Source organism: Stegastes partitus, unplaced genomic scaffold (genome assembly GCF_000690725.1).
Source record: "Stegastes partitus isolate 25-593 unplaced genomic scaffold, Stegastes_partitus-1.0.2 Scaffold0, whole genome shotgun sequence".
In the NCBI taxonomy this organism is placed as follows: domain Eukaryota; kingdom Metazoa; phylum Chordata; class Actinopteri; family Pomacentridae; genus Stegastes; species Stegastes partitus.
Genome location: NW_007577731.1, coordinates 678,688 through 735,653, shown reverse-complemented (window position 1 = coordinate 735,653; position 56,966 = coordinate 678,688). Strand labels below are relative to the sequence as shown.

The following is a 56,966-nucleotide window of genomic DNA, read 5'->3' as shown; positions in this document are numbered from 1 at the left end:
CTTTTTTTCTTTACTTGTTTGTGTTTTTCATACAACAACCACAGGAGGTTTCTGTAGCTTTAGGGTCGCCGTCTTGTTTTCTGGTGCTCATGTGTCGAACACGTATCCAGAACCCAAAGAAAACATTTTTCCACTGTGGCGAGATGGGCTGTTACAACGTTTATACCATTACTGCATATGTTTTTTGGCATTTTATTAAAATAAAAAAACCAACACCTCGTTGGCTAGCGTTAGCTGGACAGATCAACAGAAGGACGGACGGATGGACGGATACAGGAACGGCAGGGCCTTTACTTTACTGCGACATCTCGTGGGATTCATTTGTTTCATTGGCTTGTTTGGCTGTAATGGGCTTTATATGATGACTCCTCACCCCTGTCAGATTCCACCGTGATCCAAACAAAAACACACATTCATCACCGCCTAACACACACACACACGGACACGCACACAGACACACACACACCCACACACACACACACACACGCACACACACACGGACACGCACGGCTTCGATCAATGGTCATAAATTTGATCCCTGACAAGCCTGACACTCGCACCCACGAGGCCTTTGAGTTTCTCTTGACCACTCCAGCTGGAACACACACTCACACACACTCTCTCCCCTCCGTCCACTCCTTCCTTCCCCTGACACACTTGTCAAGGACCTCGTTGACCCCTGACCCCGCCCCACTTGGCACCGTTATTGATTTTTCTTCCGACCCTCTCAATCTGGGATGAAGAAGGGTGAGAACGGGGGAATTAGCCGCCATAGTCAGGTATAACGGAGGGGATGGCGAGGATGAAGGCGGCCGATCAATGCGCACTGATGGCTGAGCTTGCAGCAGCAGAAACAACAGCCAGCCATGGAGAAAATCAGAAGGGCTTCGGGCAAGATGGGCGAGCAGCACTGATGGGACGCAGAGGAGACGGGGGAGGAAAGGTGGGTTTGTGTTGTCATGTTTGAGCTGCTTCAGGAATTTATTGATGTTTTACTAAACACTTGACTCAGAGGGAATAGAAAAAAAGCTGAAAAAAAGACGGTAGACGGAAAGATAGTTATGCAATAATTACAAAAGTACAATTTTCCATTTAGGCGATTGTTCATCACATTTTTTTCCCAAAAAGAACTACAGTATAAGTTTGGTAATTTCGCTTCTTGTTCCCAGTCATTTTCAGGCTGATTAAACTCATATCATTTACATTGTGGGCCAAATCATTGAAGAAACACACTTTAAATGCTCCAGGAGCACTGGGAGCAGTGTAGCGCTGCACAAGAGGACTTCTTCAATCAAGTATCATTTTTGTTTTCTATTACGTCAGATATTGTGTTTCAGTCCATGTTCTAATACAGCCATGACTCGATAATCTGACTCTTAACAATCCTAAACCTTGCTATCCGACAGGTTTTTAGGAAAAACCAACAGAACCCATAAAAACAGCCTTAACATAGCGACAGCCTTGGATTCTGACTCCGACATGACATTTGATGTCACCAATCAGGATAACGGCGTATTATCTGACTGAACAATCCCACAGATTGGCTACGTTCACACTGCAAGACTTGATGCTCAATGAGGATTTCTTTGTGAGTTCCTTCACATTTCCAGTTTAATGCGACTTGTATGTGATCTGCTGTGTGAACTTCATACGACCCAAAAGTGTCCCGCATGCGCAGAAGAGGACACGACGATGTCACACGCAGCGAGCGTGCTCAGTGTTTACAGAAGTAAACATGGATGGTAACGGTGGAGCGTATCTGCCACTCCCCCGCCGCCACCGATGGAGGAAACAGAAGTGTGAGCGCTAACTAAACTAGCATCAGCAGCCAAGTACTGCCTGTGTGTTCTGGACACTTCCACCCCGTCAGAGCGCTGCCCCGGGGTGGAAGTGTCCCCCGACCACACCAGATATTCTGATATTCGTCATTAATTCGGCCTGAATGTCCAGACAGCAGAAAGTGCTATTGGGACCAGCCCTACTAGTTATTATAAAAACTATGAACAATAATTAACGACTAATGAGCCTTCCAGCATCAAGCCCTCCTCTTATCTGGACCTCCGTCTGGACAATCCGACAACCTTGCTATCCGACATAGAAGAAGGTTTTACATTTAGTGTTGGATTATCCAGTCACGACTGTAAAACAAAAACCGTCACTTGACAGTGTTCAAGTTTCCCCATGTGTTGTATAAATGTGCTCAGAATGCAGCTCTGCAGCCCAGAGTGCTTCACCACAAAACTCATCTGCCATAATGTCAATTAGTGTTTAGCCCAGAGATCTCCTGCTGCTGCTCCGTTTGGCTTCTCACTCCCCACTGTTTAAATTCCACATCAGTAATCGTTCACTGTAATCTTCCCAGCAACACATAATCACAGGCTTTTAACGCCCAGGAATTAGCGGCCGCTGCTCCCAGGGGACTGTGTGTTTATGTGTGACTCCACAGCAGCCATTTAATGGCCGACATCACCATACAGGTAATTATTCCTGCCGCACTTCATATAAAATGGAAAACGAGGACGACGGATGCAGAGTTTTGCCGCACAAACAAATTGAGGCGGGCGAGGGTGTTACGGCGAGCTCCGGAGGTGTCCACGGACACACACCTCTACTGTACATCCACGCCGCACACGTGTGCAGAGGAAATGGGAAGCGAAGACGAAGCCTCGAAGAAATCCATTTGCAATTTAAATGGAAATGTAACGAGCCCATGGTGGCAGTGAATTAGCCTGCTGATCAATTGATCATGTCAAGGACAAATAGGTAAACAAACATATCCATTAGCCTCCTGCTCCACCTCCTGCTGTGGAGGAGTGCTGGAGGATCACTGAGAGGTGACACGATGCTGTCTGTCTGTGCATGAGATGAGTAGAATGTAGGGGTGGCAGCAAATACGGAGCATTCCCCTAAAAAAAAGAGAAAAAAGCAAAATTCAAGGTGCTCAGAGCAAACACACATGTAAACACAGCGACGGTAACAATGGCGAACCCCACTGTGACCGTCCTGCCCAGCTCGTTACACAGACAGTTGGGCCCAGCAAGGTTCCTTTCAGAGGCAATGGAGAGAGCAGAGGAGGAGGAGGAGGAGGAGGAGGCAATGGGCCTCCGAGGCTCCAACAAGAAGCAGGACGGAGGAAACAGACGACGAGAGGAGAGGCTGCCAGAGAAACAGCAGGCTGGAACCGGACCTGCTGCCTCGCCTCGCCCCGATCCGTCCACGTGAACACAAACACAGATCGTCAACAGTGGTCCTAACTACTGCTCACTGGAGATGCTAATTTGGTCAAAATTCTGTGCACGTGCAACAACAAAGCTGTCAGACGTCCATTTCTTTGTAAACACTTTGAGTTTGGAGCAAAACATCGATGCTCCATAAATCGTTGTGTCGGTCACAGTCGCTCGTTTCTCTAATCTGTGGAAAGTCCGTGAAAACTCAATCAACGCAACTAATTCGTCTTAATAAGAACCGATGAGGAGCTTCTCTGTTCTGAAGAACTTGATTACCGCCTGCTAGTCAGAGTAGAAAGATCTGCCTCATGGATGACGTGTTTGGTCTGATTCCACATTTCATTCCCATGCTGCGCCGTTATGCTGCTGACACTCACTACATTTAGATTAGTGCTAACATGCTAGCATGCTAACATGCAGCCCTTTATTAAACATTTATAACCATAAACAACTATTAATAACAGATTCAATAATGCTCTATAGATCATTAATTGTTTGTGTTTATTCTACTCACTGACAAGTTCTTGTTGAAGTTAATGGTTGTTAAGCCTTTTATTCACTTTTAAAGTTTTAGATTTGAATTAAAAGATGTTTATTAATGCACTATGAATATTCAAAATATCATTCTTACCAGATTTAACTCGTCCTTCATAACAAAGCAACTCCAAAGCTGCTCTTATAAACAGTTTATATTCATATGTAGAGTTTTAGTGATTGATTTGTGAAGAAAAGATTCAGATTCAGATTTGCTTTATTGTCATTGCAAAGAGAACAACGAAAAGTAAGGTGCAAAAAAATATTAAAACTTTGTAAACAACTATATACAACATAATATAAAAGAAATATATATAATAAACTCTATATAAAGATGCAATTAATAAGCACACTGGATTTTGTCGTTTTTTCTAACAAAAAGCCAGAAGTGCTGCTCTACACGGCCTTCGACGGGACTTCTACACAGTTATCAATCATTAATTCGGATGATTTCTTGAGTTTCTCGGCTCGAACACATGCGATCTACTCGGGCTCGGTGAAGATAGCGGCGGAGACGGAGAGGATGACAGCTCCAGCGTTTCCATCAGGAGTTATTTCATGCAGGCTGCCTGTTCAACGAACAGAAAAAAATGCCGCCATCTCCACTTCCAAAGCAGGATAGGATATTACCCTTAGCTTTTGAGGGCAAGGACACACGGAAAGGCATTTGGAAAATTATAATATCCTAGCGTGTGCTGTATCTTGCAGCATGGATGTGTCTATTTTGGTGACACGCTATTACTACGAGCTAATAAGAAAAGAAATGCAGTCTGCATAAGACCTCTAGAAAGAGTGGATTCCCTTTCCTTCCTAATTACGCAGCCCTTTTACACGCTGCGTGCTTCAAAGAGGGGAATTCTACTAATATGCATTGTTATAATACTCGACCCGAAATCTGACATGCAAGGGAACAAAAAAAATTAAAAACTGCTGATGAGGAAACAGCAGGTTAATACAGGATGAAGCCAAAGAGAGAGAGAGAAAAGAGCCATGCAAAAAGAAAGAGCTTTTTAAAGAGGACCATTTGTAAAACAAGGAGTTTAAAGCCAGATTATAGGCCAACAATGACACAATCCCTTATGTTCATTCCTGTAATACGCTGTGAAGAAGAGGATTTATACTTTATTGTGGTGGAATGCATCAGGACTGCCTGGTGCCTCCTGCCTGCCTCTTTGGGAAACATTTTCCTCCTCCTGAGGCCAGGTGTAATCCCCGCATGGAGGAAGCACACACGCCTCCAGCCAAGTGCTGATCAGCCTTATAATGGTTCAAGTATTACCAGTGATACCACCAGAGGGAAAATTCCTTCAATCCAGTCTAAAGCATTTTCTCCACAGCGGCTGAGTGTGCGGAGGACGACGCCTGGTTTGGGTGGCTGCTCGCTGGATCCCTCTCCGACGTCTCTCCTGGTCTGAGTTGGATTGCATTGGATTGTCTTAATTGTCTCTAATGACTAAATTGTCCCAACTATTTGCTTCATTAGCGCCGCGTTAGCTCTATTAGGAAGGAATGGAGCTGGAGAGGGCGAGGTAATTGAGGGTGTTAATGAAGGCAACGTGATGAGTGAAAGTAGAAGAAAGACAACTTTGACAGATTGCTTTTATTCTGAAAGGGTCTTGGGTAAATTAAGAAAAGAGAATCCAAAGCGTGAACAAGAAGTTATGATTTCAGTGACGATATTTACGGCTAATGCTGCAGGTATCCGGCTCGTCTCACCGTCTATCCCTCAGAGCTCCGACTTTAAACTCCGCAAGCTCCCGGTCCGCTAAATCCAGCTCCAGATTAGGGTCCGATTGTCCGTAGTGGAGCCGATACGGCGGGATTTTCCGTAGTAAAGACAGATGTTTGAGAGGAAGTGAAGGGATTCGGGCTAAACAGAGGAGCTTTGGCTTAGCTGTAAAGATTTGGCCTCGTGCTGCCATTTCTTTAATTGGAGGAGGAACCTGAGAGCAGCAGGCCGGCGTCGGGAGGCCACAGCGTGGAGCCACAGGTGGAGAGGTGGGGCGGTTTGTGGACGACGGCTCACATGTGGCTCCTCATAGATGCACCGCTCACTACTCTACAGAACTTAAACACCACAGACGTTGTTCCTTTACGCAGAGATGATGGTACAAAAATAAACCAGGGACGCTGTGATGACAGCACGTCTGCCTCAACAGCACCATGATGAGCAGATCAGCTTCAACAACAACACGAGTCCTGTGGAGCTGCTAGCACGTCCAGCATCAGCTTTGTCTTCCTGATGGGTTCAAACTGTAACTCCAAGCACACTCAGAGTAATAAATGTGCATTTAGTTCAAAGTATGGGAAGAAAAATGCATTAAGCATTATGCATTTCAGTTCAGAGTGGAATTTATTTAGCTGTATATTCTATATGCTTCATTTTCTTTCCAAAATGAGGAAAATAAAGTCGTATTTGGCCTTAGAGTGTAAAAAAGAAGGCTAGAAGCTCAGCACACTTCATAAAGCTGAGGAAGCTGTTGATGTTTTAGGATCATTTTGTCAGTTTCTCACCAGTTTTTGTGCAAACAGTTTAATTTTTCGTGTGCATTTGCCTTAAATTCCTCGCTAATACGTCTTCTGTGCACTCAGTGGATAACATCAACATGCTTATATGTCTTAATCCATTCAGTCCTTTCTTGATGATCACAACATGCCTTGCTAATCTTAATATCGCTTTCATTTCCTCATTCTCACAAAGATGAGCAGATTAGCTTTAACATCGACCAATAACACGAGTCCTGTGGAGCTGCTAGCACGTCTAGCAACAGCTTTGTCTTCCTGACGTGTTCAAACTCCAAGCAAGCTCAGAGTAATACATGTGCATTTAGTTCACAGTATGGGAAGAGAAACGCATTTCTTTCCAAAATGAGGAAAAATAAAGTCGTATTTGGCCTTAAAGTGTAAAAAAGAAGGTCAGAAGCTGAGCATACTTCATAAATCTGAGGAAGTTGTTGATGTTTTGGGATCATTTCTTTAGTTTCGTCTGTGTTTTCAGGCAGATGTCATCATTTCTCACCAGTTTTTGTGCAAACAGTTTAATTTCATGTGTGCATTCCTCCCTCATACATCTACTGTGCACTCAGCGGATAACATCAACATATGTCTTAATCCACTCGGTCCGTTCTTGATGACCTTGCTGATCTTCATATCACTCTAATTTCCTCATTGTGCGGCAGCTAGCACATGAAGCTTCCTGCAGGTGAGAGCTTGTCGGTTTTACTTTCCTCTTCCTGGAAACTTGCAGCCTCCCCGTATGATCTCTACAGTTCAATCCCAGAGTGTGTGTGAGATTTCTTCTTTCTTTTACCTCCAACATTTTCTTGTTTTCTCTCTCCCATTCTCTGCCACTCTCTCCAGTTTTTCCTCCTTTTTTTTTTTCCAACACATAGGTGGATTAAGGCAGAGGGGCTTTTGTTTAGATAAAGCGAAGGATTAGGGAGAGATTTGCCCCCATAAAGTTGTGGGCTTGATGGGCCTTTTATCCCTGCATGTCCCTAAAGCTGTGTTGCCTCTGGATTAGGACTATACAATGGGGCCCCTTGTGCAGAGGGATCCGGGCCAGAGAGGGAGCGAGAGAGAGAGACAGAGGAGAGAAGGCAAGGAAAAGAAATGAGACAGAGGGATTGAGACAAGGGAGAAAAGAGGGCAAGAAGAAAGAGAGAAGGGGATGGACGGAGGGGAAGAAAAGAGGGGGAATTATCCAGCTTTCAGAGGAAACTGACAGGTTGAAAACTTTTGGAGGAGGGATTTGCAAAGGAGATCCTGAGATCTTGTCACCAATAAAAGGGATTTCAGGAGGATTCGGAGGCGTGGTGCTGACAATAAACTGCAAAAAAAAAAAAATGCTGCTGTGTCTTTAAATTCATTTATCTAAAATATATAAAAAGAGAAGAACATAAGCAGGAGAGCAGGTCTTAGCGTGGACGTGCTGCTAATAGCGTCTCTAAGAGGTGGCTGCTGGCAAATTGCTTTGTTATTCTTGTCAAAAAGGTCTCCTGCAAGAAGTCGATTTTAAACTACACATCAAAATGATTAATTGCTGTGGGATGAACAGATGCTGAAATACCCTTGAATGGTGCAGGGGAGGCCGAGGCCGGCTGGAGCACACACCTAATGTATTCATGAAGTTGCAGAAACATCATTAAGAGTATTAATTAGCTATTAGAAGGCAGAACTCAGATCATTTCGCTCCTCGTCAGATAAAAGGCTGAAACAAGAGCAACACAGATAGAGAAAACATGTTTTCTGCTGGAGGAGGACGAGCAAAGGGTTAAACCTGACGAGAAATCACTACAGACGCAGAAAGCAGAGTTTTAAGGTAGAGGAGGAACATGAGGCGGCTGGAATAAGCAAAGTTCTTCCACCAAATGAGCATTTTATTTTTTATTTTAAACTCTGGAGGTCATTGTTTGTCCACCTTGCATTCAGCAGTGCATGGCTGGCTGCGGGCTGAGGGGAGCTGGTTTTTGGCGTTTAAGCCCTTCAGATGCGCTGGACAGCTCTAGTCGCTCTAAGGAGCTTTAGGTGGAGAGGCGCTGAGAAGAAACTCTTTCTCGCTTTAATTGCTTTAGAGACGGTCCTCACAAAGAGACAGTGGCCAGATTTACCTCCCGTTTAAGTTCTTATTTCCATTGGTTCACAAGTTAATCCTCTTTCTTTCTCAGACCTCGGAGAAAACCCGAGTGATAGGAGCCTACCAAGGCGACAGAACCAGAGAGGCACACGAGGTTTTCTCTCTTTTCTTTTTTTTTTTTTTCCTTCCAGGCGACAGAGAAACACTTTGAAGACACACATGGAGGAAAGTTTTAGTAGGTGGCTGAGGAGAAAGATTTAGAGGGAGAGACGCTACCCCGAGAACACCAGATAATAATAATAATAATAATAATAATAATAATAATAATAATAATAATAATAATAATAATAATAATAATAATAATAAATGTATTCGGATTTGTTCCTTTTTTGGGGGGGATCTATCTAATATATATTCTTTCTCAGTTTACCAGAAGTCATTATTTTTATTAGAACAAGGAGGGACTCAGGTTATTAGTTATATATATTAGACTGCTTCCATTTTATTTATTTATGTATTTTTTAGTCTATTTGAATTTTACAGGCTATAAAAAAAATATCCAAACCAACCCATAGATTATTGTATATCTGATTGGGCTATTATTTAAAATGCTCTTTTTGTTTGCAATAAAAATATCACTTCATTTTTAAAGGAAATAAAACCATTTGGTTCATGCACTGTCCTCTTTTTTTTTCTTTCTTTTTTTTTTTTTAATTTTCCTGTCACACACATTTCTAACTTCCAGGTGACCCGTGGAAACTTTCTGATAAATGTTGGCGCACAACCCGCTGATTTGTCCTCAGACTGCGCACCTCTGGCTGCGGCTCCGCTCTAATCTGCGCCAGAACGCGTTAACATTAATATTCTTTATTCCAGGAAATCTTTTGTCTACTGTTCAGATTTGTTAGAGTGAGAAACACGGTCAGAGATAAAAACCAAAAAAAAAAAAAAAAGCTGCGTTCTAGGGCCAAGCACTTTCCCAAAGAATCTCCCAACAAAATATGCAAGCTTTACATTAAAAGGCTACTTTGCGCTGCCCTTAATTCCCTACCTAAACGGTTTTGCTCCGGGAGAAGAAATCTTCTCTAAAAACCCTTCAAGAAGAGAAGGGCATTATTGCCCTAATCCTCTTACCCGCAGTCATTTTAAGACAGGGGTTTTTGGAGGCTGAGATGGCGTCTTGTCTTCCCTATCCCATCCCAAATCCTTCCAGGCCGGGACAGAGTCTAAAGGCAGCGCCCTGGCATCTATTAGCCATCTCTGCAAAGTCCTCTGTCTCCGTCCTCCACGGAGGGAAAGCCGAAAGGCAAACACGCTGCAGGTTCTCCTCAGCGACACCCGGACAGACAGACAGACAGACAGACAGACAGACAGACAAGTGCAGGCAGGAACAGTGTGGAGACACCAACAGAACATTTCCCTGCAGTTCATTGTTCTGGATTCTGTTTTGTTTTAGTTTTTAAAATCTATCACTCCGACTTTCCGTCATAAGGCTGTGTTAGTAATTTAATTAGAGATTAATGAACATAAACAATAATAATGTATGGGCCGAATTAAAGCTCAGATTTGCAGAGAAGTTTAAATGATCCTACTTCACCGTCACCCTACATCAGCCCTCACACGGAGCCGTTAACAGCTGAACTCTTTGTTTATCAGTTCTAGAAAACAATAAATAAATAAATAAATAAATAAACACGGTCTGTCTGTGGACATGTGTGCGTAAATTGATCATATTTGAAAATAACTCCAGACGTCAGTGCGGCGACGAGCCTGATTGACAGCTCGGAGAGCCAATAGGAAGCGCGTCTGGGCCCCGCGAGCCTCGCCTTTAAAAATCCCTCCACCGGGAGCTCGCGCTCCAGCAGATGGCGGCTTCTTGCGCGAGACGCGGAGAAACTCGAAGCAGCGGGAGGAGCGCGAGCGAGCGGACTTGAAGTGAAGCAGCGAACCGGAGGAGTTTACCGGAACCGACCTGTTAAGTTCAGCCGCGCGGGGAGAGCGGCACCGCAGCAGAACCACAGCAGAACCGCAGCAGAACCGCAGGAGAACCGCAGAGGCCCGGAACAAGTTGAAGAGTCTGAGGAGAAGAGACGGAGGAGACACCGGAACACCGGAGGTACGAAGTTTAACCAAAGTTCTAGAAAAACGGATTTATTTATTACTCTATTACTGTGTGTGTTATTTAAAAAGTCTAAATATGGTCTGTATGGGGACTCATGTTTAATCTGCGTCTCTAATTAAAGCGAAATAACAACAATAATATTAATAACAATAACAATATTACTAATAATTATAATATTAATAATAATATTGAAAGACTTTAAATCAACTCACGTGTTTGAAAAGTTAATAATCCGTCCCTACATGTTTTGCGAACAGCGAACCTTTTTTTTTCTTATATTTTTAAAATTATTCTCAACTTATTGGAGACTAAAAGCAGTTCCTCTAATAAATATTTCATTTTTAAATTCTAGCGTGTTTATCAAACTGCATTTTGCTGCAAGCGCTAAAAGATCACAAGAGCCAGCAGACAAAAATAAAACTCAACAAAATAAATTAATAAAATGCTATTTTCCTCACGCAGCATCACTGTTCGGTGTGTGTGCCCCAAACGGACACAGCAGAAATAAAAGGCTCCTGTTCACGGCTCCACTCATGACCGGCCTCCCGGCCTCTATTAAACAGATTTATTCACTCAGACAGGTTTTACTGCAGCTCTGTCACACGTGGCAGTGGCATTTTCACTCCTACATTTATTTTAATGGGTCTGATAAGATAATAATAATTATTATTATAAAAACAGTGGAGTACATTTAATGTGGACGTGCCCTGTGACTGTAACACCAGCTGAGGGAGGACGCTCCTTCCCCTCTGACAGCTCGCTCCGGTGACACAGCACCGAGCAGCGGGTCCACTCGAGGCCCTGAGGGCTGCTACCAAATAACATTTTTCCTCATTTAGCCGGATCAAAGAGTCGCACTGTACATGCCAATTTACATAATGACGGTTTGATAATCGAAGCATTGAGCAGGGCGGCCAGGAGGGCCCAGAGCCTGGAGCACACAGGGCTTATGAATGACAATAACCCGCTGACAGGCTCCGGTGATGAGCTATTGTGCAGGATTGGATACGGGATGGAAGGATGGGAGGCAGGTTTAAAGCAGAGGAGGTCACCTGCACGCTGAGCATGCAGGTGAGACGTTATTCACATGATTTAGCTCCATAAACTTTCATCACTGCAGGTGTAAACAGATGACTGCAGCTGTGGAAGTTTTATATGTAATTTTAGGATTAATTTTACTTCAACAGCATCTTTATTTTATTTTATTTTTTGTGAGAAAACGCGCAGAAAAAGAAGAAACGCAGGTTGAGGAAAAATCGCCGGGCCGCTACGGGGACGCGCACGCACGTATGCGCACACGCAGAGCACCCACTCCCACTGTACGTCCGTCCGTGTCAGCGGTGATGATAAATGGAGGGCCTCGCAGTCGAAACCTATTTGCACTTCCATTAGACGGGGAGCCAAATGGGGATCAACATGCATATTTTTACCCGCGGAGAAGCCATACATCTCAGCCAAAACGTTGCCCCGGGGCGATAGGATAAGAGGCCGCCAGAGAGGGGCAGGGGAGGCTGGGGGGGCCGGGGGGGAGGAGGGGCAGGAGGGGGGGACCCATTCAACTCAAATACTTGGGGGAGTAAAGTAAATGTTTAGCGAAGCACCTTCTGTCCCGGCGAATTAAACTATTCCCCACCGCCCTCTGATCACATTCATCAGCCGCCGCAGCCACTTAATAGGCTGGGAATGGGCACTGCGGGCAGCACGCGCACGCGCACGCGCACGCGCACACAGTCTACACACTGCACTAAAAAAAAAACAAGAAAAAAAAATCTCCTTTTGCAGAACGACCACCCAGTCATTTGTTTTATAAAACGACTGTTGGCCTGGGCCTATAGGAACCTACTACTATTATTATTATTATTATTATTATTATTATTATCAACATGAATAATAATAAAAATGATCATCATCATAACAAAATTACGCTACATCTAAATAACAATAATAATAATGATGATGATGATGATGATGATGATAATAATAATAATAATAAAGCTCCAGAAATGTAGTGATTTTAACTAACTAATGTACTTGGGGGAGTATGTATGTATGTATGTATGTATGTATGTATGTATGTATGTATGTATACGTGTGTGTGTGTGATTTGGATTCTTTTTTTTCTTTTGTTGACATTTACAACCAATATGACATAAAACTACATTTTAAAAAAATGATTTATTTTTTGCAATTTTAACAAAACGATCGTTAAAAATAAAAAAATAAACTCCTTAAATCGCAGCCTTAAAGTTATTCTCAGAGTTTTGTATTTAAGTGGAAGAACTCACCCGGTTCCCAGGACACAAACCTGCCACACAGCAGAAAGATTTATATCCGGTCCCCGTGGTCCCCGTGAAGCCGAACAGTTATAATAAGTGTTTGGGCCTCGGAGATACCCCTCCTGTCAGCCTGCCCGGTGCTAATACATATCTAATCGTGTCCTCCAGCGTTTCATCAGGAAAATCTCGGTCGTGAAGGACAACTACAAAATAGTTGGGGAAACTGTAAAAGCCTGGATGTTCTCACACCGTTCGTACCTTTAAAAAGCTGCAAGTGTAGATTTTAGATTTATTGTAAAAAATAAAAATAAAAATCTGGAACAAATTACTGTCGAATGTCGCAAGAAAATGAATTTCCAGCCGCGACAGAAGCTCAAACTGAGCAGCATCTCAGTCATCACTGCCTATTAAAAAATAATCCCGCTATCCGGTTGCAGGTTTTTACCACCGAGACCCGGAACAAATCAGCTTATATCATTTTCCAACACATTTCATCGACGCCTTGATCTGTCAGAGCGCCGTTTTCAAAGGGGATTTGGGTTCTCCGGGAGCGCACAGACGACGCGAATAAATTCATGAATAAGGCATCCGTCACGGCTCATTATGGGAACGAGTGATAATTACCCCAATTAAAAGTCTTTTGTATAATTAATGGTTTGAACAGGGCGATAATTGGATGTTAATGGATAACACTTTAGTCTGAGTGCGCACATTAAAATCTATTGGCCCTTGAGCGCGCGGGCCTGCTGTCATTTACTAATAATAATAAAAAAGGCTCGTGTGTGTCACGTCAGAAGCTTTTCAGATCACGTGTCCGTCGGCGTGCCTCGGCCTGACCTCTCCTCTCTCCTGCAGGTAGCTCCCCTCAGCATGCAGCACTACGGGGTGAACGGATACTCCCTGCACGCCATGAACTCCCTCAGCGCCATGTACAACCTGCACCAGCAGGCCGCGCAGCAGGCCCAGCACGCGCCCGACTACCGGCCGTCCGTGCACGCGCTCACGCTGGCCGAGAGACTCGCTGGTAATTGAGTGCACGCTCACACACACACACACACACGCACGCACACACACGCTGACACTGAGTTAGCAGCAGCTCGTAGGAGGCTGCAGGAGAAACACGCACAGTTCATGTTGGTAACTTCTGAGCTCGCAGCCATTTTTTTCCCCTGCAAATTTATACAACTTTGTACACCCGCACTACAACAGGATGACAGTTAAGTGAGTTGGCTCCAAAACACACGTTTCTAAATGTTCCTTATTAAGTTCGGAATACCCATTTGTGTGCGCATTTACGCACGTGGAGCCGCAGCGCAGGTCACCTTTTCTGCAAGTGAACCAAAGACCCCGCGGCCCCGGTAAAATAAAACTTGCCGTGTGTTTTCTCTTCCAACGGCTGCGCATTTCAAGACATCATCCTGGAGGCTCGCTACGGCTCTCAGCACCGCAAGCAGCGCCGCAGCCGCACGGCCTTCACCGCGCAGCAGCTGGAGGCGCTGGAGAAGACCTTCCAGAAGACCCACTACCCAGACGTAGTGATGAGGGAGCGGCTGGCCATGTGCACCAACCTGCCCGAGGCCCGAGTGCAGGTGAGGAGGAACCCTCTGGTGTGAGGCTGTGTGTCTGTGGAGCTCACGTTATGAACTTCTAATTATGAGGGCGTTTTATAGAGATGGTTGCATTATTTTAAATAAATGTATAGGCTCACTTGTATAGTTATTAAATATGGAGTTTCAAATGAAAAAAGTTGTTTTGGGGCAACACTCCATGTAATCCATGAACCAAAAATAACAAATATGGACAGAAAAAGAGAAATATTTCTTTTAACTGTCTGTTTCCTTTTATTTAAAAAAAAAAAACTGAATTAGTTCAAGTTAAAAAAAACAAACAAACAAAAACACTGAATTGCAACTAAACAAAAGTTATTTTTAGGAGTGTTGCTGAAACACAACCACAGCTTTACATTATTGTTTTTTGCCTGAACAGAAGAAAATGTTTTCATCTGAATCTTTTATATACAAAAAAAAAAAAAAAAAAAAAAAAGTGGGTCGACTACAATCCTGCTTTGGTTTAGTTTAATGCATTTATTCTAGTTTGTTTTTAACCTTTAAAGTCTCATGCACATGTTGTTTTTGCTTTTCTTAATGAATCTGGATGAACTGAAGTGAACTCATTCATGACTGTCTCTTTGTGTGTTTGCTGCTCGTTCTGTCTTTTAATCTCCTGTTCTCCCCGTCCACCGTCAGGTCTGGTTCAAAAACCGCAGAGCAAAGTTCCGCAAGAAGCAGCGCAGCCTCCAGAAGGAGCAGCTTCAGAAGCAGAAGGAGGTTTCAGGGGAAGGAGGCAGCGAGAAGGAGGACTCGCCTCCCGCCACCACCATCCTCCCAGATGCCCAGCTCCCTCCTTCGTCGTCCTCCTCCTCTTCCTCCTCCCTGGAGACGGAGGGTCCCGTGGTTCGTCCTGTCCCGCTGGACATGGAGCTGAACGTCACGTCAGCAGAACAATCCGGCAGCGAGTCAGCGACAGAGGATAATGCCACAGATAAGGAGGACGAGAGTAAATCTCAGAGAGAGGAGATGAAGAGCGAGAGGGCGGTGACACCCGGAGACGTCTCCCAGGCCTGCAAAAGACTCAGCCCCAAACCAGGTAAGAACACAGGACGGGGAATATTCCTCTCTCATCCCTCATCAGCTGACTAATAATAACTTCATGTACTGACCAGAGCTTTCTTATTCCCCCCTCGTGTCCAGATTCTCCCCTGGTCTCTCCGTCAGTGACGCCCTCCTCCTCCAGCAGCAGCAGCCTGGCCAGCAGCGGTCCTCTCTCTCAGAGCCACTCCTACTCCTCCTCCCCTCTCAGCCTGTTCCGTCTGCAGGAGCAGTTCCGCCAGCACATGGCTGCCACCAACAACCTGGTGCACTACCCTGCTTTTGACCTCGCCGCCCCGTCTTCACTTCCCTACCTGGGGATGAATGTCAACATGCCACCTGCGCCGCTGGGCTCGCTGCCCTGCCAGTCCTACTACCAGTCCCTGTCCCACCACGCCCAGCAGGTGTGGAACAGCCCGCTGCTGCAGGCGTCGGCTGCAGGCGGCCTCACCAGCCACAACAGCAAGACCACCAGCATCGAGAACCTGCGTCTGAGGGCCAAGCAGCACGCCGCCTCCTTGGGACTGGACACAATGTCTAACTGAGAACCAGACTGTCTGGAGGACTGGAAGCTTCAGCCCACGCATCACCCCATCCTGTGACCGTGATAGCTCTTTAGGAACCACATACGGACCTCTTGTCGAGTAGATGGGCACGGGACACACAAAGATGTCCAAAAATAGAACAGGCACTGGACCTACAGATCTCCATTCTCTTTAAGGCACACCACACTTCCATGAGTTGTTTGACTCCTCATAGCTTCTGTTGCAGCTCAAGGTCCAGAAGTACCACCCAGAAGATACCGAACACTGCTGCTGTCAGATGCAACCGTTAAAGAGAACGTCTCGGCTCCAAGAACAGTGAATGTGTTCCTCGCTCACGATATGATTCCAGCAGACACGGACCTTCTGAACATACTAAATAATAGAAAAAGAAAAAAAGAATCTGAAGTGACAACGATGTGAACAGCTGACGACGGATGCACTCGGTTAGAAAGACAATGCAAATGATGTTTACAAGAATAATGTGAATAAATGAGGCACTTTGGAAGGAATTAGACTCGTTGGCCAGGAGGGAGAAAAAAAAAGAAGATATCACTGGTGCAGTAAAGAGACATTTCAACGTGGTTATATGTACATAGCATGTACGACACAACGGCACATACATGGAAACACAGCCCAGCCATGTTGTCCTCAGCAGCATAATTAAAAGTGACTAATTTACCAGTTAAATGGCCAGTGATATGCCACTTTGTACAGAGGCTGGCTTGGTAATGAGAAAATGATTTCAGTGAGTAAATTCTCAGAGCTTTTAATTACATTTTGCCCTGGGCTGGGGGAGCTGGGGCAAACGCAATTATGAACATGCATACCATTTAAAGCAGCCTTTATGAAAACGGTTGATGAAGGTGTGACACACATCACTCTGATCGGTTCCGTGTGAAGTGATGGTGAACACATCTGGACTTTTGGTTGAAGTTATTTTAGTTTGTTCTCGCCTTAACATTCTCTTGAGGAAACATGCAGCTTCCCGTTGAACGCCACGCCGACTGTTAGCACTTGACGAGGAGAATCACACGCGTCTCTGGTGGTTTGTTTTTGTTCATGTGTTCTGGAAGACTACGTCTTCAGATGGAAAAAAAAAAAAAAAAAAAGCACATTATTTTAATATGTAAAATACAAAAAAAAGAAGTCTATCTATTAATGTTTACTGGTAAGGTAATTGTAAAGTTCCTATTATGTTGTATAACTGATAACGGACTCAGATGAAACTCCTTTAGCTGTCAGATTGTAGGATTGTATTTGCAGAGGTCACCGACAGCCCCGTCTCCTCCCTCGGCCGTCTGAGTTGAACTAATATTTAAACCGCGTACAGTTTTCTTTTCTGGGATTTATTTTAGAGGAAACAACTGGACGAGTTTGGATTTCTAGGAAACCGCCACCTTCTGTACTTTGCAATCAATCCAGACAGGAAGTGAAAAGACTTGAGTGAGTAACTGACCCGAGTCCTCTGTGTACTGCTGTCTTGACTCTCTCTGAGTTCTGTTGTTGTTTCTAATGCTGTTGCCCTGACTGTTTCTGTCCAACTACTTGGTCCAGTGGTAGATAGATCTATAACGGTGGAGGAGGAGGAGGAGGAGGAGGAGGAGAGTGGACCATCGGCAGTGTTGTTTCCTTTGCTCCTCCCGATAATGTAGACTTGAACTAGTGTTGTTGTAAAATAATTGCAAATAAAAACATTGCTTGAAGTTCTTTATACTGAACACTCCTCTATCTGTGCTGAGTATTTAACGCTTGGTCACGGCTGAAGAGAAGTCATTACACAAGCAGATAATGAGCTTATGTGTCTCCCTCTGAGTGGAGCAAACTATGAAGCCACACTGATTTCAGCAGAACTTTAAAGCTTCAGTAAAAAGTTTATCTGTGGAAAATGCAAACAGCTTTTTTATCCAGGTGACAACACTTCAGCTTTTCTCCTGTTTTTAAAAAATAAACAATGTTGAAGATTTGTAGAAAAACCTGATTAAAGGGTGGACAAACTGTCCAATTAAAAACCTAAGATATTAAATTAGATATATGAGAATATGACAATGGGGGTAAAAGAGACAGAAAAAGAACGACGTAATCTGAAATATGTGAAAAATAAAAAGCAGCGCGGAGACATAAGGCATCCCCAATGAATAAGCAGGCCATTATCCTGAAGAATGACGGCCTGGGGCGGTGATTATGCTGCTATTATATCTTTAACAGCATGGTTTGTCAAAACGCACACACCCCCACCCACCCAGCCAGCCGCCCTGCTCACACACACTCACACACATGCAGGCCGACCGGGTGCCACACCCTCTGGAACTCGCCCTTCCTCTTCCCACAGCAAACTTTACATGTGTTGTAAATGTGTGACATTGTGCTGCTGTTAATTGAATCGGCCTTGAACATACATTTTCCCCTCAGTGTGTGTGTGTGTGTGTAAATAACTAATGCACCTTCGCTGCAGCACCGTTATGAATGACCGCCTCCCAAAAATCGGATCGAGGGGGATAATGATCTCACCAGATTAGCAGCGTTAATGTGGGTGTAACACCTCACCCTAACCTTGTTGTGTTTTATTACACCACGTACGTGTGTGTGTGTGTCCTCGGCCAAGGACATGCTTGCTGCGATGCTGATAAGACGCGTGCTGCGGATATGCATCCACACCGAGTGTCCTTGTTATCCAGAGGAGGAACCTGTCCAGGTACATGGCAGGAGTTCCTCCCATGGGGCTCTGCGCCACAGAACATAACAACACTCTTGTTCCAAATGTTCCCTCTTTTCTTAACACCCATCCCCCCCACCAAAACACACACAGTCTCACAAACACACACTCTCACACACACCCTGGGGGTCTAACAGGGATTGCTTGATTGTACCGCTGCAGGGTCAAGTGTGCCGGGCCCTTGCTGCTGGATCAGGTGTTTCCATCTCTAACACTCAGAGCTGGATATTCACCACTAAACGCCCACGTGGAGGAGGCACACGGATCTCCATCTACTTCCCTTTAAGCAAGTGATGACATGTGTGTGTTCCTGTATTCCATCACCCAGTAAGTCGGGGCGACCGTACGAAGCATGAACCCGGTCCTGTAGACTCAGAACAAGCGCCTTCACTTCGCTAAAAGGAACCGAATGTGTAAGTTCTGCTCGTGTCTTTGTAACGGCAGGTTTTCAATGTTCTTTAATGGCTGTGACTGCACAGGTGGAGCAGAGTGAACCGACGCAGACCAGAAACAGAACCTCCAGTCCGTATGCTTGCCGTTAGTGGATGTTTGTTTAATGATATGCAAGAAATAAAAATACAGTGGTTTTGCTGCGGTGGATTTGTGCTGGTGTGGTGAGACCTGTTGGCTCTCCCCCTACCTGTCACCTGTACCCTCTACATATACACCCCGTGTCCAAACAATCCACATTAAACTACCTGCCGACAACAAAGAACAAATAAATGGCTCCTACAGTCTTCGCATCGTGGAGTTCAAGATCCAAGAGACTTCATTGTCATTAAATAAATTAAGGTGCACAGTCAGGACACGGACGCATAAAAAAAGAGAGAATAAATAAAAACAAAACAGCGTCCATCCACTCTGAAACACCACACGCTCACATCAGCACCAGATGTGTCCAGGCCGATGCAACAGGACCGTCACGTGTTCTAAGTAAGAGTTAAACCTGCAGCAGAATGAATGCTTTGCTCTATCTGTTGCTTTGACTCTCCTTCTCAGTCTCACACACACACACACACACACACACACAGACACACACACACACACAAAACACACACACACTCACAGAGCCCCTCGGAGCAAGACCCCCACACAAGAATCACAGTGTACCATTCAATCAGTGCTCCCTCTCCCTCCCCTCCATGGTTCTCTTAAAGGTTTTAACCACGGCAAGGCTGAAAAGTGCCAGCGTTGGAAACCTCGGCCCATTGAGTAGGTGACAGGGTCTGCCAGAATATGATCCTAATCCTGTTTCCAGCATTCTTTTAGCCCAGTGGCATTGCCATTTCGCAGCATATTCTCTGAGCTGTCAGGCCCGGGGAAATCCCTCTAATAGTGCATTGCCCAGATACACATCAAAGCCCTCCTGGAAACCACCAGCAGCAGGAACTCCAGGGAGAGGGAAGCACGGCTACGATCAGGTCCACAGCTGCACAGACACATGCAAAGAGAAAAGAAGAAACTCGCTTCAAAGTAACGCTGAAACAAATTCAGCTCATATTAGATCTAAAAATCAGGCAGCCACCCTTTTCTCTAAGACACCAAACGGAGGGAAGTGGGTTTTACAGACAGAGAAACAAAGACCAGAGGGATATGAAGAGGCAGACAACAGGTGGCTAAACTGTGTATCCAGGGCCACCCTCCTTTAGTTCCACTTCATCTTCCATTTTCTTCTTGTCCTTTTTCTCTTAAACACTCTGACTGCCATCTCGCCCCTCCCCGGGTAATCTTCTTAGGGAGAAGAAAACCCCCATTCTCTCCCTTCTTAATCTGGCTGCAGCCTAAACCTACGGTTGCATTTCCAATGTGGGCTTCACTAAACCGGCCGGCAGCGCTCTCAGCCACGTCACGGAGCCTCGGGGCTGTCGGCGGACGCTCAGATCGCACATTGTCTGGCGTATGAAGCTTATTTGAAGTAATTTGAAGGGGAGTCTTCAGCTCTGAAGGCAAACACTTTTAGTGATCGTTAAACGTGACACAACAGCTTCTGTTCAGGCCCGTCCCACCAAACTGTACTCCACAGGGCAGCACTATAGGACACGCTGACATCCACCAGGGTGACGAAACTATACTGTTTATAGCAGGTTTTTAGGGAAAGTCACTTCATAATGTCTACAAAGAGCAACTCAGCAGATTAATCACATGAAAAAACAAGTTCCTTCATTTACTAAAGCACAACTTTGAGGTCAGTGAGGATGCTGTTATGCTGTTTTATTCTAACTCTACTACACGCTAAAGGGACGTGTTGGACTTTTCACTACATCACATGAATCCAACAGCTGAAGTTTAATGTTGAGATGAAGATATTACATTTTTAAAAGCATGAATAAGCTCATAAATTCAGGACTGAACCAGTGCTTTCCAACATTCGAGGCAGTTTTAGGTCTCATGTTCTGCTTCAGATGTCACTTAACATCCAAATTAGAGAAAATTTTGTTGCCAAACTCAGTTTTTATTTGTCTCTCTCTCTCCACTAATTATCTCACGACCCCTCAGATTAACGTTGTGACCCTTTAACGAGGCCTCACACCGAGGTTGGGAACCACCATCAGCTGCGTACAGCGAGAACACCCCATGTGTAGCATTACTTTAATCCAAACTGGATCAAGTAACTGCACTACTTTATTGCATTATTATTTCTATTATAATTATTTCTATTATTTATATCTCTCATATATCCAGTGTTCTTACCTCAACAGTGCAGTATATATTTATTCTACTGTGTGGCTGTTACCGTGCTCATTCCTGACTGTATATACGTCCTACTGGCTCCGTCTGTAAATATATTTACTATATATTCTTATTTGTCTTCTTTCACATTTGTATTTTGCACCACTGTCTTTTGATTTTGTTGTACTGTGTGTATGATGACAATAAAAACATTTATTCTATTACTTCTCATTTGAACAGCAGGATATTTGCACGTGTGTTAAATTAAAGATGAACAGTTTAGATTTATGATTTTAAAAATCCCCACAGCAGGAACTCAAGTCTGAACACCTTCCATCACTGCAGTAATCTGACAGACTCTGTAAAGCCTGAGACTGTTTCTGCTCGTTGCTGGAAGGGTTTTACTTTAGTTATGTAATGAAGAAGACTATGTGGTCTGATCTGGGCTTCTTCTGAATAGTTTCCTCACAGTGCTGACTTATACGCATTTCTCAGTGTGAACAAAAATTGAATATCGACATCAGTGGTATCGGTTTCCTCCTATTTGAACTGATGTTTGTACATTTTTTCCCGTGTGTTTTTATTCAAATAAATATTTAATTCATTCAGATAACAGATTTCCACCGATAACCCCTGCATCACATCAGAAGCACTCGTCCACTGATCTTTTAGAGTCAGATTTTTTAAATAGCATCATTTAAGAGGAAAGGTCACGGTTGTTCTGATTAACATGATTTGATCTGTTTTCCTACAGATTTTTGTTCAATCTTCTTGCATCCTTTCCCATATTTGTGAAATCTCACAATCAGATTTTTCCACTCTGGCATTTCTTTGTAAAACGCACCACAATAAGAACATTTATGTAGAGAATAGTGTTTTTTTCCTGCAGAGTGAGTTCATCTGTATTCTTTCTTTGAGCTATTTCTTTGGCCTTTTTGCCTTTATGTGATAGTGCAGTGAGTGAGAGAGAGAGACAGGAAAGTGGGGGAGCAGAATGGGGGACGGACCCGTGGAAAAGGGCCATGAGCGGGATTCGAACTCATGACCTCCACATCGGGGACTGTAGCCCTGCACATGGGACCCAGTATTGCCCAGTATTGGTAGTCTTAAAACTTTAGGTGCATTTTTCTAAAAAGATTGCCTGCTTGTTGATTTGCACATTTATCAACTAAATAGTTTAAGAAATGTGAAAAAAACAGTTATTACCTCAGTATAATTACAGAAACATCTGTCATGGTCGACAAAGTTTAAAAACTCTGAGCGACGCACATACTTGAAAAAAGTACACAAAAAGTAGAATTATGACAAAAGGTAAAGCGGCCTGTTCAGTTCAGTGTGATGTACAAGTCCAGTAGAGTGTTATCAGTGATCCTTCACGAACACCCAAATAGAAATTAGCTTCAGAAGTTTATAAAAGAAGGACAGTAATAGCTGTAATCTGAAGAGAACACATAACACCGCATGTCTGATCCCCCCTGTGGCTATGAGCAGCAGAAAGCCGGCCTCAGTCTGCAACAAAGACCCCCTCCACTGCTGAGATCTGCTCTCCCAGCACCACCGTGGACTCTGATCTGATCTCCACCTCTGGGCTCAAAACACCGCAACAGGAACAGCAGCAGCGTCTGCTTTAAGACTCGCCAGCTAGTCTCCATACAGACATCTTACGGTTCACCTTGAACTGCTGAGGACATGAACACTGAGTCATTAAACTATTTAACAACCAGCTGCAGGTGCTCCGTTACAATATATGGACTCCGATAATAACCTATACGAGATCATTCATTCGCTTGCTCGTGTAGTACAAGGTGAAAACACGAGCCTATTACAGTGTTTTGCATGTTTATTAGCAAAAAAACGCAACATTTAAATTGTATTTGGAGACACAACAGAAGCACGGTTGTGTAGTTAAATCCATAATATCCATCTTTCTAATACACAGCATGTCTCCCTAACACAGGCTTACACACAGGGACACAAATGCACAGCGCTTCATTGGCTAATTCAATAATAAAGCAGGCAGCCAGTCGAGTCTACAGACAGCAGAATAGAGAGTAACTCATCTCTAACAGTCTGCCGTCTCCTGAGTGTTAAAACATGTAAATTTATGTAAGAGCCCATAGGAAACACATATTTACAATACGTTTAGGTAATCACAAGATATGCGAAGAGGCATTCAGGGCCCTGGGGACGAACGCAGTCAATACAAAAATAGTTTTTATGTGTCATTAATTCCCTCTGCATTCCCCGATACATCCCCCTTTTACCGCAGTAATACAGTAATCACTCACAATCGCACAGGAAATTATCTGCACTCATCTGTGGAATAAAAAAGCGGAGGGGCAAAACAGGGCGCGTCGTCCCATTTTAGCTCTCTGCTGCCTCTTTAATGTTCATCTGGGAGTCGCATGGCTGCCGTCCATCCCTGCACGGGGATGGGAGAGAGCTCCGGCACTTGGAGCAGCTTAATGACGGTGGGATGTGGATGGTGGACTCGTTAGACGCACACACACACACACACATACATACATACATATATATCTACGTATACGCACACACACAGACACACACCTTTTTCACGCTACATTGCCTGACCAGGACAACATAAAGGGTCATCGGCGGTGTGATGGAAAAAGAGGCACCTCTGCGCTCCCATTAGGCTGCGATAAGAGGAAACGCTTCACCTCTGAGCGACGTCAATGCAAAACGGAGTCAATCCAGCTGTAGTAATGAAAGTTGCACAGATTCAGATGTGACAAGCCAAATGGTCAAATAAGCCATTACCTGCCTGTTCATTATGGCCTCCTTGCTCATATCGCATTATTAGGCAAAGCCATCAAACCTGATGAATAACCACAGAACAAGACAAACTCATTTTCATAGCAGAGTTAAAGAGAAGCAGGTAATTCTGATGGAAATGTGTGTTTCACTAATGTCACTCCCAAACCGGGAATAGCATCTCTGTGCATCTGAGGACGTATATACTGGCTCCTGCAACCTTCACACATCTAGGCTTAGTGCCCCCTAGTGGGCACAGAAGACACAGGACACCTTGACTCTTTATGTTCTGTTGACACCTATGGGGCAAAAATGGAACTGCAAGTAAAGCACACATTGCAACGCTGGCGTTCTTGTTGGTTTGTGAGAGTTCTGTAACGTTCAGCGCTGTCCAGTGGATCCACGGTTATGATGGAAAAGTCCAGATGCATCAACAGGATCCTTAATTTCTGAGGTTAAAATAAGTCAGGAGTCGAGTCCATCATCTGCTGGAGAATCACGCAATAGTCCACGAGGATAACGATCCACAAGTTTGTTCACAAGCTTTCAGGAGAACAGTCCTCCGTCTAGGAGAGTCTCTTCAGCTTGCACATGTAAATAGGTCCGAAATTAGCAGCCAAGTGTGGGATGACCATCTCACCCAGGTGGAGGTCTGGAGCGAAGTGAAAGGTGTTCCTAAACATTCGTATGAGGGGTCGCAGACTGACAGCCTGAATGTGGATACGATCGGCGTGAGGGAAGGAGAGAAAAACGCCAATTATTTGTTGTGATTTGGGTTCACAGTCAGGAAACTGGAATGTTTTAGACGTCACACTGCAGTTCGACTACTCTGACGTGCACCATTAGTTTGCTGTTTCTCACTCACCTGCAGATGGATGCCGTGGTTCTCTCGAGCGAGGCAGACGGCCTGTTCAACCACACCCTGGTTCTGGTTCTGAGAGAGCGTGCAGGTGGAGTAAAGGATCTCCCCGCCTGGACAAGCTGCTTGGATTCCCGCTCTGTAGAACACACACACACACACGTTACTTTACAAGCAGGTGGAAGGCTTTGCTGCATGTTGCTGTGAGATGTCCCCACATCATCTACAACCATCAGAAGCACATTACTGCCACGTTTCCAGACTTACAGCAGCAGGTCCAGCTGTAGCTGCGGCAGCCTTCGTCTCTCACCGACCCTGATCTTATTGAATATATTGTTGTCATCCTCCATGAGTGAATGTCTGTCTGTGGTGCAGGGAGCGTCCACAAGGACCTGAACTCAGAGAGGACAGGAGAAGCTAGACGTGGTGGTATCTGAATAAAAACGTAATGAAATAAAAGGACCAAGGTTCTGAGACGGTAACTTACTCTGTCAAAGGTGTTCGTTTCGATTTCCCCCCATTTGGTGCCGTCAAAGGAGGTGACGCGCAGATTCTCATCTGTCAAAAACTGCTTAGGTACGTAGCTATGGAGGACCTTCCTTAGTCGCCGTGTTCGAGACACTGACATGTCATTCACACACAAGAACCCTTGAACATAAACACAAATGGTGGATGGTTAGTAGCAGAGTCACAGAACTAAGACTCAGACTTGGACTGAGTGAGGAGAACAAACTGATGAAAGGAGCCCACTTACTGATAGTTTGGGTCTGAAGTAACGACAGAGTCTTGCCTCCTGGAGCAGCGCAGAGGTCAAGCACGCTGTGACCTTCTTGAACATCCAGCGCGAGACAAGGCAACACAGATGCTGCGTCCATCAGGTAGTAACTCAGCAGACCGTGAGTGTCTGGTCTTCAGAGGACAAGAAAACACTGAGGATCAGACTACAAAAGACTGTGTCATTAGTGATGGCAAATGAAAATGGAGTATCGCTCACCTCGCTGACTTGAATCGTGTAACATCCCCTCTTGGAAACACCAAGCACTTGATATTTGGGCTTAGATTCATCTGCTGACCATCAAACATCTTCATGGAAACATCATTGGAACTCTCCTGGGCTTCAACCTCAGATTTTTGCTCCAAGTGTGGCTGAGCTGCAGAAGGAAGGAAAAACTAAATAACAGCAAGGATGACTGACGCACACTACAAAAGCATCTTTTTTCCAGATCCATTTAGAAGATCCATCCATCATCATCTCTACACCTTAATCCTCACTAGGGTCACGGGGGGCTGGAGTCTATCCCAGCTGACTCAGGGTGAAGGCAGGTTCACCTGGACAGGCAACCAGTCTATCACAGGGCTACACTTAGAGACAGACAACCAAGCACACTCACATTCACACCTACGGACAATTTACAATCACCAATGAACCTCAGCATGTTTCTGGACTGTGGGAGGAAGCCGGAGAACCCGGAGAGAGCCTACGCTGCATGGGGAGAACATGGAGACTCCACGCAGAAAGATCCCGGGTGTCCTCACCGGGACGCCAACCGGCGACCTTCTAGCTGCGAGGCCACGGTGCTAACCACTGATCCACCTGGCAATTGTACATATGCTTTGTTTTCAGTTTCATTTACCAAAACCTATGTTAGACTAAAAGGTTAGAAAACAAATCCCAGGTGTCTCAGGTAGCTGATAAACTGACCCTAGATAAGTAGCTATGCTCAGTAAAGCAGTAATTATGTGTTTGATTTTGCTGTTATGATCAAAGGAACTTGCTGGACTCTCAGCATCAGAACTTAAAGGAAGACCTGAGTGATAAGCATTAACTGATAAAACACAGAGCGGCTGGTTTACTGTGAACCTACCCTCCTCCTCCTCCTCCTCCTCCACCCTGTTGCTGATGAAGTCTCTGCACCCCTGGGCTTGGAGGTCTGCCTGAACGGCATCATAAGAGAAATTGTTGAGCAGGGCTCCGTACTTTCTCTCTGACAGCATGGCAACTCGGACCGATGGCCACAGCGGGCCCAGCTGGACGCCGTAGGTGGCATCGAAGTGCTGCAGGGCCAGCCTGGTCGGAGGGAGTTTGGCTCGTGTAGCAGCCTGTCCGACAGCAAGGGAGGGAAACCATTCACTGTCAATGTTCATTATCATCGCTGTGGGTTTCATTAGGTAGCTTAAAATGCCCATAATGAAGCCACAGACTTTGTTACTGAAGGTAAGAGACATATGAAAATGTATAACGACCACAGTGTGAAATTATAGATTTTAAAAATACAAATTTGTGAAAGGAAATGCATTCTAAGGCATTTTCATGTCATACCGTAAACTATTTATTTATTCAACAGTTTCACCATTTCCTGAATCAGAATCAGATTTATTGCCAGGTGTAGTTTACACAATAATCTGTTCTGGTGGGTTGGTGCAACAATAAATATGGAGTACGGTACAACGTACAAGATAAAAATGTAAAAATAGCTAAAAAACAAAAGTACCTACAAATAAAAATAACTGTAATAGTGCAAAGCAGAAGCAAAAACATATTGCGGAGTGAAGAATTAAACTTACATTTAAATAAAAACCATAAAACTGTAGTATTATTTACAAGAACATTGAGGGTGCAGATATATTGATATTTACATGAATTATCACTTATTACATTTATCTATGTAACTGTTGTCTACATTTTCATGTATGCTGCTATCTTCTGCTCTCATTATCGTTTAAATTTGCTGAAAAACTTCAAGGCTAATCTGATTTTTGCACCTTTGAAGCACTTCTGAATTAATCCATTTTCCTCCAGTAATAACAATTTAACTAATTAATTAACTGAGTGTGTTGATAATTTACCCATTTTTCTTTGACTCGGTGTCTTCTGGGCGTCAAACACCTTAAATCTGTAACTCTTCTTAATATCAGCCTGCTGTCCATGAACAGCGCCATCTTGCCGTGCGTCACTTTTTTTGGTCCGACTCCGCTCCTTACAGCTAAACAACCGTTCCGCACACATCGGAAATTTGAATGGGCGGGTCTTGCATAAGATTCCCGTTTCTGATTGGACCAGAGGAACGTCAGTAATCCCCTCAACCAATAGGATACGCCTTCCAGTGAAGCTTCTAGTAGTTTCCGGCGTGTGACCGACCTCGCGTCCTCAACCTGAAGCCGAGCGGCTGGGTGTTCGTTCTCCGACTTTTGGGCACATTTCAGAGACATAATCATGGGTTTTGAAAGGAAAATGCTCACGTACGGCGACCCCGACGACGAGGTACTGAACAATACCGGCATGTGTGTTTACAAGTCGCTTTGTGTGTGTTTGTGTTCGGCCAGGTTACCTAACCGCCGCTAGCTTAGTTCAGTGCTCCTCTAAGTCCTTAAATATTTAACATTAAACGTGAATGGCAGCTTTAACTGTAAAACCATCTGTATAGGAGTTCACGTTTAGACTTAATTATAGCGTAACTGATCCCTGGTGTCCGTTTTCTGACACACATAGATGGTGTTGATCATTTACATATTTATTAAACCAATCAGTTAGAACGAAGAGTTCAGAAAAATTCAATTAAACCAATTAAATCTGTCTGGATCTGGACTCGGAGGTTCAGTTGTCTGATTGATTTGAGCAGATGTTAGTTCTATTGCAGCTCTGGTTGCTTTGATAACCTTGCAGACCAAACTAACCTAAACATGTCTGATGTCACTGACCAGGAGGAGGATGCACCTGCTGAGGAGGAAGAAGAGGAAGAGGAGGAGGAGGAAGAGGAAGAGATGGTGGTAAGTAGGGCTGCCACTGACACAGTCATCTGCAGAGTTGATCGGGGGGGGCTCTCGGGCTTCATACAAAGAAATGGTGTGAAACAAAGCACTCATCATGAAAGACTATAGTGATGCTGCACATCACATTAAACAGCAGAACCTGGGCTACCAGAACCTATCAGCCATGTCTACACGCCCCAAACACACCTCACACACCAACTACATGAATTATCACACATGGACATCGATATAGCGCCACCCAGTCAACCCACTCGCCACATTTCTGGCTCCAGCGCTTTGGTACTTTATGCTAAACGCTCCAACAGCCCTCAGACCAGTCCACAGATTCCAGACATGTCCATCAAAGCTCTCTGAGATCAAAGCATCAATGAGAAACAATCCAAAGAACAGCACAAACCCAAACCGCTTCATCAAACTCTAGCTGTAAAATGTCTCTTACCTTAGCTGTTTTGTCTACAACCCAGAAATACTCAGGTTACTGTCACATTTAGAAAGCCAGAAATACATTTCTCAACACAATTGTCATAATAGTTTTACTGACTGACAGCTAATAAAAGTTGTTTATCTGCCTGATGGATGTTCTTTGTATACAAACAAGTAAATCATACAGAAGTCTTTCTGAGAAAAACTACAGAAATTTTCAAGCATGTACATTTGCTACACAAAGCAACTGGAAGCAGAAGGACAGAAGGAAAATAAACAAGGAAGAGTCCATTTTGTGGTTCTGCTAATTTAGCTTAACAAGCGTCCTCTGTGTGTGTCATGCAGTGTTCGTCCAATACACATCATCTTGTCCCTTTCAGGACCCTTTAGAAGCGATACGAGCCAAGTGTGCGGAGACGGAACACTGTGTGCACCTCAAGGAGCGTCTGGAGGTGTGTGAAGCTCGCGTCAACTCGAGGTCCAACACGACGGAGGAGTGCACAGAAGAACTCTTTGACTTCCTGCATGCACGGGACCATTGTGTAAGTTTGTGTTACACAGAGGCTTTAGAGAAATATGTAGGTGGATGACATTCAGCCCTGCTTGTCCTTCTTCTCTTTGAGAGCCCACGCAGCAAGGAAGAGCCTAAAACCTCATCCACCTGCATGTCTTCCATTGATTATTCTGGTAGTTTAATGGTAGCAGCTGGACCTGCTTGAGTTCATCAGCTCTGACTGACTAGTTGGGAGTTCCACATACTGATATCCTGAAGGAGACATTAACACCTGAGTTTCAGCTTCAACTGGGGGTTTGTTGCTCCTCCCCCTTGTTATGTGAGTTGTTAGTGCTCCCCCTGACACAGTGGGGTTCGTTAGGGTCTTTGTGGCTCGGTGTGGATGTGGGTTCATCTTCCTGTGGAGAGATCTTCAGACTGAACTGTAAACAGGTGAGAGGTGATGCCTCAGACCTCCACCTCTGGTCAGGGATGGTCCTTCCAGTTTGACACAGATGGCTTCCTTCACTCCTCTCCTGTTGTCTCCTTAAGGATATCAGTATCTGGCAAGCAAGTCCAGTTGCTAATCTATAAGGCTAAAACCTCATTCACCTGGATGTCTTCCACTGATGATGCTAACTGTGTTGTCTTCTCTCTTTGCAGGTTGCACACAAGCTGTTCCACAACGTGAAATGACCTGCCTGCCCTGTACAGTCTATGTAGCTGCTATAATTGTAAAGTAATTAGTTATCACTTACGAAGTCTGTTGTTCTCCTGCATTTGCTGGGACTAAGTCCAGACCACCCCCCCTGTGTTCAGTGCATGTTTGTTGACAGGATCAGAATCACTATCAGCATCATGAATCACTGCTTCTGTGGGTTATTCCTGCCTACAGCTGAATATTTGTGCAAAAAGGGCCCAGACTGTCATTAAAATGTGCTCTCCTCATATGCAAAAGCAAGTATACTGCTGGAGTTCTGGAGTTTATCTCAGGTTTGGTCATGGATTCGTTGTTCGGACCAGAAAATAAAGGATTTCTTTGGTTTCCGCTTTGGCTGCTCCTTTTCAATGCATCTGGTGTCACTGACTCATTAGTTTACCAGACTGCTGGTAGTAAAGGCTGCCTTTTGTGTCTTTATGAGATATAGTTGGGTGATGTAGACACACTATTCTTTCCAATAATCAGACTTTCCATTTATATACTTGAATGCTCAGGAATCTTTAGAGTCACACTTGGTGGACATAAACAATAAATCTAGGATCTGTTTGAGATTTACTGACCGTATCAGACCTAGAACCTAATTTAGGGCAAATATTTCTCACAGTTGACCACGTTTTCCAGCATCAACATAACTTGGGTGAAGGAGAGGTCTGAAAGCTAGAAATTCATTTACAAACACAAACAGCCTCCTGGACACCAGATGGATGATGCTGCTGCTCTGGAACATCTGCTGAAGCCAGAATTAGATAAAATTTTCTAACCCCTGACCTATAAAGCCAAGAGAAACACTCACTTATTGTACTGCCAAGTCAAGCATAGCCTACTAACTTCAGGGAAAACACAACATACTTAAAGTTATCAGTTGAATAAAACTTTATTTGACTCATGATCATAAATTAAAAACCAGAATATAAAAAATAACCTGTGAACAGTTACAGTAATGACCAGATGGTGGCAGTGTGACTCCAGATAAAGTCAGGTGAACGTAGACGTCTGGTCTGGAGTCATTTGAGAAAAACATAATCTCACTTGAAGGAACAGCATCGCTCATGCACACAGTGCACATTGCCAACAGGGGATTCACAGACATTCAGCTCTTTACCAAACATTCTCTTTGTTGCCAACGTAATCATCCATGGAGGCCTGCAGAGAGCAGCGGAGACACAGGAGGCTCATTTTACAGACAGAATTATATGAAACAGGTTCTTCAGAAGACTCTGCTGCAGTACAGGCTCATTATTATTGTGTGTACTGCAGCTGATGTGAGTTCTGAAAGCTCTGCTCTAGTTTAATCTGTTGTCGAGCACACAGCATTTAGGTTCAGTGACTTTACTACAGAGTTACTCAACAACACTGGGGCACTAAAATGTATATTCTACATCTAAACCATGCAAGCAGAGTTTCAGGAGTTATACCTGCGAGGAAAACTTAAATCCTCTGAAAGCTTGAGTTATGAATCAGTGTCTGAAGGTTACAGCAGCTCTGCACCATAGACTGTATAAAAGATGGACGTAGCAACCGGCCCTGAAAAATGAAGCCAACCCGGAAGTGTCAAAAACCTGCAATATCACTACGTCCGCTAGCTGCTGGCTCCAAAAAGCCCTGGCTCCCATAGACTGGAACTGGAAAAGAAGTGATCACAGATCACTCAGGATTTTTTTCTTATTAGTTTTCATAGTCAAATCCAGAGATCAGGTGGCCAATCTGAAAATAAATCAATACTGAATTTCTAAAAAATCATCAACATTTTGCGGGGCAAGGGGCGTGGCTGGCTTGATTGACAGTCGGCAGCAACGATGCAGACGAAGCGAGCAGAAGGCGGTAAATGTGGGCGGGCAGAGAGGGCCTGCCTCTCAATCCGTCTGACCAATCGCTGCTCCTATGGCTCCGCCCCCCCCTCCCACGATTTTTGCACCACTGGCTCCAAAAATCCAAGATGTCAACCAGGAAGCAGCAAAACCCTGGCTTCATTTTCTCAGTGCAGAAACCAACGGGTGACGTCACGGTAGCTACGTCCATCTTTTATACAGTCTATGCTCTGCACTCACCTGCATCAGCAGCCTCTCCTTCCTCAGCTTCCTGTAGAAGACGAGGACGTCCGGATCGGCCCGGACCACGCTGGGGTCAAAGTCCATGACCCTCACCCCCTCCAGGCTCCGGGCCCGAGACAGAGCCACGTAGGCCTGGCCGCTCTCGAACACACGCGCCAGAGAGATCTCCACACAGTCCAGCGTCATTCCCTTGAAGACAAAAGCAAACAAACTGTATTTTACAACCGACACCGCACCACGGATTAATAACAGAATCAACAGAACACAGCAAGTGGATCAGTTCCAGTGTTTGACGTAAACACAAGAGGTCTGACGGCAGGATCGTGAGCTTTGAGTGTGTGTATTGAGGGCATCAGTGTCGAGCTTCAGATCCACCTGAGCTGCATCTACACCCCACCCCCACACTCTCATCCTGGCATCTTTATATGTCTACGCTCACTCATGTCCTCCGCAGGGAACCAGGTGTGACGCTTCCTTCTTATGCCTCTGTGCTTCAACTCCTCCGCTGTAGATCAAACACCGGTGACACTCTGGTCGTGACCAGTGAACCCAATTACCCAGAGGCCACCCTTCCCCTCTCCAGACAGTTCCTCAGTCTGCCTCTGTAATCCACTGGGGGGCAAACGGAGTCGTGTTTTGTCAAAGAAATACAGCATCTGTAAAATTGTGCTCCGGTGCTTTACGACTGCTTTTGTACCTGTGGGGTTTAAATTTTTTTTTAAAAAGTACAAAAGACTGCTTTAAAACTGGAGGTATTTGTGTGGAGTTTGATTTAAGATGTGAAAGGCTCGACTGTAAACACTTCATAATGAATAGCAGCCAGCAGCAGCCTGTGTTCACCTGTAAACCATGTAGACATCCAACACGATGGAAAGTGGGGAAAGCAGTGATGGAAATGATCCTGAACTCCTTTAAGACATCTGACAGCAGCTCCAGCCAGTCAGCGGCTCTCTGAGGTCGTTCTTCAAGCCACAGCAGTGACGACGACCATCAGCATCCTGAAGCTGCTGATTCACCCAATGGAGTGTTTAAAGGACGGCACTGACTGACTACAGCTCTACTGCCTGAGCCAGCAGAGGCCAAACTACAGCATGGTGCAGCATGTTTAACCCTTCAAACCCCAAAACCCACCAGCATCTTTAAAAAGGAACGTTATCTTTAAAACAACCCTTTTTTTTTTTTTCCTCACATGGTTCCTCAGTGCCCTGCCATGCTCTTTTTTATAGTATATATTGTCATTATTGTAGTGTATGTGGTTCTGTGGGTGATTGTGTGTGCGTGGGGGCGAGTACGTGGGTTTATATGTGCGTGTTTTGTTTTTGTTTGTTTTATGTTTTTAAATTGGAAAGCACTTTGAGCTACATCTTTGTATGAAAAGTGCTCTATAAATAAAGATATTATTATTATTATTATTATAAAAACTACTCAATTAATCAGAATCAGGAATCACGAGAACAGAGAACATCCATCCATCATCTATACACTACTTAATCCTCAGTCGGGCCTCGGGGGGCGGAGTCTATCCCGGCTGACTCAGGGTGAAGGCTTGGTGGTTAGCACCGTTAGCGCCTCACAGCTAGAAGGTCGCCGGTTGGCGTCCCGGTGAGGACACCCGGGATCTTTCTGCGTGGAGTCTCCATGTTCTCCCTGTGCAGCGTGGGTTCTCTCCGGGTTCTCCGGCTTCCTCCCACAGTCCACAAACATGCTGAGGTTCATTGGTGATTCTAAATTGTCTGTAGGTGTGAATGTGAGTGTGCTTGGTTGTCTGTCTCTAAGTGTAGCCCTGTGATAGACTGGTTACCCGTCCAGGTGAACCTGCCTTCACCCTGAGTCAGCTGGGATAGATTCCAGCCCCCCATGACCCTAGTGAGGATTAAGGTGTAGAGATGATGGATAGATGGATGGAAGGTGGTGGACCACTGCAGCTGTGAACCTAAAGCCAACACTGGCTAAAATGATCTAATGCCGACATGACTGTGTTGTTATCTGAACTAATTCAAGTAAGATTGAAAGATAAAACTACTTGAGATTCACAGAAACCTTCCTCTTGAATAAAAGACATTTTTCCTCAGAGCACTGTCTACACTTGGCTCTCATCTTCCCTCTCCTGCGGATGGTAACCTTGGAGGACAGGCAATAATTTTCTCAGATTGAGGTTCGAGGCGATCTCAGACACAGTAAACAAACATTGTTTTTTCTGTCCATCTCTGTGACTACAAATGAAATGAAAAAAAAAAAAAGAAGAATAAATTGTTTCCAGCCTTTTCCATAAAATTACCAATTCATCAGGAGAGTCATACGAAACGCTGCTTCCCTGTGGCGGCGCTGAGCAACGTGCTGAGCAGAGAGGAAGCTGATTTGATGAGTGTCGGACGTCTGGGACTGACTCTGTGCTCACCTGGCTCTTGTGGATGGAGATGGCCCAGGCCAGTTTGAGCGGCAGCTGCTGTCGACTCAAGTACATCCCTCCGCCGGACTTGAACACCCAACGCTCCGGCTTCAGCACCTCCGTGACGCCACACAGGAAGCGCACACGTGGGAGTCCTGAGGAAACACATGAGTCAGAACATAAACAAGGAGCTCCCGCCGCCACTGGTGCTGATCCGTAACGCTTTCATTATAGAAATGTGTCGTTGTTGCCTGCAGACTCAATCACCAATTAAAATCCAGTGTTGTTTTCCATATTAGTGAATGTAGCGGAGCCGAGGCAGCGCTGAGCATTAATGGCTGTGATCTGGTGCAGAGGGTTAAAGCATAACTCTGGAGAGGAAAAGGTTATGGCTGACTGGCAAGCTGCAGCAGCAATTACCCTCTCACACAGTTTAAAGAGAGCTTAAGAAATGTGCTGAAACATCTCCTGTGGCTGAAGACCTCCTACAAACATCTCACAGCAGTGACAGGTGATGACGGTGGCCTCAGAGGAACACAGCAGGAGGAAAAACTAAATAACAGCAGGGATGACAGACTAAAGAATAACCTGTGAAAGCATCTTTTTTCCAGATCCATTCAGAAGACGTAACACATTAATCATATTATATCCCAGTTTCTCGGTTTACTTATATATTCTAGGCACACACACACACACATTTTCTATTAAATTCTTAGCAGAAAAGCAAACGAGTGCATTTCCTAAAGCGTCAAGTTATTCCGTTAAAGAGTCTTCTGCAGATCTCTTCCCATGTGTGAGATTTCAGTACAGTTTTCTGAGCAAATCCTTTTATGAAAATGCCTAAACTAAATACGAACCATGTTTTCCAGACTCGAAAGCCACCACGACCCCTCGCGCTCCGTTCACCAGGCCTCGGGCCACGTCCAGGTTCTTCGTCAGCATGACCTTTAAAACACCATCAACACCAGGAAATTAAAAGCACATCTGCACTCAAACAGCTTCAGTACATCAAAGGAGACGTACTGCAAGACAAACCACGGCGGGTAAAGAGCATACAGACATGACGCACGAAGCCTTCTTCTTAAACCTGCGTTCCTTCTAACAGCCAGCAGGAGGCAACGCAAGAGGCTGCATGAAAAGTGTCAGATTTGATAAATGACACTACATCTCATTTGATTTGTTATCTTGTTAATCATGTTCCCGATGGCTTTATGATCTCAGTCACTAGTTTTATGTCTCCCTTAATACGGCATGCTGTTCATTTAGCAAATTAAGGTCCCATTTAGAGTGAAATATGAAGCAGGGTGTGTTGTAGGGATTTTGTGAACGATAATGTGGCCATATTCAAGTTCTAATGCAGATCCAGCCCTCGAACATCACGTCCAGTTTAAAAAAACCAAGCTGGTGATGGCTACAGCTCCAACTCCAGGCTTCAGATGGGGCCTACGGTGCAGCTTTTACATACAGCAAAGTGTTTGTGACCAACAAAAAGCAGACTGTGCACACACAGACCTACCTGAGCTCCCACTTTGAGCTGGATCAGTCTGCTGACTGGACTGTGAGCGTCTATCGTCTTCACCAGCGCCGGGTCGCTGTCCAGAGCCTCAAACACCCGCATGGAGCCTGATCAGCAGGTGGAGAGACTTCAGTACAAATACTATGATAGAGGACGGGCACGTGTTCATGTGGAGCAGCGGTTTTCAAACTGGGGGTCGGGACACCCATGGGGGTCCCAAGATAATTTCAGGAGGTCGTCAGATCATTTAAAAAAGAAAAAAAGATAAAAATAAAATCTACATTTATCAAATAAATGTGTATCAGGGCTGTCAGAATGAGAAGTGTATATGTCTTCCCACTCCTTTTTGAACTTGTTAATATTATGATTTGATTATGTGATAGTATTATTATTATTTTGCTCTTTTTAAAATGATTTTCTTTTGTTTTTATATATTTTCCCCCGTTCATTTGTTTGAAATAAATTCAGTTCATTCATTAATTTAAAAGAAAATGACTGTGTTAATGTAAAGAGATCAATCTGTGGAATGAACATATTAATTTTTAACGCATTAATGATGAACAACAGAGTTATTACTCATGAGATATTAGGAATTCAATCTGAGGGGTCACAAACACAAACTGTTGTTATTTTGGGGGTCGTGGCTCAAAAAGTTTGAGAGCCTCTGATGCAGAGAACCCAAAGACATCAGAGCAATGAAACAACGAACAAGATTTTTTTCTTTTTTAAATCATCATGAAACAGATGAAACACTTTGGACCTGCTGCCACAGAGGCTCAAATGCAGCCCCCACAGTTTTCTGACGCATTTACTGAATAGAGGGCAACCAGAACAGGAAACAACAGAAGTCAAAGCTCAAGTGGCTTCCTGCTGAGACGGAAACTAGTTTTAACAGTTTTATCTATTTTCACCTGAATCCAAACCAAGCAACACCTGAAACGCTACAGAAGAGGAGCTCAGACCTGGCAGCTGCTGCAGTTTGTTTCCGTTGGTGAGCTCCACATCGTCCTTGTGCGTGCACAGTCGGGTGGCCAGGATGCCGTCCCTCTCGATGGGATGGTAGGCGCTTCTCATCAGCTTGGCCGTGACCTCCTCCGTCACCCTGAGACGTGTTAATGGACACACAACTTTTTCTTTAGACAAACTATTTTTGCAGCATAACCCAGATCTGATCATAAAAACCAACCTGCAGCGTCTCCAACAACATTTATGTAACATACGTAACAGGAAAACACTTCATTCCGTACATCTGGGATTATTTTTAAAGTGTGTAGATCAGCTAACCAAATATAAAACTCCTCCATAAACGAATGGAGCTGGTGATCCTACCTGCCCACCCTCACCGCCTGCAGCAGCGAGATGAAGCTCTGGTCCGTTTGCCTCCGTACCTCCGTCAGCTCCATGTTGACCTGGATGACCTTCCGCCAACTCCGGGCCTGAAGGTTCAGAGTACAAAAGGTTTTTTTTGTTGTTGTTTTTAAAACCAGCAACATCTATTAATAGTTTTCAGGAATCAAGCAGAGAGACTGTAGAGCAGCTGCTGATTCATGAACAGCAAAGAGCAGCCTGAATACATGTAAACTACTCAGAGCCGTAGTGGCTCACATGTACTCAGACCAGCAGGAAGACTCCGATACTCCATCACTCACCTCACTCTAAATATACAATATACACTGGGATCCACAGGGTTCTGACCTGGAAGCAGAAGCTGGCCTTGTCCTTTCCTTTAGAAACCGGAGGCAGCTGCAGGAAGTCGCCGCATACGATCAGCTGGATGCCTCCAAACGGCTCCGTAGATCTCCTCACCGACCTGCAGACAGAAGGTGTGTCACTGAGGATCACGCTGGCTTCTAGAGGGCTGCAGCAAACTATTATTTCATTAACACCCAAAGGTATTGTATTATTTTTGATGGAAATGTTTTTTCAGTGGGTCCCTCTATGGTGTGTGTTTCTACATAACTGGAGGTCTCAGGGTAACTTAAACGCTGCAGCTGTAAGAACCCAAAGATTCTGCAGACGGTGACCAGAGAGTGTCGAAACCTGATTTGTGACAGAACCCAGCATTATGGGATTTTCTTTTAAAGACTGACACTGAACCACGACATCCAGCTTTGACTGAAATCCTCACCTGGCCACTGATTCGAGCTTGTCGAAGAACTGGGCCTCCACCATGGAGACCTCGTCGATGATGAGGTGTCGGCAGCTCGTCCAGTGCTGCAGCACGCCGGGTCTCTGAGCCAGCTCGATGCACTGCTCCAGGGGGGCCGAGCCGGAGCCGACGCCTGCAGACAGCGTGGAACAGACGGCCGGAGGGGACACACATGAATAACACCCAATGCCAGAAGTCAGTCCTCACCCTCTAATGTATACTGAGATGGAATTAACGACATCTGTTAATGTGGAAATACATGCGAGACCTCTTCCTCCGTTAGATTAAATATTCATGATGTGAAAGCACAAAGACACCATCAGCGAGTTCCACTTTAAAGAATTAAACTCACAAGAAGAAACAGATTAAAAGACTTTTAAATGATATTGTTGAACCCGTTTCAGTTTTGGACGACTGGTCAGAAAACACAAGCATTCACTTTTACTTCCTGCTATTTTTTTGTATATTTTAAAGTTTAACTGATTAATAAAGAAATCAATCAGCAGATACTTAAGTACAAATTAAACAATGTATGAAATTATTCTGAAGTAAATGTGGATGAGGATTAGCAGCAACATGTGATTAAAGCATGAAGTCCTGGTTTGGTCCCTCTGACTGATAGATTATTATATCATCAGATTGTTAACAGTGAAGCTTCAGTGTTAGAGCTGCTTCATGGACAGAGACAGCAGATACATCTTGAAGACGTTTTTAATATACAAATCAAAAAGAAAGCTCAGTTTGTCCTCATGGATGCTGCTCATCCTCTCAATCAGGAGTATGAGTTGCTCCCCTCCAGCCTTCATCTGGCAGGACCCCAGGCCACAAAAACAGGTACAAGTTCTCTTTAGTGCCTCCATCCGAACTCTAAACGCTGAGAAGAGGAGGAGGTGATGCACTGTGTTTCTGCTGCTGTCGTCAATCATGTCCTGTGCTGCACTTTAACCTGTTTACTGCTGCTGCTGCTGGAACACACCTGACTGAATGAATGACCATGATGGCTGCTCATGTCCTCGTCTGTCTCATGCTTTGTGTGTTTTTTAACAGTTTTTATTGTGTTTCTTTACTTTAAAAACAGACAAACAAACATTTCCTTTAATCTGTGTTTTTACTGTTTTCACTGTGAACGCTGCTGCAGAACAAAATGCCCCTCAGGGACAAATCATACATCTGAAGTCTGATAAGTCTGAGGAGCTGTCAGATGTGCAATGAGGGAGAAAAGAATAAAAAACAAAAGCTTGTTCTATCGTCTGTTGTGCAATACCTTCATCTTAAAAGCAACTGAAGTTGTCAAATAAATGTGGGGTAAGATTTTTCTCTGAAATGTGGTGAAGTGGAAGCATGATGCAACACAAAATGGAAATACTTAAAGTCCATGTACCTCAAAGTTGTACTTACGTGCAGTATTTCAGTAAAAAGCACTTTACAGCTGCCTCGGTTCTGCTCTGTGCTATTTAGACAGCAAAGGAACGTGTGTGTTTCTAATTTTAGGACAAACCTGAGCTGAAACCTGCAAACTGACCAATTAGTCAGTTTCATAAAACAAACTGAAGATTTGATCTCTTCAGCGGCACAACGAATGACTGACCAGCAAAGTTGTGTAGCGTGGTTCCTCCGATGTGACACGCAGCCACTCCGGTGCTCGCTGTGGCAAAGGTGCTCTTTGGTGGCAGAGATCCGATGATTCTCTTGAGCAAGAAGGACTTTCCTGTTCCTGAAACAATACAGTCAGAGCAGACGAACTCACACCAGTGCTGTTTGTTGTCAAAGCTGCTGTGAAACGAGAGCTACACCAGGTTGTCTCAAGGGGATTAAATATCAAGTGAAGCCAATGTTCCTCAAATATGTGTCATTAAAAAGCCTCATCAGTGAGATAGAGCACAGAGTTTCATAAGACACAGTAACAGGAGTGTCTCTTTTAGACATCTAGATGTTTTTTACCTGCACTTCCTGTGAAGAAGACGTTTTTGCCGCTCAGCACTGCACTCAGAACGGCAGCCTGTTCTTTATTTAGTTTCCGTGACGGGAGAGACAGGACGGGCTTCTTACTGGGGTTGGCCTTCACCTGAAACAACCCACAAATCTGTTGATGCATCTTTTTCAGCTCCGAGGTGGACAGATCAATAAGAAAGAAGGATTAGAGAGCTTTATTGACCCAAGGGGACAGCTGTTGGTGCATCAATTTGCTTCAGTTTTAAGATATGCAGCAACCTAACGGACTTCAGCGAGTGCTGTGTGTCCAACTCACTGGGCTGAAGTTACAGTCGCTCCTTGACCGTTTGACCTGCTGTCCGGCTCCCGCCACAGTTGTCTTATTGGTGCGGTCTGCCAGCCCTGTAGGAACCGCTTTACTCCTCAGCTCATTGACCTTCTGGATGTCTTTTTGCTGCAGGGGGCTGATGGCCTCGAAGCTGCGGGGCAGACCGGCTCTGAGCTTCTCTCGGTTGGTCAGGGGCTTGCTGCCCATCCAGGCCTGGTGCTTGATGCTCAGCGTTTTGAGGAAGAGGCTCAGCTGGTCTGGAGGACAGTTGGAGAGGAGCACCTGGGTGTTTTCAGGGAGCAGTTTGACGGTGCACTTCCCATCTCTGGCAAACTTGGTGAACAGTTTGAACTCTTTCAGGTGGTAGCTTTGAGGGACTTTCCCGTCGTGGACTCGGAGGAGGATCTCCTGGAACTCGTTCCGGCCCAGAATAACGGAGGCTTTGCGGATGACCTGCCTCCGGGTGGCCTGGCCGGCGCTGTTGAGCTGCTCCACCGTCACACAGCACTGCAGCTGGGCTCCGTCCTCTCCAGCAGACATTGCAGCAGCTTCATGCCAAACACAACACTTTACATCAATCAGTGAATATTGTCTGCAGTTTCAGAAAACGCTTCAAACCGTTGCCAGGGTGTTGTGCCAAAAACTGAATGCTGTTGTCAGAGAAATTTCTCTCAAGTCTTGGCCTTAGATTATAATCAATCCATTTTCCCCCCCTAGGTTTTTACTGGTTCATGAAGCTTTCAGAGACCAATTCAACTCGTACAATGCAGTTTTCCACTTTCCAAAAAGTGGCTGCAGCCTCTACAAAAACGCATCAAAATGACTTGATGTCATTTATGAGGGTTGCATTTATGGCCTATAGCACACAGGATACTGCAGAAGAGATTATTTATTTATTTTATATATTCACCCATCTGTCAGTGATGCTGTTTACGGTCTAATTTCTAAACATAAACAAAAACACATATATATTTAATGTTACACCTGCTTAACCCGCATAAAGCATATGGAGATCAGTATGAACTGGACACAACCACTTTCTGGTACAAGCCCTGTGTGTGACATGAGAAACACTGCTACGATTTCAGCCTGAACTCAAACAAAGTGGCACCAACACGGCTGAGCTTCATCCAATCAAACACCGTGAGCTAATTAATTAAACTCTAACGATTCAACGTGTCAACATGAGCACAACAAAAAGTTCGCTGTAGCTACAGGAGCAGCTTAAACCCGTCGCTTACCTCAGTTTTTTCATAAACTACGTCCTGATCTCCGTCTGTCCGTCCTGCTGCAGCAGCTCCTCCACCTCAAAACACCGGTTTTCAAATTGTCGATGCACAAAACCAGCCAATGGCAGCGTGACGCCGCTGGCCAATCAGAGGCGGGACATTTAATGTCGCAGCCAATGAAAGACGAGGAGGCAGCATGCAGCGGATGACGTCATATTCCTGCGACACAGGCTGTGTCTGAACTAACGGGATCACCGGCGGCCATCTTGATTCGGGGCAGCTCTCTGGCGGAGGCTGTGGTCCGTGAAGGAAGCAGAGTGACCCGCACAAACGTAAATACTCTGATCTCACTGAAATCTGAACTGATTTACAAACGGTTTGGTTTCTTATAAAAGTTGTTAATGTGGCTACAATTCAATTTAAAAAAAAAAAAACTCAAATAAACACATTATCGCGCCGTGAGAGTGGCAAACAGCTGCAGCGACTCATACCTAGTTTATAGGTTTTTAGCTATTTTCTTTGTTTTTTCTTTTGTATTTTTAATATTATTATATTCACGTAGTTGTACTGGATTAGCATGAATACGATGGAGATGCCAAGAAAGAAGTTTTTTAAATCTGTCTTTTACTTTTTACGAACTTTTAAGGTCTGACGAGCCGTTGAGCTCCATCGTTTTACTAAACTCAGCTGCTGATGCTGAGCAGGAGTCCTCCAGGGAGCTGCTGAGGGAAGATGCCAGACTTCTGTGCAGCCTACGGATGCTCTAATCAGCGCAGTGTGGACACCAGAGCCCGTGGGATCACCTTCCACGTGTAAGATATTACATCATAGCATCAGGGCTGTTCAGAAGATGTTTGTTTACAGTCACTGAATGTTTCTGTTGGACACCTTTTATAACTATTTTAATGTGGTTAGTCTTAAAGTACATACATGCATACAATTACCCTGCAAATATGATAATTTAGGTGTGTGTTAGGCGTGTTTAGGTGTGTTTTTAGATGTATTAGGTGTTTATTATGTGTGTTTAGGTGTGTATTAGGTATGTTTAGGTTTGTTTAGGTGTGCTTTAGGTGTGTCATTCCCCTTAATGTCAAAGGAAATGAGGATTGAAGATGCTGACAGGGATTTATATATCTGGGTACATCTCTCATGTTTTGAAGGTTTCCCAAAACCGGAGAGAGAAGGAGGAAGTGGGAGCTTGCCCTGAGGAGGAAGGGTTTTGCTGCTGCTGGCAGGACGATGCTCTGCAGCGAGCACTTCAGACGGGAGGACTTCGACAGGACGGGCCAGACGGTCCGTCTCAGAGATGGTGTTGTGCCGTCCATATTCAGCTTTCCAGCTCATCTTCAAAGGGTGTGTGTATCACTGACCAACAAGGTGTATAGGATTGATATATCAATATAGATATGATTAAATGTCACACTTTATTAACATAATGTTGTTTATTGCAGCACGTTTTAGACACTCAACACTTCTTTACTTGTGTTTATTTTAGTCAATAGCAAAAAGAAGCACAACCACTTCAAGAAGTGCAGAAGACAACCTGCCAAGGAGCTGGTCTCAGGATGAACCTCAGCCTGATGCTGTGAGTGTTTGCATGTGGAATGAGCTTCATGTGGCTCGTTATGTTAAATCCTTTATCTGGTGGGACCCAGACAGGTCTTTGATGGTGTTGGTACTCTAAGAGCCCAGCATTATTAGAGGCAGTACTCTGTAAAAGGTTTGAGAACCACTGGCTGTCTCACTTCCTCTGTCACTCATACTCATGAGTGAATAAACGTGTGTGAACGTTGAAGCTACACCCAGGAGTAGGCCACCTTCACATGTCCAGAGCCACAAAACAGATTGTTGCCTTATAAATGGACAAACCTGTACAGTTTCTTAGCAGTTTGCTGTTGTGTTTCTGTTGACAACAGGAAGCCACTGGACTGAGGGGTTTGAGCCACAAGCGCCAGTCCACTGACCACTTATATGCACTGCCTGCCTGCCCGAAGGCGATAAAGGCCAAACTTGAAGAAGCCTCAGCAAGAGTGAGGAAGCTGCAGCGGGAGAAGATTAATGCCCTGAGGAGAGAAAAGAGGGCCAAGGACAGCATGCAGGCTCTGCTGGAGGAACTGAAGGAGAAACATCTCATCAACAAAGAGCTGAACTTTTCAACATGTAGCGTTTCTTGATGTATATTTGTAAAGGGAAATCTTTTACCTATTTTTTATTGCAAATAAATGTACAGTACAATACAGTATTTTGAATTATTGTTTAAACTAAAGATGTAATAATTTAAATTATTTTATCATATTAGTAATATTCCTATTATTAAAGGGTTCTGGTTTAAAAAGCACATGCACCACGACAACACAGTGTTATGGGTGAGTGAGCGGACCGTGGCAAGATGGCCGACAGCGTGGACGAGACATCCAGCCTTTATTATACATATCTACAGGAAGAAGAGGCGGCTCTTTGGGCTCCCAAACGGCTCTTCATGTGTTATCATCTGTAGCCTTGTATTTGAGCCTAACGCGGTAAATCTGAACGCTGTGTGTGTTTGGATGTCATGTTTTTATGAGAAGCCTCATAACGGCCTCATTCTTTGTGTTTATGTCACATAAGCAGGCGTTCTTACTTTTGTTTGATATTTGAATGAAACTTTTAATCATAATTTAACATGAAAACAAATGAACAAAACACTGCAAACAAACCCACAGAACAGAACCAGAACAGAACTCAGTTCAAACACCAAACAGTTTGTCCGTACTGCAGGTTTGCATTCAAAACAATTAAATGTCTGAGCCTAGCTGGGCTGATGGGGTCTCCTCTTGGTTATGATGTGCCCTGTTAGTGAGAGACTCTCTCAGAGGAGCAGATGTTGCCTCCCCTCTATCATCACCTCCATCACCTTCACCCCCACCTGGTGAAGGTGGTGGAGGTGATGTTGTCTCCCCTCCATCACCTTCACCAGGTGGGGCAGACTGAGGCCTTGGCCTGCCACCAGCTCAGCGGCTCTTCTGCTCTTTGGATGAGGGGCTCCTCCAGATAGCATCACATCTCCATGATAACATCAGCTGTGGCACTAAATCCTCACACATGATTGGCCACAAGGCTGCCATGCTGCCGATCAAAACAAAGTTCTGCCGTGAGCTGAGCTGAGCCACTGAGCAGCGAAAACTAAAGTGGGGTGCCGGCTCTCACTGATGGGAGCTGCTCCTCTGATTCACTGGAAAGCATCACTAGTAATGGCGCCTTTTAAATGTGCTGTTTGGAAATAACTGTTAGTACAGCTGGAGAATCAACAACAAGTCTACAACAGAGCAGCTGTTCTCACTTTAAATTTACAGAAGAAAAACATGGAAGCTCCTTTTATTTTAATAATAAAATAATTATTTTATATAATAATAGTCACTTTTTGAGTCACTATTATTTTATGCACAAGTTGTAAACATTGTAAGTCACTAATGCAGCTCACAGCTTCATCTAGACACCAACCAGCTGAGTCAGAGCATGTTTGAGGTTTGACTTTACACCAAGTGATGTATAAAGACTGAGTCTGTATGTCTGATGTAAATGTGTGCCCGTGCTCATGTCTAATAGTTTCTACTTTATAAATATCTTAGTGTGTCCAGACTGAAACAGCTGGTTCCATGAACAGAGGAGCTGATAGCTGAAGGCTCTGCTCTCCTACTTTTAGAAGCCATAGGAACAACAAGGAGACCTGCAGTCTGAGAGGAAAGCGCTCTGCTGGGACAATATGGTGCGATAAGGTCTTTAAGACACAATGGAGCTTGGTCATTAAGAGCTTTGTTTGTGAGGAGACGCATTTTAATTTAAATCTGGATTTTAAAGCCAGTGAGGAGAAACTAATGTGGCTTCATATGGCTTCAGTCTGCATAACGCTGCTGAAAGGCCACAGAGCTGCAGCCTGGTGTTCATTTAACTGGAACTTTAGTATATAAGTCATTATACAGGGAGAGAGGAGAAACCCAAAGAAAACCCACTGGGGGGAAGAAAAGTGCCAGAACATTATGAAGTAAATGAATATTTCACATCATGTTTAGAAAGTTTTAGTGCAGTAGAAGAAAAACACGGACAAGTCAGCAACATCTCTCATTAATAACATCCTATAACTGAACATACTGGATGCATTTATTGTGCAGCACTCGTAAAGACATTTATTGTATTTTAATGTATTTTACAGTTCAAAGTTCAAAAGGCTTTATTGTCAGTTCAACCACATACAGCCGTACAGTACACAGGAAAATAAGACAGTGTTTCCCCAGATCCTGAGCTAAGGCGCTACAACAACAATGAACATTTAACGAGGCCTATGCAGAGCTCCATGTGGAGACCCTGGGTTACGGCTGAGACCACGTAAACATCGGACATGTAGCGCCAAGAATGCAGTAAAGATAAAATAAAAATATGGGACCATGTCAGTGCAATATAAACACATGCATCTGAACACAGATAAGAAGAACACAGCGCCAGCATGTTTAACATGAAATGATAGTCGTGATACTTCACCCAAACTCTGAGGAGACAAGCGAACATATTCAGGAAAAGCCTGAGAAACAGAGATTAGAAGCTCAAAGAAAGGATCAGAAACTTGGGAAAAAATGTTGGCTAATTATCAGGTTTAACCAAATGTGAGCAGATCAGATAGAACTGTATTGATCCCTTTGGTAGGGTACCTCAGGGACATTGTTCTAGAAACAGCACAACACAGACAGAGACAGTAGTACACATCAGTGAAGAGAAAGAAGCAGTAGACAAGGAACAGCCGTCTCCTACAGCGCCGGAAGTGATTCACCTACATAACTATCCATTCATTATCTATACTCCGCTTAATCCTCACTAGGGTGGTGGGGGGCGGAGCCTGTCCCAGCTGACTCAGGGTGAAGGCAGGTTCACCTGGACAGGTGGCCAGTCTATCACAGGGCTACACTTAGAGACAGACAACCAAGCACACTCACATTCACACCTACGGACAATTTACAATCACCAATTAACCTCAGCATGTTTCTGGACTGTGGGAGGAAGCCGGAGAACCCAGAGAGAACCCACGCTGCACGGGGAGAACCTGGAGACTCCATGCAGGAAGATCCCGGGTGTCCTCACCGGGACGCCAACCGGCGACCTTCTAGCTGCGAGGTGCTAACGGTGCTAACCACCGAGACACCTGGTATGAAAACTGTTCCTGTCTCATAACAAATCAGTTCCTACCCCTGATATTCACAGATTGCATCTTTGGCTGTGTTCAGTTGGTCTCCTTTAAAATATCACACATAAGTAGAACATTTTAAACTGGATCAGAACACGTCTTTGCTCTGCGTAACTTTGTTCAGTTCCTACCCTCTCATTGTTACTGTCAGGGATCGTATTAGAAGAAGTTATTTTTTATAAATGACTCGACTGTCCTGATCTGTAGTTGCAGGAAGCAGGATCCTGATGCTCACGTTTCATTTCTTCCTCTAGTTTCCTGTTAAACCTGGAACAAGGGAGTAACGGTAAATATACAACATCTTATTTTAGATCCAGTAAATGAAAACATCCGTGGTTTTTATTTCAAGTTGCAGCTGTGAGCTCTTTTTTTAGCGATGGCAGGTATCTATGCAGACAGTGATGACGCAGACGGACTCCTTTATTACATTACTTCAGATTAGAACCCTGTGAGGACTCATCGTCGAGACCTCATTAATTTCAAATTACAGCAGACACACAAAGCGCTCGTGTTGCTGTACATTCTGTGGATCGCATGAAGCGTCTTCAGAACCTGCTGGGTCGGGGGAACGTCCAGTCAATAGACAAGGCCGACCAAAGCCAGTCCAGTTGAAGTGACTCAGACTTTGATCCTCCAGCTGGTGGTAAATGCGCTGTGACAGTTTGACCGAAGTGATGAATCAGATCCTACCACAGACTTAGTATGTATGTACAATATTCTACATTTATTATAAGGTTTTAGCAGCTACAGTTTTAGGACACGACATCGTCATCCCACTGTTTAATGGCTCCCTCTGTCTCTCTATGAGCCCTCTCACATCACACAGTAATCTGAGTATTATTGTAAGAAATATCCACAAGTGTATTTTTTTTTCTGTGGAAGGATTTGGCCTGAACATCTAACCTGTGTTTAAATGTCATGACTCAACCTTTATTTATTGTTTCTCACTTTGGTTTCATTTTTCACTGCGATATAAAATCCTGAGCGTCATGGAAACAGCATCACCACGACTGGAAGTAGACATCCATCCATCCATCATCTCTACACCTCATGAGGGTCGCGGTGAGGTGACTCAGGGTGAAGGCAGGTTCACCTGGACAGGTAACCAGTCTATCACAGGGCTACACTTAGAGACAGACAACCAAGCACACTCACATTCACACCTACGGACAATTTAGAATCACTAATGAACCTCAGCATGTTTCTGGACTGTGGGAGGAACCCGGAGAACCCGGAGAGAACCCACGCTGCATGGAGAGAACATGGAGACTCCATGCAGAAAGATCCCGGGTGTCCTCACTGGGACGCGAACCGGTGACCTTCTAGCTGTGAGGCCTTGGTGCTAACCAACTGCGCCACCTTGCCGCCTATTTTGAAAGCTGAAATCTAAAAAGATATTTCACCATGCTGAATGTATCCTCCAACAACCGTCTCCTCTTTCTGCCATTTCTGAGGGATCCTGATGTACTTTATTAATAAAGTCTGTTTTCTTTTCGTCTCCATCTCTTCTGTCCTCACTTTTCTGTTCTATGTGCAGTTCACCTGAAAACTCTGATTTTTTTGCCATGTGACTGTTGGTTGCCCCTCAGACGGTCACGGCTCCTCAGTTGTGCTGATGAGCATCTGATTTTTATTATTTAACAGAATCTGGTTCCTGCCAGCAGTTTATTTTTGGTACGTTGTGACTTTTAAACTAACAAAAGGACTTTGGTGAAACACATCATGTCACACTAGTTGAAGGACAGGTGAAGTCTGAAAGTTGAAAATCTGACGATTCAGTTTTTACGGTTTCTCCCTCTGATAAATGGTGTTTTTTAAAAAGATAATATATCTTTCAGGAGAGTTAAAACAATTCTCACGTTACATAGATATTTTTTTAGTGGTTCACCTTTTGTCTTTGTTTGCAGAAATCATAATGTTTATTCTGCAGCTGTATTCGATGAATTCTTCTTTGTCTTAGCCTGAATCAGTTCTTGTGATCCTGAGTGTTGGGGATGGTCTAGAGGCGGGTCCATTCTCAGATGGGATTATATCCACTGATGTGTGACTGTGATGACCTCACTGCAGGCAGAATGTTAATCAGTGTTCTTCTCAGGCAGACCTTCAGTCTGCTAGGACATTTCTGGAGGCTTTGCTCAGCAGACAGAGTGTGTTTTAAAAGTTTCCATCTTGGAGTTTACTCATGCAGTTATTATGCAAAGCAACGCTTTCTGTGTCAGGCCGTCCTCACCAGTAGTTGGACTGGAGAACATTTTCTAAGGTGCTGGGAGGTGATGTGTTCCCCTGCGGGCGCTGGACTCCAGCATGAGGGTTGAAGCCATCATTGCTTGTATGATCTGTACCGATGGTGCATTTATAGTAAACACTGGCCTGTGATGTCGCTGCAGACACTCTGGGCCGTGCGGTAAATATGAGACCAGCACATCACATGGTCCTCTGGAAACCACAACAAGCTTCATTACTCTGTATTCCAGATAAACAGAGACGAGCAGCAGCAGCAGCACTGACTTCCAGTCATTATGTGGAAATGGAAAGATGCGTCTAATATGCCTTACAGAAGGGCATGTTTAAAAGCTCCAAGTAATACGTGCACAGTGTTCTTTTAAATGCATCTGAGCTCATTGAGCCAATTTCCCTCAGCAGGAGATGCATTAGGACACATTTTCATTAAAGCTGACTGTGGGTCTGTTTTCATCTAACGAGGCGGCACATCAGGTCATTATTTGTAATTTTGCTCAGACCTTTAACGCTCACTATTAGGTGGGTTGATGGTGAGTGTTGGTGCTCCCATAGTCCTGCCGTGACTCTACGGATGACCTGTTATCACTTTGTAAACTACAAAACAAAGACTCACAAGATTCATGGGAGTTTTTACACCATCTATTGTGGGTGCTTATGCTGTGCTCTTCACATTATTTCCAGTATTCTCTCTCTCTCTCTCCTACATTGCGTGTTGGACCACTCTGCTGCTGAACTGTTGTTGTGTGAAAGCAGCATTTGCCCTCTTTTCCTTCTCGTCTTCACTCTCGTAGCGCCTCTGTCACAACAGACTTCTTTGTAGTAACACGGCAGACAGAAATAGAGAGCGTACTCGCAGTCGGATCCACTCAGCGATTCGCTCCTCGTCCACCCACGTCGGTGCCGCAGGTGGAGAACCTTTCCTTCAGCAGCAGCTCATCGTGAGTCGCTCTTTGAGATGTAGTCGAACCTGATTAAAAACCGAGCCGGCATTTGTTGCAGTGTTTCTAGCTTGATCCCTGCAATATTTATGCTGAGAGACGGGGTCAGTGAAAAACAAGGTGTAGACAAGCTGTTAGGCATGTCGCCAGCTTATCTCAGTCAGCTCTCCATGTTCACGTGAAGTGGACAAGACAAGCAGGACTTGGCACATTAATCAAACTCTCTTAATGCACTGAATGCTTTCTTATCTCCGCTTTGAGCACAAGACACAAGCTCCTTCCTCCACTGTCTGCATATTGGATGCCATTACATCTTTATGTCTAAAGTTCCTATCTCATTGGTTTGTTTTGAATGAGATGAGAGATACGTCAGGCCGAGAATAGCCAATGGGTGTTTGGTTTCCAGTGGTGAGAAAATACCTTTAGGATGCACAAACCTGCAAGAAGATTATTTTTAATCCCTTCTACGAAACTTGAGAATTTCCATTTTATACTTTAGCTTCACTGCATTTCAGAGGCGAGCGTTGCGTCTCTGACTTCACTACAAGTAAAAGCTTCATTTAAAAAATAAAGATAGTTGTGGGTGTGTTTTGTTGCTTCGATAATAAAAGAGAAACGAAATGTGTTTGGAAAAGTTTTGTGCAGATGGTGAAGAAAGAATGATTTCCATCTGCTCTCTAGACGACAACGTTGTGAGATTAATCACTAAGATATTATTTGAATATCGCTGCTATGATGTGTGCAATTAATACCAAAAATATTATTTTTGGTTTTTTGTTTTATATTCAATTTAACTTCAATAAGCTGTTTCCTGCTGCTGCTTACAGGACGCTCAGTCGTCCAACAGGTGAAGCGTATGAACCCACACATCTGAACTGTTTTCCAGTATTTATGCATCTACAGCATGTCTGTGAAGATCCTCAGTCTTCCAGGTCATGGTTGTTCTCGTAGTTTAATCGTAGCAGCTGGACCTGCTTGAGTTCCTTGAAGACGTTCCACCTTCATCCAAGAGGCTTCGTCAGGTCTGACTGACTAGTTGGTAGTTCCACATACTGATATCCTGAAGGAGACATTAACACCTGGGTTTGGGTTTTAATTGGGGGTTTGTTGCTCCTCCCCCTCATTATGTAGGTCGTTAGTGCTCCCCCTAACACAGTGGGGTTCATTAGGGTCTTTGTGGCTAGGTGTGGATGTGGCTTCATCTTCCTAAGACAATCATGTACAGATGTTGGCATGCAGGGAGGACAGATGGTTTGAGAGAGAAGTGAAGGAATCCATCTGTGTCAAACTGGAAAGACCATCCCTGACCAGATGTGGAGGTCTGAGGCATCACCTCTCACCTCTTTACAGTTCAGTCCTAAGATCTCTCCCCAGGAAGATGAAGCCACATCCACACCTAGCCACAAAGACCCTAACGAACCCCACTGTATCAGGGGGAGCACTAACGACCTACATAATGAGGGGGAGGAGCAACAAACCCCCAATTGAAACCTACACCCATGTGTTAATGTCTCCTTCAGGATATCAGTATGTGGAACTCCCAACTAATCAGTCAGAGCTGATGAAGCCTCTTGGATGAAGGTGGAACGTCTTCAAGGAACTCAAGCAGGTCCAGCTGTTATGATCTATACAGAACATCTGTGCTTTCACTCAAGCAGAATGATGATATTTCTACTCTGACATAAAAACCCCTCTCAGGCTTGATAAGATCTCATCAGAAAAGTTCAGTCAGGTCAGACAGTCTTCATCATATCATCTACATTCAAAAAATCCATTATCACTGAATATGCAGCTTTTCATTTCAAAGTCTAACTACAGGATATAATGTGTCTCCTGCTTTAGCACCAAGGGGGGAAAATAAATTAAACTTCACAATATAAAAAAAAAAAAAGTACCAGAGTCGACTTTATTCACACTGAAAATAATGACATTTGATGCATTTTTTAAAATCCTGCACCGACGTGATGTGTGTGTTCAATACTTTCTGCTTCTCCTCGTACATCACCATCATTACAGTCAGCATCCACCCTCAGTGTGTGTGTGTGTGTGTGTGTGTGTGTGGGATGCTTTTTGAATCAAGGTGAGCTTCCAAACCTGTTGTCCATCCATCCATTATCTATACACCTTAATCCTCACCAGGACGACCTTCTAGCTGCGAGGCGGCGATGCTGACCACCGAGCCACCTTGCAGCCCAAGTCTCAAATTCTGCCTGAAACGCACATTTTACCTGAGAAACTTTATATTTTCAGCAGAAGAGCAGGAAAACGACCAGACTGCACAGTGAAGGTCAAACACAAAAGAGAAGTCGCAGCGAAGGAAACCTTTCAGTAACGAACCTTCAGCCTGTTTATCCTGAAAGCAATAAAAAAAACAACCAAAACTCACAGACTAGCGTTAGAGGGAAGAGATGGCTTCTCTTTCAGTTGATGACTTTCTGCGAAGGCTCGTAATTGGGCAGTTTACAAAGAAAGACTGGAGACGTTATCAGAACCATCTCTGCTGCTTTACAACCGGAACATGTTGTGAATCATTACAGGATTTCCTTTACTATAGCTGAGGCGAATTCATTCAGTCAAATTAAAAACCAATTCACCGTTTGTTCGACAAATACAAATGAGATCATACATCTTCCTTTTCATTTCCACTCTTGCAGCTCAGTCATTAAACTCCACTGACATAAAAATCACAGTCTGCAAAATAAACACATGCAAGGCCGTCCTCAGATGTAGTCAGCTCCTTCCATTAAATAAAAGGCTCAACTCACAACAGTCGCTCAAATAACTAGAAACTGGAAAAAGTAATAATAAATAAAAGTTTGCTAAATTATAATTTAGTGAAATAAGACATTGCTTCTGAATTGTGGTTGAAAAGCATAATTTAAAAAAAACAAAAACGGAACAATGAGAGGCCTTTGCTGATGAGCAGTGGTCCAGAATACCTGTCAACAGGTGCAGAAGTCTGACTGAGAGTTACAGGAAACACCTGATGGCAGTGATTGGCTCAGAGGGTTGTTCAGCTACATGTTAGTCCCATCAGGCTGCTTTGTTGTTTTTATAATATTTCTGTTGAACCACAATTCAAAACCAACGTCATGATGTTCATTAAATTTTTATTTATTTTTACTTTTGTCAGTTACAGTTTCTTTCAGTGACTGCAGCTGTTGTTTTCCTTCTTTAATGGGAGGCTGTGAACACATCTGAGGACTGTACATAATGTACCACACTAAACCACCGTATCCAGGATGAAAGGTGATATGACTAATGTGGACTTGTGCATTTCCAAACCAGCAGACATGGTGCTACATGACTCTGAATGAAAACTCCATATAGAATATAGCTGGCTGTAGTTTTCCTCATTGTCTGAATCTACTTCCTGTAGTAAACTCCTTTATCCCGCTTTAATGTCGATACGATCTCCTCGTAGAAAAAGTGCCTCATTATTTCTGAACTGGGAGAATATGTCCTATGACTCACCCTGTTAGCTGTGAATACGCAGCTACTGACACTGAGGCTGGTGCAGTAATAATCCCAACCTTTACCTTCATCTCAGACTGTTTCTGGCAATTAGATCCTCTGAGGGAAGGAAAACGCTTTGAGAGACATGGAAGGCAGATAAATGAGGACGGACAGAGGAGGAGAGGCCACTAGAGACAAGACAAGATTACAAATCATGTATTTATTAGACATTTGCAGAAGAGGATCCAAACTAGATTGCAACTGAAACGGATGGTTCCTGCCGGTTCGTCTGATGCGACCACTTCATTGTGAAAGAACAGACTGTAATAAGGACCGCAGTAGCTTTAACTGCAGCGACCTTCACGACCGACTTCAAAGATCAATATGTCTGGCAGACACTGTAAAGGTACATGAACTCCAACTGTGTGGTTCTTTTATTTCTGAAACAGACAGAAGGATATAAGTAAACATCTAAAATACCACCGAGACACACAGATATTAATATTTGCTGCTGGAACAGCGGCTTGGACGGCTTTGTTGCACCACGACTGAAGAAAGGTCAACTGAGCATCTGCGACCGATCTGACAGCTTACTGACGTCGCTGAGGGGACAAGTTGGCATTTTGAGGATTACAGCTGTGACTCGATAATCCGACACTAAATGTAAAACCTTCTTTCATGTCGGATAGCAAGGCTGTCGGATTGTCAAGACGGAGGTCCAGATACAAGGAGGGCTTGATGCTGGAAGGCTCATTAGTTGTTCATTATTGTTCATAGATGTCATAATAACTAGTGTGTTGTTAGAACACTACGCATCGCTGGATTTCAGTCTAACTGATCGGTGTGATTGTACACGTTCCGGCCACTTCCACCCCATCAGAGCGCTCTGACGGGGTGGAAGTGTCCAGAACACACAGGCAGTACTTGGCTGCTGATGCGAGTTTAGTTAGCGCTCACACTTCTGTTTCCACCATCGGTGGCGGCGGAGGAGTGGCAGATACGCTCCACTGTTACCATTCATGTTTACTTCCGTAAACACTGAGCGCGCTCGCTGCGTGTGACGTCGTCGTGTCCTCTTCTGCGCATGCGGGACACTTTTGGGTCGTATGAAGTTCACACAGCAGATCACATACAAGTCGCATTTAACTGGAAATGTGAAGGAACTCACAAAGAAATCCTCATTGAGCATCAAGTCCTGCAGTGTGAACGTAGCCAATCTGTGGGATTGTTCAGTCAGATAATACGCCGAACTCCAGGAAGTTCAAGGTTGTCTGGAATCCACACTGAAACTATAAATTTAATTAAAATCGTACAGTTTCCACTGATCAAATGAGTAAATATTATTGTCAGCAAAGGTTCTACATGGTGACAGTCTATTTTTATTGTGCTTGGTGGTTGTTATAAACTCGGAGGTCTTTACTTCTTGTCTCCATGTTTTTCTGTTTCTGCTGCCAGACAACCCAACAGGTATGAAATCACAACTGAGCCAATTAAGGCTACGTGTCAACCAGCAGTCACTTCATAGCTGCTTCCAAGCTTCAGCAGTGAAATATGTGTTTTCTAATCGTCTCCTAACAAACTCACACATTCAGTGATACTTCCATGTCAAATGAGAGAAAGTTAGAGTTGATAGAAGGTTCTGGTCGAAGTCTCTGTCAGCTGCCAACACAGTGAGAGTGTTCTTCCTGAAGGGCTCATTTACAGCTAAAGACGCTTTCTGTGGAGACTTTTATTTACTTGCTGAAGAAGAGCATCATATGGGAGCTTTAACAAATGGACATGGCACCAAACTGGGATCAGAGGAGGAGTCATGAGGTAGGATTCAACAGGTCGGACGGACACAGGCCGCTTTTCAGGATGTCACATTTGGGCTGTAGTGTTATGACGAAGCTGTGGTCAGTTATGATTCACCTCTAAATGTGTCCACTCACTGCTGGTGCACAGTTTCTGTTGATGTTCAAAATGTAGATTTCATTGTCAAGTCTGATTGAGGTTTCTAGCTCTACGCAAAAAAATAAAAATAAAAATTAGGGATGCACGATATATCGGCGGCCACATCGGTATCGGCCGATATCAGTGTTTTTTCCCATATACCGGTATTGGTCCGATGAACACATTTAGCCGATGATTGTCTAACATCAGCGCCTTCGTCTCTACGTTTGATATCGCTGCTGTTTCACAGATGTTTTTACTTAAATGGTCCTGGACTTAAATATGTTTAAATATGTTTTACTTTTGTTAATAAAGAAGACTATGTGGTCCAATCTGGGCTTCTTCTCAATAGTTTCTCACAGTGCTTACTTATACTAATTTTTTGGTGTGAACAAAAGTTAAATATCGACATCAGTGATATCGGTTATCGGTGATATCAGAAGTCTTAATATCGGTATCGGCCAGAAATTTAAATATCATGCATCACAACAAAAAATAAATAATAACTGCACAAATTAGCAAATGATTTAGTCCATAATGCTTTTCTGATCTTGAGGCACATTTCGAAATCTTTGAGACAACTTGTTCAAGTCTCAGCAAAGTTCCTCCTCTGACATCCGGACGTTCCTCTGTTCAGGACATTATTAACACCCAGAGATCAGCGCTCACCTCCAGAGTCCTGCTCACCCCTTTTAGTTCTGACTTTGAGCTGCCGAGATTCCTCAGAGGGAACCTTTTTTGAGCAGTGTAGAGATGATTTATTGATATTCTGGTTCACCGGTTCAAAAATGTGATCTCTGGGACTGTTGGGGCTGCCGTCGTGCACGGCGCTGACAGTCGGTGTAATTAGTCCTTCTCTCCTGTTTCAGCGTCACTTCAGGCGTCACAGTTTGACAGCAGGGCTACAGAGCTGTCGTACCGCTGACTGATCTCTCTGCTCAGTGAGGAAACATCCTCCTCGGTGGTGTTATAGAGATCAGCTCTGAGTTAGCCCTAAGGGGGGCTGTCATTAGCGCTGACGTCCCAGCGAGGCACAGGTGATTCAACAGGTAAAGAGTAGAAACTATGATGTCAAAGCAAAGTGTCAGAAATAGTAAGTAAGTTCTAAACGTGAGCAGCCCGAGGTTTCTCACTATGCTGATGATTCTGTTCGATCTGTGATAGAAGGACAACACGCTCCTTTATTGGTTTAAAGCATTTAGAAGATCTTTAAACAGCCGGCGCTCTAAGTTGAATAATA

The 56,966-nt window shown here is 44.3% G+C and overlaps 5 protein-coding genes across 7 annotated transcripts; 3 read left to right on the top strand and 2 right to left on the bottom strand.

Annotated features, from left to right (window-relative positions):
• The first annotated feature begins 13,605 nt into the window (after positions 1-13,605).
• Positions 13,606-15,928, top strand: dmbx1a (diencephalon/mesencephalon homeobox 1a). The gene is made up of 4 exons (XM_008277580.1): positions 13,606-13,759; positions 14,146-14,324; positions 14,982-15,381; positions 15,486-15,928. The coding sequence occupies exons 1-4, from the start codon at positions 13,606-13,608 to the stop codon at positions 15,926-15,928; spliced, it is 1,176 nt and encodes a 391-aa protein (XP_008275802.1).
• A 6,677-nt stretch (positions 15,929-22,605) lies between these two features.
• Positions 22,606-27,885, bottom strand: nsun4 (NOP2/Sun RNA methyltransferase 4). Of its 2 annotated transcripts, none has more exons than XM_008277693.1 (8): positions 27,793-27,885; positions 26,811-27,045; positions 25,940-26,096; positions 25,700-25,854; positions 25,433-25,593; positions 25,213-25,337; positions 24,952-25,084; positions 22,606-24,796 (listed from the first exon to the last, which is right to left on the bottom strand). In XM_008277693.1, the coding sequence occupies exons 1-8, from the start codon at positions 27,883-27,885 to the stop codon at positions 24,653-24,655; spliced, it is 1,203 nt and encodes a 400-aa protein (XP_008275915.1). In that variant the 3' UTR covers positions 22,606-24,652. The 2 variants fall into 2 exon arrangements, with proteins under 2 accessions (XP_008275915.1, XP_008275991.1); XM_008277769.1 differs by having other exon boundaries at positions 25,940-26,097; positions 26,818-27,045.
• A 200-nt stretch (positions 27,886-28,085) lies between these two features.
• Positions 28,086-30,682, top strand: LOC103354470 (cytochrome b-c1 complex subunit 6, mitochondrial-like). The gene is made up of 4 exons (XM_008277890.1): positions 28,086-28,207; positions 28,648-28,713; positions 29,520-29,681; positions 30,296-30,682. The coding sequence occupies exons 1-4, from the start codon at positions 28,160-28,162 to the stop codon at positions 30,326-30,328; spliced, it is 309 nt and encodes a 102-aa protein (XP_008276112.1). The 5' UTR covers positions 28,086-28,159; the 3' UTR covers positions 30,329-30,682.
• Positions 30,683-31,211: 529 nt separating this feature from the next.
• pif1 (PIF1 5'-to-3' DNA helicase homolog (S. cerevisiae)) lies at positions 31,212-42,006 on the bottom strand. The gene is made up of 13 exons (XM_008277464.1): positions 41,960-42,006; positions 40,707-41,266; positions 40,400-40,523; positions 40,047-40,172; positions 38,438-38,591; positions 38,005-38,119; positions 37,639-37,745; positions 37,272-37,411; positions 36,310-36,416; positions 35,651-35,738; positions 34,803-34,948; positions 32,402-32,593; positions 31,212-31,496 (listed from the first exon to the last, which is right to left on the bottom strand). Exons 2-13 carry the CDS (start codon positions 41,256-41,258, stop codon positions 31,452-31,454), a joined length of 1,896 nt encoding a protein of 631 aa, XP_008275686.1. The 5' UTR covers positions 41,259-41,266; positions 41,960-42,006; the 3' UTR covers positions 31,212-31,451.
• A 203-nt stretch (positions 42,007-42,209) lies between these two features.
• LOC103354011 (THAP domain-containing protein 6) lies at positions 42,210-44,186 on the top strand. Of its 2 annotated transcripts, none has more exons than XM_008277351.1 (5): positions 42,210-42,279; positions 42,594-42,759; positions 43,108-43,300; positions 43,443-43,532; positions 43,864-44,186. In XM_008277351.1, exons 2-5 carry the CDS (start codon positions 42,680-42,682, stop codon positions 44,119-44,121), a joined length of 621 nt encoding a protein of 206 aa, XP_008275573.1. In that variant the 5' UTR covers positions 42,210-42,279; positions 42,594-42,679; the 3' UTR covers positions 44,122-44,186. The 2 variants fall into 2 exon arrangements, with proteins under 2 accessions (XP_008275573.1, XP_008275495.1); XM_008277273.1 differs by having other exon boundaries at positions 43,108-43,324.
• Positions 44,187-56,966: the final 12,780 nt, after the last annotated feature.

Excerpts from the sequence above, each read along its gene's own strand:
- dmbx1a (XM_008277580.1), top strand. The coding sequence starts at position 13,606 with ATGCAGCACTACGGGGTGAACGGATACTCCCTGCACGCCATGAACTCC. Across the intron at positions 13,760-14,145 it reads GCTGGCCGAGAGACTCGCTG|ACATCATCCTGGAGGCTCGC; the intron begins GTAATTGAGTGC and ends GCGCATTTCAAG. Across the intron at positions 15,382-15,485 it reads AAGACTCAGCCCCAAACCAG|ATTCTCCCCTGGTCTCTCCG; the intron begins GTAAGAACACAG and ends CCTCGTGTCCAG.
- nsun4 (XM_008277693.1), bottom strand. The coding sequence starts at position 27,885 with ATGGCGCTGTTCATGGACAGCAGGCTGATATTAAGAAGAGTTACAGAT. Across the intron at positions 25,338-25,432 it reads AAACGAACACCTTTGACAGA|GTCCTTGTGGACGCTCCCTG; the intron begins GTAAGTTACCGT and ends CTCTGAGTTCAG. Across the intron at positions 25,085-25,212 it reads CTACAGCTGGACCTGCTGCT|AGCGGGAATCCAAGCAGCTT; the intron begins GTAAGTCTGGAA and ends TGTGTTCTACAG.
- LOC103354470 (XM_008277890.1), top strand. The coding sequence starts at position 28,160 with ATGGGTTTTGAAAGGAAAATGCTCACGTACGGCGACCCCGACGACGAG. Across the intron at positions 28,208-28,647 it reads ACGGCGACCCCGACGACGAG|GAGGAGGATGCACCTGCTGA; the intron begins GTACTGAACAAT and ends GTCACTGACCAG. Across the intron at positions 28,714-29,519 it reads AGGAAGAGGAAGAGATGGTG|GACCCTTTAGAAGCGATACG; the intron begins GTAAGTAGGGCT and ends TGTCCCTTTCAG.
- pif1 (XM_008277464.1), bottom strand. The coding sequence starts at position 41,258 with ATGTCTGCTGGAGAGGACGGAGCCCAGCTGCAGTGCTGTGTGACGGTG. Across the intron at positions 40,173-40,399 it reads CTTCTTCACAGGAAGTGCAG|GAACAGGAAAGTCCTTCTTG; the intron begins GTAAAAAACATC and ends GTATTGTTTCAG. Across the intron at positions 31,497-32,401 it reads AGGAGAGGCTGCTGATGCAG|GCCTCCATGGATGATTACGT; the intron begins GTGAGTGCAGAG and ends TGCTCTCTGCAG.
- LOC103354011 (XM_008277273.1), top strand. The coding sequence starts at position 42,680 with ATGCCAGACTTCTGTGCAGCCTACGGATGCTCTAATCAGCGCAGTGTG. Across the intron at positions 43,325-43,442 it reads GTGTATCACTGACCAACAAG|TCAATAGCAAAAAGAAGCAC; the intron begins GTGTATAGGATT and ends TGTTTATTTTAG. Across the intron at positions 43,533-43,863 it reads ATGAACCTCAGCCTGATGCT|GAAGCCACTGGACTGAGGGG; the intron begins GTGAGTGTTTGC and ends TGTTGACAACAG.